The sequence below is a fragment of the Lissotriton vulgaris genome, chromosome 1_1, assembly GCF_964263255.1.
Source record: "Lissotriton vulgaris chromosome 1_1, aLisVul1.2, whole genome shotgun sequence".
NCBI classification, from domain to species: Eukaryota; Metazoa; Chordata; class Amphibia; order Caudata; family Salamandridae; genus Lissotriton; species Lissotriton vulgaris.
In genome coordinates, this window is record NC_141685.1 from 1,441,789,240 (window position 1) to 1,441,861,328 (window position 72,089).

Below are 72,089 nucleotides of genomic sequence, written 5' to 3' on the forward strand. Positions count from 1 at the left end.
CCCAGACAGGTCTTGCCTTGACACACTTGACTTCCCCAGTGTCGGTCCGCTTTACCTGGGCATTACTTTGTAGTGCCATGGTTTCATTTAGCTCCAGTAAAACAGCCAAATGTTTATGGATGTCAAAAGGTTTTTCATCGCCACTGTGCCTTCACAATCAAGATCAGGTACCCACATTCTCGTCCCAAATAGGACCTCATAAGGAGTAACACCCTCTAGAGAATTTCTTGGAATAACATTTAATGCTTGTTGAACTCCATACAAATGTTTTACTCACGATACAAATGCTGGGCATGCACAGAATGATAGCAAAGTAAGATTTACAAAACTTCTTTATTGTTCAATCGATATCAAAGCTTTAAATTTCAGCCAACACTTTTCGTTTTCTCTAGGAGAACTTCATCAGGGCTGAAAAAAGGTATAAATACAACATTCGGTATATGTACAATCAAATAATATAACAAGGGAAGAAAAAACAAAAAAGAGGAGAAAAACAGAACACCACACAAAGCTACTATCACATGAGGAGTTAATAAACAAGACATGACTAGATACAACAACACCACATTGATAATAACAATATAATAACAATATATTGATTCAAATCGGATAAACAAGAAAAGTAAATGGGAGGCGAGGATTTGGATGAGGTCATAGGACAGCTCCCACTTGAATGTGGAGAGCTTATCATTGATAGGTCATTTGTTGGATACACATCATAGCACAATGAAGCACATAAACAGTAACATACATAGAAAAACGAGACTGCCATTCCAAATATGACATAAAAATCATTTTCAAACAGACATATATTACAGGGTAAGAGGAGGCGAGGGAGAGATAGACGTGAAGGGACACATTTTCGACAAGAGATAAAAGACAGTTATCGTCAGAAAATAGTTACATACATTTGAGGTAGATCAAAACCACAGAAGTAACTATAAAATGATTTGTAAAACGTGAAAAGGAAAAGGAAAAGAAATAAGTAAAACCACCCAGTGATACCCTTCAACAAATCCCCATAGAATCAAGCTATAATTAAAAGCTGAGGCGATACTTGCTCTATATTATAAGTTAACTATGAGGAGGAATATATAACTTCACAGAATATTCATTAACTTTAATAATACGGGAAAAAGGAGAAAAATATATTTCACCTCCTAAGGGCATTCACCCTTATGAGGGGGAAACCAAGTTGAGTATGAAAAAATCCTTCTGTCTAAGATATGTACTGAGCCGTACCAGAATGTGGTCACGGCAAGGATGTCTGGATTGAGAAACATAGATGTCTTTAAGTGACAGATAATTGTACATCATCACAGACAACGTTAGGAATAAACAGAAGTGTGAAAGAAAAACTAAAAATTTGAAAATTAAGAAAAATAATAAGGGTTGGAAGTTTGAAAATAGAAAGAAATAAAACCAAGATAATAAAAGAAAAATCAATCAAACAAACCTAGATCAATCACGAGTTCACGCAAAGGATAAGTAAGAAATCTGTATGATGGCTCCCACTGGTTGATGTCAAGAGGCTGCCGTGTGCTCAGAGACAGAACCGTGTAGATCCTAAGTTCTACAATCAGAAATGTAATGAGAGAAAGAGAAAGTGTCAATTGATATGATACCTGGCCAATATCTACCCTGGATAGACGTTTAGTAATAAACTGTGAAGTAATGTCACAAACCTGGACCAAATGCATATCCATAGGTATTAAAGATTCAGGTTTGATATAGAAGCAATCTCAAGTCGGGATGTTGATGCGAGTCTTGTGATCCCACACTTGTCGGCGAAGGTCCTAAATTTTTAAAACCAGGATATGAAAAGACAAATTGGAAAGGGGTATTAATACACCATTGCTATTGTCCCTGGGTAAGCAGCCATTCCCAAACTATGTATACGTTCTTACCTGTCAGGTGTACGATAGAACATGAATGTAGTACAGTGTTCAGGCAATAACTCTGGAGTTTCTCTAGGGAAAGTTCCCACGGCCTTGTTGGGCCTGAATGAGAAGAAAGGAAAAAACATATCTGTAAACCTGGTTCTAATATGTCCAGCATGTGGTTGTTATACAGCAATCTTTTCGATAAAGCACATGTGTACTGACTCCACTACGGGATAGTTGGATAGTGTACGATAGTTTTAGTGAAATAATCATGTTGAGTAAGTATGGGCGAAATTTGCGAATTCGCGTTCCGCGAATTTGCGCGAAATTGAGGAATTTTTTTTGCGCGTTCGCAGGACTTTTTGCGTGTTCGCGGGCCGCTTACAGCGCATCGACCGTGAACGTACCCATGCGGACTTACATGGGCGTGGCCATCTTGTTATCGTTGCGTATTTCCGGTTCCGGGGGCTAGCTGCATGCTCGCGTTGTGCGCGTGGCGCGCTTATGGGTTCGCAGGCGTTTTTGGGTGCTCGCGGGGGGAATATTGCGCGAACTTACCCACGCGGTCCTCTATGGGTGCGGCCATCTTGTTTTTCATTCATTGCTACGGTTTTGGGCATGCTATCCTTTCAATCTATCTCTAATCTTTGCAATCCTTTGTTTTTCTGAACTTTTTTTGCTCTTTTTTGCTTATTATCTATCTCTCTATTTTCCTACTATATTTTGTGTTTTTTTCAACTTTTTGTTACTTTATTACCTACTTTATTTGTTTAGCTCTCTCTCTTATTTCATTTCATTTTCACACCTATTCTTTACATCTGTGCCCAGGACAATGGCAAAGGGAGCCGACAAGGACAAGGGGAAAGGGCCCAGCACCCTGTAGCCGGCTCCCTTGCGGGCATTTGAGGGGGGAGGAAGTCCAGGCCAGGGAGATCTTCTCTGCGGTGGAGGTGTCTGCCTTGATGTTTTATGTTCAGTGACACCTCCCTAAGACCGTGGCAGCAGGGGGGAGGATTGCTTCCGGTTATGGCCTCCGGGAGCATCGCCAGCTGTGGAAGAAGGAGTGCCGGGCCATGCATAGGGAGTCTGGGGTCCAGCGCACCTACCAGCAAGCGACACACCGGAGGTCGGACATCCTCGACCGGGAGCAGGACATGCTCCACCTGCTAGGATTGGAGATCCCTGGCCTTGGTGAGTAGCTATTTAATAACTACTTTGTTTACTTCTGCTCTGTGTTATATTGCTAATCTATTTTTTTCCTGAAGAGTACGAATGCTGCTGATTCGATTACATTGCAGGTAAATTAATGTTTAAATAGCTTCTGTCATTGCAGGTGCTCATGTGGTTATAGGCGTTGCTACCATGCTTACTTGTTTGCAACTTTTTGTTCATTTGAGAGCATAACTGTGTAATGCTAGAGACAGTAGACTCAAGTCTAGTCCTTCTTTGTACTCCTGCTGCTGCCACTTTGAAGAGATAGTGGTGGATTGATACGTTGAGTATATTATTTATTACTTGTTATAGGACATTTGTTAGTGGTCTGCAATCATGATGACGGACTGTGTCTGTCACGTGACGTCTCGTGCTGATGAGTGATGGCAGTCGTAGTAGAACCTTTTTGTTGTTGGTGTAGTTAGTGAGTTACATAACTTTCCTATTAGACGGTCTGCGAATCCTGCAATACTGTACTACTTTCCTCCTAATTGACCAGATCAGATAGGTCAATACATGTAGGGCAATTGTTGTTAATTTGTTTCCCCGAGATAATTTTAGATTGTGTTCAAAGAAATCAAATATTTCAAAAAAACAATCATCCATGTTGTGGTTCTTTATTTCATGATCATCAGCACCTCCCAGGGGCAAGGCGACTAGCACCATTGAGACTCCGGTGGAAGAAGGTGGACAATCACAGGATCGGTCCCTTGCACGCTCTTCTGCTGGCCCCAGTAAGTTGTTTTATTGTTAAATTAATACTTATACTTCCCTAACTTTTACTGCTCCTATTCATTAAAAACTGTTTCCTAATTCTATATTTTACAAAATAGTCTTTGATCTTCTTCTAATCTAGACTACTTTCTACATTCTTATCCTGCCTCTACCATCACTCTCTGTTCTACTACTATTTACGATTATGGGTCGGTCTGTGAGGTAGCTAAGCTTGCCCAGTCGGCAAATGGTGTTAAACAAAACTCTGATCCAGCGATAGCTCTAGGCACTGAGTGCAGTACTCTGGGTTGCCCTTGCTGTCTATTCCAGTCTTCTTAATGTAAGTGCTTTGACAATTCCCAACAACAAAATGCCATTGTTTACACCAAGTAAATGGTAGTAGTTGCCTTTTTGATTTGAGAGGAGCACATACCATACTGCTAGTGTTTCAGGGACTATTCTGCACATAAAGAAGTATGGACATGAGAAATAGGACATTGTTGATGATAGGTGCAGTTCGACTTTCGACATGCCTCAGTCCGAACAGAAGTTGAACGCCCAATCCCCTGATCGACTCTCTAGTGTGTCTCACCAATGATTTTACGACCCAGAAGAACAGAAGAAGACTACCGCTGAGTCCCAGCCTATCTGAGTCACTGAAACATGACTGCCAAGTGCAGTAGTTCAAACCCTTCCGCTCACTCACTCGTGAACAAAAACCACACAGTGTTTGTTAGTTTTAAAGTTTTATTTTCAATTAAGAAATGAAAACATAATTTCTTTATTTTTTATAGCGTAGTATTCGGATCGAGCACTGGTGATGGATGAAGATGACGTCAAAGTTTAAACAACATTCCCATGAATAAAATTAGTATTACTTAAACTTAATAATAGTTAACAGACACATGAAATTATTAGAATAACTGTACGGGAGCCCCATCTTCCTTAAAGTACTACTGGTGATGACTTACTGGTAGTTGGTGAATCCTCCTGTTGGCAGAAAGGCAATGGAATCTTCTTTCTGTAGTTAAAAAAATGGTGCACGTTAAGCAAGCATTCATCAGTTGTCCTAAGAAGTGTAGCATTTAATGGAATAAGCATATAAAAGGTGAACACCCTCCCCAAAACCATTTATTTTTTCAATCCCAGTACTAAAGAATTTGTTTCTTCTATTACGAGACGAAATAGGGGGCTGTTTATGGCATCTGAAAATATGAAATGTTTTTGCTAGACGTCAAAACATCTGGTGTGGCACAGATGACCACCAGTGCCGGGGCCAGCAGTGCGGAGGGGTCCACTCTAGGGCTGGATGCGGCGGCACCAACAGGAGGAGCTGGGGGGAAGACTCAGCAGCGGCAGCCGGGTGTAAGTTATTATACTCCTTACTTATTTAATTTTTTTTGAGTAGGCTCACAAAGGAGTTTATGATGTACTGTACAGCAGTACACAGTACATTAGTACAAGTACACTGTACTGTTAAGAACAGTTACTAATTTAGAACTACTTTTTGGGCTATCACGAAGAAGACAGTCAACCTTGACTTGTAATAGCATTAGCGGCGGTACTTCTCGGGAAAGCAATGGCCCCCTCTATTTCACTTCAACTCAGCTGGCAAATTTTTATTGTGCAGCCAAGTCATATCAGATGTAGTTTAGGGTTGTGAAGAACGAAAAGTGAAAGAAGGGTGAAACTAAGGACGAGCGAGTCTTAATATTATGACTGTAAAGAATGGTTATGTTGAATGCAATTTAAGATAAGAAGACGGCGGTTTCCAAAATATAATGAAAAGGGTGTTAGTTGGTTGTTGACAAAAATAAATTTTGTCCATTAGAGACATTAAGAAGAATTATAGACGTACTTTGGAAGCCTGGATTTTATCTTCTTTTTCCTCATCGATAGCAGAGGTGTATGATGTAGTAGAGCAGACGCTGAGTGGATGAAGTATGGCCAGTGGCAGTGCCACGCTTTTGGAAAAGTAAGACCTTCCTATTCCCACCTGCATGTACTGCTTAAAGTACTGTGAGTCTGCGTCATCATGGCTTGTGTCTGTTTTTCTTGGGTGCAAGCTGAGTGAGCTGCCATTATGCTGGCTACCACAAGTTCACGTACCAGTAATTTCTTTTGCAAAACAAGAGAAAAAACAAAGGACTTTTTTAGTACTCGATGACTATGTATGTAGTAGTGAGTCCACCCATAGTGCTACTAGTGGAATTCCTGAAACTCCCAGTAATGTCACAGGCTTACAAAGATGGCGGAAAGATACATGCCAAAATGTTATACTGTGTTTGCTACTTGCTGGCGTTACTGAGAGTCAACTTTCCGTTGAATTATTTTTACTTCATGTTAAAGACTATTGGCTACAGTATTTTTCTTTCTTTCTTCATTTAGATGCTACTCCGAAAAATCTCACCCGCAAGGAGATGGCTGTCCGAGCCAGGGCCCGTAAGCTGGAGGCTATTTGTGCCGAGTATCGGCGGCTGTGGGCTCGGGAATAGGAGGAGACAGCAACCACTGCATCCTCCTCCAGTGCCCCCGGGTCCACCAGCCAGAAGCCTCCAGCCAAACGGAGCCGTGGCCCAACAGCCTCCCACCGCCGCCGCACAGCAGCAACACAATCAGATGCCCCCCCACAGCCTGGATGGTACGTCAGCGCCGGCTCCGTTAAAGAGTGGACTACCTGGAGCGGTTGGTCGAAAAACATCAGTGCCAGCCCTGGGACCTTCGCAAAGAGCTGCGGGATGTGCAGCACCAGCTGTCCACACTACGCCAGAGGAAGTGACTGTCCCTTGCCCCTTTTTTAAAGACTGTTGGGGGGGTGGGAATTGGGTGTTTGGGAAAGGGGACTTTTGGACTTTTGGACATTGGTTTGGTTAGGGAGGGGGGTGAGTTGGGTTAATTTATTTTATTTTTTGACAACAACATCAATAATATATATTTCTTAATAATTACTTTTCATACCAAAACACAGTATACACGTTCATATTATTTTGTGTGGGGGTTGGCGGTGGTTACTGGACGTTTGGTTTCTTCCAACTTACTAAGCATGAATTAAACATCTAGTCCTGAAATTTACCAAAATGCAAGTAACCAACTTAGTGAAATCAGTAACCTTAGCCCTACTAGTAGCCCTACTTTCGGGGAGCATGCATGGCCTTAACTACATTATTGCCATTATGTGTGGAAACATAACCAATCATGCGCTTTCTTGGAGATAGCCATTGAAAGTCCTTTGTGTTAAACTCATCCAAAATGTTTAATACAGTATGAGATTTCTCCATGGCAAACATGGCTACTGTTGCATGTTTCCGAGTAGCTAGAAAAATTGTGTCCTGGTCAACACCTGCGTTTATCTTTGCTCTAACCCCTGAAAGAGGGTCCCCAGTGTGCAGTGATGCACATGTAAGCAAGGGCTTGGCAACTGGTCCACATGTCTGTTGTAAGGTGTAGTTGTCGTATTTTGACGATGGCTGGGTTAGCGCTTAGCTTTGCTACACGTTTCCCGCTTAAATTAGCTATACGTAGAAACGCCATTTTGTATGAAGTGGCGGCCATCTTAGACCATGAGCGGCCTCGTGGCCAGCGTGCCCTTTAGTCCTTTGTCCGTTCCACTGACCACTTGAGTCTGCCCAGCAACAGGCTATTTTTAGTATTGGTCAAACTCACACATGCGCAGTTCACACTGACCAGTCACTCCTTAGGAATGTGTCGCAAACTGACCAGTGGGTTTGAAACCCTCCAATGAGCTGGCAGTATTCCAAAACATGCCCTTATATGTACATAATGTTCTGTAACTTTGTGCCGCGTGTTCGTTTTATTACCTGTAGAATTGTATAAAAGAGGGGGTCACACCGATGTTCGGTGTGATACCTCTTGCATTACCGAAGGGTGCTGTATGAGTGTACCACCACCCCATGGGGTCTTAATAAACTTGTTCTTTGACTTTTACAGTTTCCGTGCCAACAGTTCTTCCAATGTATGTGGGTTATCTTCGGAACATGTAGGCCTTGGGAACCCGATACAACAAATTGGCGACCACGAAGGGACTCATCGGCGACTCGGATGCCCGAAGGAGAGGTCGTGACGAAGGTTTGGACACTCGCCATGGACGCGCGCTGCCACTAAGTGACCCGAGTCTTGGCTCCCACGGTGTTTTTTCCTTTCCTTCCGATCTGACCTTCCAGGTGGCGCCGGTCTCCGACTGAGTTTCGATCGTCTGTGTTGCTGGATAAAGTGCCGTTTGGCTGATTCGATTAAAAGACCTTGGCAGTTGGAATCTGGACCTTTGAGATTTTGGGTAAGATTTGTGATCGGTAAGGAGTCGGACGCTTGCCGAAATTTTGTGACCTATGACTTTGATTTGAGTTAGCTAACATTTGTGAACTTGTGAATTTGTGAATTTGTGAACTTTGAATCTATATGTGTAGTGCACTTCACATAGGCAGGCATGTAGAGATGTTTCTCTAACTTTGTTTTTTCCTCTGAGCGGCACATTTGTGTGAAGTACTGTAAGTGCCTTTTTATACGGTGTCACGCTTTCGTGATACTCTTTGAACATGCCTGTTTTTAGCACGCTTCGAGGGATGTGCTGTCTTGGAAATGGTACCACAATTAGGTTAGCGGAATCACAGCCGGCTCCCCCAGAGGGAACACCAAATCGCGAAATGTATATTAAACATGGCCTTCCCCCTATAATGTACAGTAAACTCTGGCACAAGTACACCAAGTCGGATCCTGAATTGCAATGGCCACTACATGGGTCGTTCGATTTGCAAAAAGTACAGTTTGTGGAGCAATGTCTGTTTCAACGCAGGTCTAGACAAAACATGTTTGATTGTGTGCGAATGTGGGAGAAAGCGGTGCGTGAGCGAATGAAACGTGAAGTTGCCTTGGCGGACAAAGAGCAGCGCAAGGCTGCTCGGGATAAGGCTTTACAGCTTGAGGAAAAAGAGGCTCAGGAGAAAAGAGAGAGGGAGGAACGGGAACGTAAATTGCAAACGACGGGTCAATTCCCTATTCGTCGACCGCTTTATCCTGTCCTTAATAATGAAATTGATGATTTTTCATTGCTAGATCGGTCACCGCCTCCGTATGTTTCGCCGACGGCTCCAGCTGAAGATTCGGGTGATGATGGGCAGGATAAGTCGGAAAAGAAGGGTATAACTGCTCTCAGGTTTACTGCGGAGAGGTCCGCGCAGTTACGTAGTTGGGCTCGTAAAGTGAATAAGAATTGTGTTTCTCAGGCTGAGGTGGTTGCGGAGAGGAGTAGGTGGACGGATCATGAATTACTGTATTTTCTGTCTAATTTGGCGGATGAAGTTGTTGCCGCGTATCGTCAACTTTCAGATATGTTTGAACCTAAAGCTGTGTCAGTATATCGTGAGAATTTGGATAAAGGTGTATTTGATCTTACAGATGTTGATGACCTTTTCAAGCAACTGCTCCAGCTGCGAGATGAAACAACCAGATTACGGGAAGAGCGGAAAAAGAAGCAAAAGGAGTCTGAGTCGGAGAATAGCGAGCAGATTAAGGAGTGTTCTCTCCGGGGTTCAGATAAGAATTCTGCAATGCATGTTATGCCTATGCATGAAGCTGCGCCTTTGTATGTTCCACCGAAAGGGGAAGGTACAGATGATGATAGAAGATCGAAAGATGCGAAGGGGTATTTTGTATATAATTGGGTGTATACGCCTTGGAATAGAGCGGATGTTATGGCACTGAAAAATTCTTTACCTGATCTTCGTAAGAATCCGGCAGCATTCTACGAGGGGGTGGAAGGGGCTATTTCATCTTGTGTGATGACTCTGGTTGATACAGATTTGTTCTTTGGGTTAATACTTCCGCCTGATATGTGGAGACAAATTTGTAAGAATAATGATGAAACAGTGCTAGGGGGTACATGGAAAGAGATTAATGAAGCTGATTTAGAAAGGAAACCAGCATGCAAACCTTGTCAGTTGATTTTAGACCTTCCAGCGGCTATTTTGACTAAATTAAAAACGCTCGTTCCTTCTAAAAAGATCGATTGGACTATGTTAGCCTCGTGCAAACAAAAGCCTGATGAAACGGTTTCAGATTTCTTTACACGCTTCGAGGAGGCATTCCATGATTATAGTGGTCAATCATTAACAGACGATACAGGTCGGCATTTGTTTGTAGATAAGTATGTGACTAATCTCCTACCGGAGATTGCAAAACGATTGAAAACGAGTGAAAGTTCCTGGGCCACGGCGACCCCTGCGTCTTTGTTAACGATGGCTCAGTATTATGAGCGGCAGGAGATAGAGGCTAAAGAAAGTGTTGATAAGAAAGCGAAAAAATTGAAGACGAAGGTGATGTTGGCACAGGTCCGTGGGACTCAGTATAGAGGGAGTGATAGAGGAAGACGAGGTGGAGGTACTACGTCGTATGGTCGTACGGATATAGCGGAGGATCAGTGTGCCTACTGTAAGGAGTTTGGGCATTGGGCTGATGATTGTCCGGTACTTCGTGAGCAGCGTAGTCAGCGTGGTCGAGGAGGTGGTAGGTCGAGAGGAGGTTATACGGGAGCAAGAGGTGGCAGAAGTGATCGTGGAAGGGTTGAGGGCAGGGGCCGTGGCCAGGATGAACGAAATACTTTCGATAGACGAAACCAATATCAGATATCGGAAAGTGAGAATGTGGAACACCAGGATTATGTACATGCATAGGACTGCGTAGGATGGGGTGCGGAACCAATTGAAGTGCCTGTAGATCAGGAGGGTCCATATGTAACAGCGGGTATTTTGGGTTCTACTGATCAATTCCTAGTTGACACCGGAGCTACCCGTAGCGCTTTGTCTAAAAGGTTGGTTCCGAGGGCTCCCCTGTCTGGCGAAATGATTACATGTGTAGGGTTTGATGGCACACCCTCCCCTAGCCCATTGTCAAAACCCCTAGCGCTTTGTCTCGACAAATTTTTTAGTTTTGGCCAATTTTTGTTATCGCCCTACACCCCAGATAATATCCTGGGCATTGATTTGCTTAAATATTTACGAGCAACGATACGGTGCGCTCCGGAGGGAGTGCATGTCATTCTCAATGACAACTATCCTGACCCAAATAGGTTCTATACTATACAAGATATTTCAGCTTTGGCCTCTCTCCCGCACACGTTATGGGCGACCTCAGACACGGATGTGGGAGAGATGCGCATTCCACCTATTCACATTACTGTTAAGGAAGGGGCTTCTCTGCCACGTGTGCCACAGTACAAGATTTCGAAGGAAGGAGAAATTGCCCTGACATACATTGTCCAAGATCTGATTGCGGCTGGGGTGGTAGAAGAGGTTTCTTATAATGTTTGTAATAGTCCTATTCTGCCGATTCTGAAGAGAGATACTGACGACAAAATTTATCGGTTTATTTTTGACTTGAGAGAGATCAACAAAATTGTCGTTCCCCAATACCCGGTGGTGTCTGATATTACAACATTGCTTACGATGGTACCACCAACGGCTATGACCTTTAGCGTAATTGATTTGAAGAATGCTTTCTTTTCTATTCCAGTCCATCCCGATAGTAGATACCTATTTGGCTTTACGTTAAATAATAAATCGTATAGATTTTGTCGTGTTCCTCAAGGGTACACTGAGAGCCCGAGTATCTACAGCCAGGCTTTGAAAAGACAGCTTGACTCTTTTGAGTTGCAGTCAGGGGTTGTCCTTATCCAATATGTGGATGACCTCCTGCTTGCCGCTGACTCTTATGCACAATGTGAAGAAAGTACGATTGCGCTGCTTTCTTTTCTGGCACAGAATAATCATAAAGTTTCCAAGAAAAAGCTTCAATATTGTAGACCCAAGGTGACCTCCTTAGACAAAAGATGACCGAGGTCGGTCATCTTTTGTCTAAGGAGGGGCGTGCATTGACATCAGATCGAATTCAAGCAATTTTAGACACACCAGTCCCCCGCACACAGAGAGATGTACGTGCCTTCATAGGGTTGACGTCCTTTTGTAGACAATGGATCATGGGGTTTTCACACATTATAAAGCCCTTGCTAGCGTTACTGTCCAAAGCCACACCAATGCCCCTTGAATGGACAGATGAATGTCAGAATGCTTTTGAACAGTTGAGACAGGCCCTTTGTTCTGCACCTGTGTTAGGCACACCAGACTACACGAAACTTTTTACATTGTACGTGCACGAGAATGATGGGTGCGCGTTGTCAGTGTTAGTGCAATTACACGGGGATAAGCAGAGACCATGTGCGTATTTCTCTGCCATTCTTGATCCTGTAGCACGAGGATTGCCTGGGTGTTTCCGAGCGGTAGCAGCTACAGCAGTAGCCATACGGCAGAGTGAGGGAATAGTGTTATCACATAAACTGTTGGTGTTAGTTCCTCATGCAGTAGATGCCCTGTTAAACCAAACGAAAACCCAATATCTCACGAGTGCACGGTTAACAGGATATGAGCTTACACTGTTGGCGCCACATATTACACTGAAAAGATGTGCTACTTTGAACCCTGCCACTTTATTGCCCTATCCGGTCGAGGAGGGTCAGGAAGAAAAACATCACGACTGTGTTTTCCTGACCGAGGAACAGACAAAGGGTCGTATCGACTTACAGGATATGCCACTTCCAGATGTGGATGGGGAACTGTGGGTCGATGGGTCGTGTCTAAGGCTGCCAGATGGCACGACTTCCGCAGCTTATGCGATCACGACACTTAAGACAGTGGTGGAAACAGCTAGAATACCACAGAAATCGGCTCAGGCAGCAGAGCTGATAGCCTTAACAAGAGCCTGCGAATTGAGCGCTGGTTTATGTGTGAACATATACACAGACAGCCGGTATGCCTTCGGAGTAGCGCATGACTTTGGGCTACTCTGGAGAGAACGTGGGTTTCTGACTTCTCATGGAGAACACATTATGCACGGAGAACTGGTGCGTGATCTCCTAAATGCGTTGCTTTGTCCGAAGAAGGTAGCGATCATAAAATGTAGTGCCCACAAGAAGATCACTGATAAAGTGGGTCAGGGAAATGCCTTTGCGGATAGTATAGCAAGACAAACGGCTATGTTTCGAACCGACTCCCCCATGTACGTGACAAAGTCTCAAGCTGAACGATGGAATGATGCTAGAGCTGAGATATTAGATATTCAAAAGTCAGCTACTGAAGCTGAACTTGCGGCATGGGCAGTAGATGGGGTGCTAGATGATGAAGGGTGTTGGAGAAATGGAAATTGCCTGCAGCTTACTTGCAGGTGATGGTCCAAATGGCACACGGGTTGGCACACGTGGGGGCTCTTGCAATCACTCGACTGTTGACACGAGTTTGGGAGCATCCCGAGATTGCCAATACTGCTAAGAGAGTAGTGCAGACCTGTCTGATATGCTTGCAGCACAACCCTGGAAAGGGGACCCATACTCCGAAAGGAGGGTTCGTTCCACCTTCTGCACCATTCGAGGTACTCCAAATGGATTATATCCAGCTTGAGCGTTGTAATAACCTGAAGTATGTTTTAGTGGTGGTATGTGCTTTTAGCAAATGGGTTGAGGCTTTCCCCACGAAAGACAATACTGCTTTGACAACAGCTAAGGTTTTGCTCAAGGAGTACTTCCCTCGATTTGGAATTTGCAAATATCTGTGGAGCGACAATGGGCCTCATTTTGTCGGGAAAATTGTGGAATATGTGTTGAAGGGGTTAGGGATTCAGCAGAAGTTCCATGCTGTGTTCCACCCTCAGTCGGCAGGTCTTGTTGAGCGGTACAATGCCACGTTGAAATTAAAACTGGCTAAGATCGTGGCGTCCACGTCATTAAAATGGCCGGATGCCTTACCGCTAGCATTACTCTCCCTCAGATCAATACCCCATTCTCGAACGGGCCTCACACCATATGAAGTGGTGTTCGGAAGGCCGATGAATATCTGGGGGTGCCTAAGCCGCGATTGATACATGATGTGCCTTGTGTAATGATGAACGACTATTTGGCACGATTAACAAATGATTTGCTTTCTATTCATCAACAGGTTCGAGAAGCGCTCCCTGACAACTCTACTGGGGAGGGCCATGATCTTCGTCCTGGGGATTTCGTGATAATTCGGTCGTTCGAGAGGACGGATAGCTTGGAACCGAGGTGGCGTGGCCCTGAGCAAGTCCTTCTCGCCACTCGGACAGCTGTACGAGTGACCAACAGGAAGCGGTGGATACATTCAACCCACTGCCGTTGTGTTTCTCCTGATCTGGCAAATCCTGTTGTGTTGACCGATTATAAAGAGATTTTGGAAAAAGAGAAGAGCCCAGCTGTGACGTCGGCCGAAGTTGAGGGAGCCTTCCCGGACCACACTGCTTCTGGACGAGAGCGTTATAATCTACGGCCACGATAAAGAAGAGTTTCTTTTTGTGTTTTTTTTTAATGACTGGTTGGTTACCGCTCCAGGTTTGTGAAACAGAAACCGGGAATTCCAAGGGGGGGGGGATCAGTTCTGCCAGTGTAGCGACACCCGTCTTGGCCCGGAGAAGAAAACAACGGCTACCTCGGAGTTCAGCACCAAATTTTTCTTTTTTTTAGGTATACACGCATGTGTATGTGAGACTTTGTGACCAATTCGAACTATTTGAGACTCGGCAACAAAAAAAAACTTTTCTGAACTATGGCATCATCAGCATCACGAGATAAGAGACTCTTGGGTGCCATTCTCTTTGTCTTGACTATTGTGGTGATTGCTGTAATAGCCTGGGTAGTTGAACTTGTGGTGCCTGCACGCGAACATTTGCTACCGACTACCCCGGCTCCATCTGAACATTTTCATTTCACCCTGCCTTATCACGAAGAACGGCACCGACAGACTTATCTGAACAATAGCTTTATTCAGATCTTACATCATACACACAATATGACAAATACCTCAAATTGCTGGGTGTGTGGGATGTTGCCTGGGCACCAGAAGAAAGGGGGTACTCCACTCATTCCTCTCCCGTTTTTCGCATAATGGATCCTGCAATGCATTTTACACTCTCCTCTTTACTTTGAGATGGCCCACAAAAGGGGGAGTGCTTTTCCGTTTGAATAAATTCTGTCATCATGACTGGGATGGGTATCCACAAGCTGAGGGTACTCGATTTGAATGGGAGGAATACCGCCCTGATAATGTGTCTGCTTCACGAATTTACAGCAACCAGCGAAATGTCAATGTATCGAATGCACATGTCATTAATGTTATTGCTACTAAAGCAGACCTATGTATACATAATAAAGGTGTAATTTCTGTTGGGAAAAGTGAATGCAACACCACACTCACGTTTGATAGTTCTACTGGCATATCGTTTGTGACATCCCGAAATACTTACTTCATCTGTGGAACGAAGGGTTATCACCAGCTTCCTTTGGGATGGTCAGGCACTTGCTACGTGTCTTTTGTATTACCGCCTGTATTCATTGCCCCACCAATGTATCACAATAACTACATTCTATATCATGACTTTGTTTTAAGCCGTGATAAACGCTCTGTTGTTTTGGATGATATAGATCAAACGGACACTACTTTGCAGCAGTATGTGGACTTTAATTTGGGTCTGTTCTCCTTCGTTGGGGCAGCTTTGAACAGTCGAAAGATCCGACGACTAACTCGTGTTGTTGAGGCTGTGGCTAATGATACTGCAATTGCACTTGGAAATATCACTGAAGAAGTACAGATTTCTAGAATTGTTGCGCTTCAGAACCGGATGGTTCTAGATGTAGTGTTAGCTGACCGTGGGGGGGCATGTAGAATCATCTGAAGTAGCTTTTGTGTCTATATACCTGACAATTCACCATCTGTATATGATGCTATCACTAAACTACATAAGATAGCCGCTGAAATACATCCGGATAATGGTACCTGGACTCTGTCAGGATGGTTCTGGTCAATACTCACCACCTGGGGATGGAAACTGTTAACGATTCTATGTATCATTGTGGGAATTCTGTTCTTCATTTGCTTATGTATCCAATGTGGCCCAGTTTTTTGTTCTATGTGCTTATCAGTTTGTGTACCATCGAGACGAGCTCTTGCTCATGACAAAATGATGCTTCATAAAGAAGTAACACAAATAATGCTAATTGATATAGAAGATGAACACCCCGATTATGTCCACTATGAGGTAGCTTCAGCTAAACGCTAAAAGGGTCGTCTGTCGTATTTTGACGATGGCTGGGTTAGCGCTTAGCTTTGCTACAAGTTTCCCGCTTACATTAGCTATACGTAGAAACGCCATTTTGTATGAAGTGGCGGCCATCTTAGACCATGAGCGGCCTCGTGGCCAGCGTGCCCTTTAGTCCTTTGTCCGTTCCACTGACCACTTGAGTCTGCCCAGCAACAGGCTATTTTTAGTATTGGTCAAACTCACACATGCGCAGTTCACACTGACCAGTCACTCCTTAGGAATGTGTCGCAAACTGACCAGTGGGTTTGAAACCCTCCAATGAGCTGGCAGTATTCCAAAACATGCCCTTACATGTACATAATGTTCTGTAACTTTGTGCCGCGTGTTCGTTTTATTACCTGTAGAATTGTATAAAAGAGGGGGTCACACCGATGTTCGGTGTGATACCTCTTGCATTACCGAAGGGTGCTGTATGAGTGTACCACCACCCCATGGGGTCTTAATAAACTTGTTCTTTGACTTTTACAGTTTCCGTGCCAACAGTTCTTCCAGTGTATGTGGGTTATCTTCGGAACATGTAGGCCTTGGGAACCCGATACAACAAAGTGTGAAAAGCACTCTTCTGCAAAGCTGCCCCAATCACCTCCAGCACATTTTCATGTAGTGCTGGAACCGCAACTCTGGCAAAATAGGACCGGCTAGGAACCTTCCATGTAGGGCAGACTGTTGCCACAAATTCTAGAAAACCCACCCCTTCCACGAAAGAAAAAGGAAGAAGGTCCAGTGCTAGCATTTTAGCCAGCTTTGCGTTATACAGACGCGCCATTGGGTGCTTGTGTTCAAATGGCGCTTCCGACCAAAGCATTGTCTAATGGTGGGCTGGTGCATTTTACGGGATGATGATGATGATGACTTCCACCCAGTTAGGCTCAATGGTTTACTTTTTCGCATTGGTGTCTCTCCCAGACTCTTAGTCTGCCTCACAAATGTTGCAGGGGTAGAGGGTGTGCCCTGCCAGGGGTACTGGGTGTACCTGAAAAAATGTCTGTCGCTTCTTCAGTCCCCCCTGCACGATAGGCCCCTCGGCATCATCATCAGATGCAATATCAACGGATACATTTGGATTTGTCGTACTTTTGTCTCCCTCGATCTTCATTAGGTGCGCATCCCAAATGAATGGGTGGTGTTTTTTTAGATGACCTCTCTGGCCTCCGGTGCCATAGGTGGTACCAAGCTTACCACGACTAACATACATATTACAAATGGAACAAATGACCATGTTTTCCTGCTTTTTGCTAACACTAAAGAAGTCCCAAACTGGGGACTGGAAATGTCTGCTGATGGTGGAGGTGCTACTTTCACTTTCAATGCCAGATGAAGTGGAGGATGGGCGTTGATGAAATTTACTGTGTTGTGCACTTATTACAGCACCGCTACTTGAGGTAATGGAGGTTGTGCTGGATGGAGGTCCCTGCCGGACCTTCTGACGAGAAAATATTGAAGCTGTAAGTGGTGTTGGTGTACTAGTTAACTGCGTTGGTGGTGGTCCCAGTTCCACGCCACCCACATCCCGTTCAGCAGCATTTCAGGATAGGATAAAAATGTCTGTTTGCTGCATGCCCGCTGGGGCTGGAGTCACGTCTGTGAAGACTGGGTCGTCGTCAGATCGTTCAGCAGAATACACCACTTTTTGTTCGTCGTCCTCACCCATAATTAAAAGCTTTGCGGGAATCTTCCTTTTAGACTTAGCTACCTTTGTAGGCTCATGGCATGCCTCACTCTCAGACTCAGAATGCATTGTTGTATATGTTGGTGGGTTCCAGTCGCCATCAAGGTCATCAGAAAGAAGGGGGCTTGAAGAAGAACTTGTAGTAGCTCTCCTTGATCTTTTTCTTGCTGGGGATCTGGAAGACAATGAATCATCAGGAGGAGTGGCTTCCTCAGATGATACCTTGGCTTGAATGTTGATTTCCTGATGTGCCCCTACTTCTGGAGGAACAAGCATTGTGGGAACTTGTGCCGCTCCATGCGCCTCTAGTTGCGCCTCTCCATGCACCTCTCCATGCGCCTCTCCTTGTGCCTCTCCTCGTGCATGTACTTGGGCTTCTACTTGCTGCACCTGTGGTTGTTGTTGCGGCTGTGGTTGTTGAACACTCGTCAGATGAGTTACAACTTGTGTTGTTGGATGCTACTTTCTTGCGATGAGCCAACATCACTGGTCGATGGTGATTGAACAAGTAAAGTGGCTGCCTTTGCAGCACTCATGGACTTGGACTTGGACCTAACTTGGTGTGGTGGTGGCACTGAGCCCAATGAAGCGGAGGTGCTGCTCCCAGCTTGGTCCCCAGCAGACCCTGCTGCTGCAGGCGTAGTTTTTTTTCCCCAAAAAATGTGCCGGTCGGCACACCAGTCTCCTTGGTAAGTGGCGCCACTTGCTTCTTCTGCTCCACCTTACTGGCAACTTTCTTGCTAGAGGAGCTATGGGCACCTTTTATTGGGGCCATCTTCTTCAGATGTCAGAACAGCAGGCAGCAGTTGTATGAGTTGCAGAGTTGTCTGTGGCCACTCGTGATGTTGTGCTGCAGGACTTCTTACTGGCACTGATGATGATGAACGATGAGGCTGATTCGTCTTTGTGCACCTAAAAGCAAACGAAGCCAGAGGAACATCAGTTAAATAATGTTGCATATGTCGTGCTTCAATTAATAGTTTGCAACTAGGCATTTATTATTACAACACACCCCAAAATGGAAAGACCAAAAATAAAAATTGCAAATTTATTTCTAATAAGAAAATTGGATGTTTACATTAATAGAAGAGAGACCACACAGAGAGGGTTGTTTCATGTACCACTGAGTACCCTTGGGCAAAATATATCAAAGCAAGGCATACTGGGTGCAGAACTATGGCACAAAGCACACTGCCTGGCTTCAAAATGGACCCTTGGCCCCCAGCAACATGGCCAGGCCCTGCCTGGACCAGGCCTCAAAATGGCCCCCACCCACATGGCCAGGCCCCAACACCACCCCAAAAAGTCGAAAAACACACAAAAATCACCACAATCCAATGACATCCATGCCCTCAATGATGTTTAAATTCAAGACACCCCACAGAAAGACTTGGTCCATGCACCACTCACTACCCCTGGGCCTACTGGCTAGTGAGGCTTTATAGGCAACCCCAAAATTAAAAAAAAACCACATATAACAGTGAGCTACAATTCCATAACATAAATGAGATGTAAGTTCAACAAAACTCACAGAAACAGTTGTATCATGCACCCATGACTAACCCTGGACCTACTGGATACTGTGGCTACCCAACAATTTATATTTTTTAAAGTTGGGAAAAAGTTTTAAAATTGTAGTTGCAGCAACTGCAATGCCCCAAACAAACAATACCAACTTACTTGTAAAATCTCAAATCCGAAAGTGATCCAAACTCCAAACTCCAAAAAGTCCTCAAATACAAATATCCAGCAGCAGCCACAAAAAGTAATCCTTCCAGCTCCAGATCCAAATTTAAAGTGACCAGGACATGGACAAAAACTGGGAGGAGCCTGCTGGACAGGAACAGGAAGTTGGAGACTCTGGGACACTCCCTTCCTCCCACCCACCTAAAAATGGACTCCTTGCACAAAAAAGTGCAGCCAAATGTCAATCTAAGGAGTTATTCTGATCAAAATCAACATTTTCTGAAGGTTTATGCTGCCTGCGGTGGATTTCTTGTGCAGAATTGCAATTTTTGCAAGTTCGGGAAAGCGAGCTGTTCAAATCTCCCGCCGGAAGTCAACTGCGCGCCGCAGCTACGTGTTCGCAATTGTTCACTCCCGCGATGCGTGATCGCGGGCCCTTATGACGTACTCGCGTAGTCAAACTCTCGCTGTGCAAGATGGCGGGCCGCAATGACATACTCGGGGTTGAAAAAATCTCGCGCAATCACGCAGCAAGATCCAAAATGGCGCACCACACACAAACAGGGAGGAAAACAACTCTTCGAAGGCAGAATCACGGTAAGTCAACGCCTCACGCGCAAGATTGTATTTTTCAAGCGCGAGCAAGGAAAAAATCTGTCAGCTTGCGAATTTTCGGATTTTTGGGCAAATTCGCGGGATTCGCGGATCGGGAAATTGCCAAAAATCCGCAAATTCCACGAACGAAAAGGATTTTACGCCCACGCTTAATGTTGAGTAACTAACATAATTATGTAATGTAATAGTCTTAGATCAAGCATGATCTAACATCAGGCAGTTCCAAGCCCGAAGACCTCTCGCAAGTAACACAAGGCCTGCTGCGCTGGGGAATGAGGTTGCACCTAGTGATTAGTCTAGGGATACTCTAAATGCAAGAAGACCAAGTACATAAGGTTGCAAAGAAATTAAAACAAAAACGTGTTCATAGTTGAGCGGGACATCCGGCACTAAAATTAAATGTAATGGCCTATGGATAAAATATCCTTGTCAAACATAGACTGTTGCTAAGGTAATTGACCCCCAAGAATTGAGAAGTTAAGGATGTGAGTAAACTGCCTCACCATCAGAGAAATAACCTATGTTAGACAGCAATCAACGTCACACACAGGTATATTCAAGAATATCAACCCGTAGCGTTTGAAAGGCCAATCGCAACATGCATATCAAAACTTACCTGTCCATGACCAATAAAACGCTCAGAGTGCCGAGAGAGAATCCTTCAAATAGCCCCCCATTTCCAGTATGGGCATGGCCAGTACGCTGTGCGTGGGTCCAGCCCAAAAAAGAACTAGATCACAACCTGGTGAGTCTCTATGTTTACTGATGCGGAAGTGAAACCGGCGAAAGAGTTGTCACATCTTGTAAAAGAATAAATGAACAAGACTGCGTCCTCCAGAGTAGATCTAATGTGATAGATACCATTGTATTTAAAGGAAACCCCGGATGTAGGTGGGGTCTGGAAAGTCTGAGTATGGCATTCAAAAAAAAAAATTGCCACATAAAAGATTTTTACATAAACAGGGGTAATCCTCCTCAAACATGGAGAATAATACCCAATGATATGCCCCAGGAAAGGTAATTGTCTCAGTATATATAATATGACAAAGACTCCAAAATAAATAATGTCCCAAGAGTAAAAACCCAGGGGTTAGAGGGACAAAGGAGTGTAAGAAGAAAATGAATTGAAAAGACTCAGATCGAGGGTAAATTAGTCCAGAGTCCATAGTGAGTAACCTCCCAAGAAAGAACTCCCAAGGGTTAGAGGGACAAAGGAATGTAAGCCAAAAAACATTTAAAAGACTCACATCAGGGAAAAGTTGATTAGAAACAGGCTACAAGTTGATCATTGAGATTTATCAAACTGAGTACTGGTGAGTAATAAGCAGAAACAAATGGTTTATTATTTCAGAAAAAAGTGCATTTCAGTATCAATAAGATGACCATGTGAAATTGTCCATAATATACAAATCCATTTTGCTTCATTTTGTCTTAGGCTGAGTTCCTTGTTCCCACCTCTGGTACATGCTTCAATGTGCTCAATGCCATAGAACCAAAATTGGCTATTCCCAGGATGGAATTCTGAAAAACTTTCATCCCAGGGGGTATTTAGTGTCACTTTTCTGTATAGCTCTTTAGTGTTCTTGGAATCTTAGTTTCAGGTTCCTTTTTGTACTTCCAACGTATATTAAATCACAGTGATGTAAATAACATACAGAGTGTTAAAGTTGATAAATTGCCTGACTGTATGTTGAATAGGTCCATTGTGGCTGAAGCTCTTGGTTTTGTTGATCCCAAATTTGAAAACATTGCATGAGCTGCAGATATTAAACTCCCTAGGTTTTTCCCGAAGCCATGTTTCAGTACTGTTGGTAGCCATGACATACTTAGGGCAAAGTTTATTCCTAAGGGTAGCGCCTCTCCTGTATGTAATCGAGGGATTATTACATATGGTACCCTTGAGGCTCGGTATTGCCTGTAACAGGTGTCAATTATGTTTGAACAGTTTCAACATGTCATTACTGTGGTTAGTATACTGGGTAATAAAACGTAACTTCCTATTCTGACCATTGTTATATTCTTTGGATTCTTTGTTGACAATGTGGTCTCTCGTTCAAGAGTGTGAACCCTTCCCTCTGCTTTATCAAGAACTTTGTTTGAGTAGCCTCTAGTGATGAATGAATCTCTTTTTAGCTTTTGTGATGTTTTTGGTGAAATTGTCATTCTCGCTACAGTTGCGCCTAATCCTTACCATCTTCCCAAATGGTATATTGTTAATGACTGAGCTGGTGTGTGCGCTACTGGCATGCAGTACACAGTTGTACGATGTGCTCTTACGGTGCAGAGTGCTTTGTATAGTACCTTCCTTTATATAGAAATGCAAGTCAAGAAAATTAATTGACTCATGACTGAAGTCCATGGTAAAACTCACATTGGACGGATTTGTATTAAGGAATCTGAAGTATTCTCTTAGAGTGTTTTCTGATCCTGACCATAGGCAAATGATGTTGCCAATGTACCTCCCCCAGAACAAGAAATGTTCGATTCCAGGGGGAGGCACCTCTACCCAAGGCATGCTCCCTCGCAAACCACCCCATGAAGAGGTAGATGTAAGAGGGAGCAAACTGTGAGCCCATGGCCGTGCCCTGTTTCTGATGGTACCAGGCACCGTCATGTAAAAAAAAAAAAGTTTTTAGTAGGAATCAGTTCAATCATTTCCATGATAATTTCATGATGTTCATAGAAATCAGTCCCACCCTTGTCAAACTGAAGGCCAAGATACCAAATCGATGTTCGAATCAAGTGTAAAGGCTGACAACATCTAGAGTGACAAAGAGTAAGTCATCAGACCGGCTGAAATTTTTGAGCTTGGTCAAAATATCCTTCCTATCACGGATATAAAAGGGTAGATTCCACACGAAGTTCTGTAATTTAAGATCAACATATTCTGATAGTCCCTCAGTAGGTGAACCCACACCAGATATGATAGATCTTCTTGGTGGAAAATTCCCTTCCTTATGTTTCTTGGGTAAGATGTAGCTACACGGATATTGTGAATTCTCTACTCTCAAATAGCGATATTCATTCCCAGATAGTAAACAAACCTCCTTCCATTCAGTGAGTTTCATATTGATGTTCCTTGTTAGTTCAACAATTGGGTTGGTCCTAACCCGTTCATAGCAATGGATGTCGCTAAGTTGTCGTGTAATTTCACCCATATAGTCCGGAGTATTCAGCACAACAACATTGCAACCTTCATCGGCTTCGCAAATGCCTGTACTATTGTCCTTCTGGCATCTATTTAGTGCCCTTCTTTCACCGGGAGAGAGATTCACGGGGGTTCTATTTCTGAACCTATTTGGTGTTTCCATTTTATGCAGTCCCTCAGTAATTCTTTAATGGAATAAGTCAATGGTTGGATGGTATGATGAGGAAGGAATAAAGTTAAATTTAGGCTTGGGGCCACTCTCCCCATTCAGATCTTCGGTGATATTTAGTTCATCTAGAATCGTTTGCAGTTCAACCGCCTCCCCCCTTTCCAAAGAAGTTAGAGATTGGATATTCTTAATCTCGACCGAATAGTGTGATGCAGGTATAGAAGTGTTTGTACATACAGATACACATTGTGATTTTTCATGAAAGAAATCTTTTAATTTTACAGTTCTCACAAATTTGAACAGGTCAATGTGAATGTCAAGAGAGCCCGTAATAACAACGCGAGGCCCTACTTGAAGACACAGAGAAAAAAGAATCGGACATGAGACCGATTTGTGTAACAACATATAACACTAACTCCCACCGCATTACCAAGATTGTAAACAAACATTGGAAAATTCTAAACTGTGGAGAACTTGATATCCCAAAACCAATGTTTTCGCACAAGAGAGGTAAAAACCTAAAAGACATGTTGGTCCACACTAGACCTCGAAGTGTTGGGCCAGCTGCACCCACCAGACTAACATCGGTTGGAGGCCACCATCCATGTGGCTCATGTATATCCTGCCAGTCCACGCAGAAAAGCCATGTCATTACATTCTCAAACCAAACCACATGGGAACAATGCCAGTTCACCAATTGTAACAGTCGCAACGTTGTGTATTTAATCACTTGCCCATGTGGGAAAGAGTACGTGGGCATGACCAGTAGACCAGTTAAAATTCGAATGGGGGAACACCGCAGCAACATACGCTGCAAGAAAACCACCACGAAAATGTCCACACACTATCTTAGCAAGGGGCACAGTGTCCAAGACCTGAAATGGACAATCATAGAGGCCTTCAACAATGATCAAAACCTCCTTGTAAAGGAACAACGCTGGGTGCACAGGCTGGGCACTCATCATTCAGGCCTGAATGACGACATACCCTGGTCGCAACTCAACTAGAAATTGAGTCTGTAGCCTTTTGACACCACACCTAGCTCCCCTTTAGAAATAACAACTTCAGAAATAATAACCCTGCACCTTAGTCTACAAGACCCCAGCTTTACCTTGTAAAAACCCCAAACCTTTATTTCTTTATTTCTTAATTTAGTGTGAGGACTATATTTATTCCTTTTCCCACTGAAAAATAAGGTCATTTACCGATTACCAATCTGACAATAGTGCCATCTGCGCATGCGCGGCCAGGACACTGCTCCTCCATGCATGCGAAAAACAACCCCCCCCGGTAGTTTGTCCTAAGCGCTCATCGTGCATGCGCGGGGATGGAACACTTCCTCCGCGCATGCGCGTTCATCGCTGGGCCCACCCCGGAAAGGAAAACGACTTCTACGGAGTCGCCGGTCCCCATTCCCCCACTGGTCCCATTATCTCGCAAAAGAAGGCTGAGCCAACGGCAATCATTTAAAATAATACATCCTACCTGGCCCTCGTGTTAATGTGCATACTAACCAATGGCCACCACGCTTACCTTCAGGGGCGGCCACTGTTTGCAAACACACGTGTCCCGACTTAATGGTCATTAACCAATTAAGCTTAGCAATTTACAATCGAAATCCGACTATATAAGCCTCCGCCCCAGCTCCTTTCCTCACAATCACGGAAGCCACGGACAGAGGAGGAAGCACCATGAGGCTGGAGGTTTAGTAAGTACGGCATAGCCGATCAAGGATAGGCACAAAAACTTTGCTGTCCATATCGTTTTTCCCTCATTACAGAACAGATATAGAAAACCAATAGACATTTTCTTCTCTCTTGTTTTTCTTCCCATTTTTCTCCCCAACTGCAGCTGGACCTCCAATTACCCGTCTGTTCAGTTTTGGCTCATGGGGCACTGTCCCCCCCCTGCCTAGTATGTATACACCGCTTTGCACAAACTTTCCCATAATGTACTGAAGTGTGTATTTGATTATGTGTTGTCCTTAGTTGAAACTACGTACCCAGCAATATTTGTCTACAGATTCGATGAAAAACTGTTTACCTCCCATAGGTCTTCCAGCAGCATCTGTATGTACTATGTATATTAGTCTTTCTTTCCACAAACTTTTTTTCACAGGTACCTTTAAGCGAAGCGCTTTGGGATCATCGCACTTTTAACACCTGGTTCTTGTTTTTCAGGCATACAACCAAGTATACCAGTACTAGCAAGGGCTGTGTATTTATATAACAAATAAAATAAAATACACATTGATAGGAGTAAGTACCTTACAGTTTAGGGTACATACACGCACTGTGGCACAACATTTAGTGAGTGACAGGGGGATCTGACCCCGGTCCTGACGAAGGGGCATGGAGCCCCGAAACATGTTGACCCGCACAGGAAAGTTAGCCCACTAACTAGCTTAACCTTTCCGACATCACCTATTTTAATAATACCAGCCAGTGCCTAATAAATAATTTTTTCTTTACACTAGGCCAGGTATTTTTTAACATCACTATATCACCCCTGACCCTACTGACACTCACTTCCACTCACTCACATAGCACCTTCACTTAAAAGGTGCTCCGGCGTAGTCGCTTGTTGCAGCACTGCCCCGTTCGGCAGCCGAGCGGGAAGACCCCGATGATGAAGCATGACACCAAGGGCCCTTTTGGTGTGTGAGGGGTATTTTAACACATCAAGTGTATTCCAACACCAACAGGATGCACAATAACCTTCTCGGAGGTGGACCTTTGTGATTACAAGTACCTTGACAAGAGGAGGACGTGCCCACCTCGGTGCCTACCAGCACCACCTCTTCCATCCCCTTTTTTTGATTTCCTCACAATGTGAATGTCAGTCATATTGCCATCCTGGGTTGGACAAAAGTTCAAACCCTTACATAATAGTTTTTTCTCATCAGTATCTGAAGGTCTGCTTGAGAGGTTCACTATCTTTGGGTCATCAAAAGGCAAAGCATTTAGAGAGTCTGAATTGTTAGTTACTACCTCTGACCCTTTTTTGGAACGAGTAGACATTCCGAGATCTTCTTTGGTTGGAACCCCCAAGCCTCCCTTTTTGGCTAAGCATCCCTTTCCTTATTTTTTTGAGTCTTTTTTCTTTTGCCTCCCACAGATTCTCAATTTTGCCAGCTCTCTCACAAATGAGGTTCCTTCCTAAAGGGTGGTCATTTGTAATGTTACTGGATGCTGCACTACTGGTTGAGGAGATAGATATACTACTAGCTGCCCTGGCTTCTTCACTCTCCTCCCTCATTCTTTTTCTGTCATCTTGTACTGTAACCTAGTCAAATTTTTTTGCAAAGGTATATATTCGACCGTCTCTATAATCTCGGTCGTCACGCATTATTTTTCTCTTTGAGCTTTCCACATTCAAGTGAGAGCTGTCCTATGACCTAATCCAAATGCTCTCCTTCTATGTGTGGTAATTAGTCACTGATTTTTTTAATATTTTCTAACAAGTTTGAGATGAGGTCCCCTTTCGGTTATACATTTTTAATTTGTGGTTTATATGTCTAAATTTCATGTATGGCCACTTACTTTTCTTGTTTATCCAATCGGAATTAATATATTGTTATTATATTGCTATTATTAATGTGGTGTTGTCATATGTAGTCATGTCTTGTTTATTAACTCTCCATGTGATAGTGGCTTTGTTTGTCTTTCTGTTTTTCTCCTCTTTTTAGTTGTTTCTTCCCTTGTTATATTATTTGATTGTATATATACTGAATGTTGTTTCTATACCTTTTTTCAGCCCTGATGAAGTTCTCCTAGGGAGAACGAAACAAGTTCTCTGGAATCTAAAGCTTTGATATCGATTGAACAATAAAGAAATTTTGTAAATCTTCCTTTGCTATCAAGACTTTAACATTCTGCGCATGCCCATCATTCGTATCTCAAGGATCTGGAGCACAGAGGCATCATTAGACGGTTGATGCCAGAGCTTGCATGGGACCTGTATATATGTCAAAAATGGTGTGAGGTGCAGAAATCTTAGTCAACCGTCTATTCACGTGTTTACGCTTTTCAAATCTTTTACCCAACTTTCACCCGAGCCTAACACTCTAGCTGACAAAGACTACTTTAAGTCCTGCTTTCTCCTTTCCTTTACCAAATTTCCCTTGGGATGGTATGGAAGGAGTAATGCAATGCTACACCCAACCATCCCATGGCTTCCTTGTAAGCCAGAGAGCTAAACGTGGGGCCGTCATAATAATGTGATGTGCCAATTGTGTATGTCCCTATAAAGACATGCAAATCTTTTATAACAGTTTGAGCATCAGCCAGATGCTGGGACCACAACTAATAGGAATCAAGAGCAGGACTCAACTGCAACCATGATATACCTGTAAGCCCCATCTGTTTGTAAGGTGCCGCAGTGGTCCAAATAAACACACAAGAGTGTGTGTCTGATATTAATAATGCTGTCTGCGCTGGATGTGTTATGGTGGAGCCTTTCATCTGCTGACTGATGTCGCATTTCAAGACATAGTCCTTAGTCTGTTTTGTTAATCCTGGCCATCAGTAGTATTGTATCAGTAAGGAAACAGTCACCTTAACTCCTGTGTGTGCAGAACCTATACCCTCTTGTGCTGCCTAATTAAACCTAACCTGCAACCCATAGTTGGTATTACTCTATCTCACACTCGAGGAATCTGAGCAAATGGAACATTATTAGCATCTAACTTGTAGGAGTACCTGAGTTGAAATCTTATTGGTAGTGCCGATTTAATGAATTTAGCAATAATTGCAACCAGAATCTTACTGTCTAGTCTTGTTTTTGCAACTACGAAAGCCATGCGTATAGCCCCCTTTGTGGCCTCATCAGCCAATGAATTCCCTTCAACGTGAATGCCATCACGTTGATGACTCAGTGTGTGTATCACATGAGACCTTGGTAGTTTGCTTTTCAACTCCACTACCTGTTCCCATAGCAATTTGTGCTTAATTGTATCTCCTTTTGCATCTTTGAACCCGTTTTGTCCCCAGTAGTGTAAGTATTCATTGTATGACTGTACACAGTAAAAGGAATCACACACAATTAATGTGGGCAATTCTCGATCCGTATTTACCAGTGCCAGTAACAGGGCTTTTAATTCTGACAGCTGTGCTGTGCAGTCTCCAAGAAACTGTGTTTTTTGTACAACTCAGATGAAACTTTCCATCCTTCATGCGTCCTTTAATGATTGTGCATGCAGCGCTGTATTGCTGTTTACTCCCAACGGCCAGCTGAGCAGATCCGTCAGTGTAAATTATATATTCATACTGATCTAGAGGCAATATTTCATTAGGGATGCAGGAATGCTTGTGTTTTTAGACTTGGGTCGTACCTGTATTCTACATCTGTTGCAGTAAGAGAATTAGCCCATTGTAGCCATCTCAGATGTATGGCTTTAGCGTTAGGAACACAAGCCTTTGTAGCAGCCTCTAAGGCTTGTACCGGGGTTATGATAATTATTTGCTTCCCCTGAGCCAGCACTCTTTCTTTCACTACAGCGATCTGTACTGCTGTGAGAATCTTTTCTGTTGATGCAAAGCGCATCTTTGCACTTTTGTACAAATTGGATTTGTTTGCGATTGACACTGTTTCACCTTCATTATATGTTAGGTAGATGGATCCTGATTGACTTGCAACCATACAGATCACTAAGTTGCATACATTTACGAGTGTCTGTAAGTGTTTTGAAGCTATCATATCAGTGTGTAGGGAACAAAAAATATCTGTGTGTTTCTGTGTCCATTGTCTAACTAAAAAGTCAGGTCAAATCATAGAAACGTTTAACTCTTTCTGCGTAATCCAAAATGTATGTTCAGCCCAAGTTCAGGAATCCCTGTATTGATTGTAAGTTCTTTAATGATTTTGGAGGTTGGAGCAGCTCAGCCTAAATCCATTGTTGTTTTGCTCACCACACTACCCCATTTTAGACATAGCCATATGCAAATCAGCCTTGACCATGTGCCTCATGCGAACAGTCCAGCCTGAACTGCCAAGCCATGTCTTCCCTTGTTGTATATCAACGGCGATTGGGTTAAGCATTAGCAGAAGACATGCTGTATCTGATCATTATCGTAGCAAATGAACCGACTCCATTTTGTATTCGTAGCGGCCATTTGGTATGCCATACATCGCCATGTGCTGATCAAGTGCTTTGTCCTACCCCCTTTTTATCTGCTCGTGAAGTCCACCCGGCAACGGGCTATATTTAGCATCCCCCACTTCCAGCATGCCCAGACATGCCCAGTAGGGTCTGCGACTGTTACTAATTAGTTCCAGATAGGAACGTGTTTCCTGGTTTCCAAAGACTGTTAACTCCGCCCACTTATCGATTGTGCTTTCCAAAATGTCCTTGTATGGTCATGAAACTGCTCTTCTATTCTGTACCGCCTTCTTTTGAGCCCCCTCATTGTGTATATAAGGGGCCATGTGCTTTAGTTCGGTGTGCTACTCTATACAATTCTGAAGGGTGTTGTGTGGACTGTAGTACCACCTTTAAAGGTTTAATAAACTTTGCTTTTGTATTTTCCAGTTTCATTGCCAACTTCTTCCTATGGTCTGAGAACTCAGTGCAGAGAAGGGCGAACCCCTTGCAATAAGTAGGCCTAGCTGAGGCTTGCTTACAACACCCTGGACCGGAATCTAGCATCCTAGGACTGGTTTCAGGCTATCAGCCGTCTTCAGCCAGGAACGCTTGACTCCAGTGGCGTGGAGAGCACAGGACTCACGTCTGAGCATACCCGCCCCACTCGGGGTGACAAAAATGCAAAAACAACAGTTGGTGAACAGAATGCAGAACAATGTCACACATTCACCCCAGTACAGAGATCTGGGCCTAAATCTATCATTTTTTTGCTCACCACACTACCCCAGTGTAGACATGGCCATATGCAAATCAGCCTTGACCCTGTGCCTCATGGGAACAGTCCAGCCCGAACTGCCAAGCCATGTCTTCCCTCGACCGGAATCAAGCATCCTAGGACCAGTTTCTGGTTATTAGCCGTCTTAAGCCAGGATAGCTTGACTCCAGTGGCGTGGAGAGCACAGGACTCATGTCTGAGCATACCCGTCCCACTCGGGGTGACAAATGCAAAAACTGAACTGGGGTGGTGGATTGAGATAAAAAATGATGATGGATTAAACCCAGATCAGTTGACTGGGGGTGAGTATTTGATTTGCTTAAGCACTCCGTCCATCATCCCATTTGGTATCACTTTAGACAATATGAGTTGTCAGGTTTCATTATGGGAAACAAAGGAATATTCATTTGAGAGGTGCAAGTTTCAATCAAACCTTGGAATTCAAGTCGATCTATGATCTCCCTGACCTGTTTTTTAGATTCTTGCTTTATTACACACTGCCTCTGTGGAGTCGAAGTATTTTTTTATGCAATTATGTAGTGGGTTGAATCCTCATCTCATCCAACATGCTTTATATACAATGCTGGGGCTAGGGCTACCGCCCACTCCTGTGCATATGTGTATTTTTAGATATTTGGGAACAGGGTTATAAAATGCTGTTAAGATTACTGTTTCTCCCCTAGGGCAGTCCATGACAAATGCTGGTGGCCAATCTGGTTCAGCTAATAGAATGTCATAACTAAACGTCACGTTCTCCCAAAAGAGACCTCTAACATTCCTGGGCTTGTCCCCTTCCACTTGGAGTGCTATTGCATTAAATTTAAGTGGGACACTTACCCTAGTATCGGTTGTTTCCACCGTGATATAATCATTCAAGTCCGCTGTCATGGGAAATTTCATCAGGTTCTGCTGAGCTTTTGTTACTTCGCCTCACTCTCTAGCATCGTCATAGCCCATTCCCCGTTCATTAGTTAAGTCCTCAGAATTCTGGGCATGTCTGATCTTTAGACCTGCAAACTTCTTCTTTATGAACTGTGGTTTTGGTTTGGTTTTATCTTCTTTTTTGGAGGTAAGGTCTTGAGCGTGCTGCTTGTCTCTGGACTTTGTACACTCTTCTTGTCTGTCTGACTGTCCTTCTCTCTCTGAGTTTTTCGTTGAACTCTGAAAGGAACGAGAGAAACTTGTATCAGTATCCTGATACCGGTCAGGTTTCCGAATATTGTCCCTACTCCTAAGGTTGTAACTCCTTTCGGAGCGCTCCTGTGGAGGAGATCTAAGTCTGGATTGTGATCTCTTGTGTTTATTTTTCTTTTTTTTTTAATGTACCACTTCTTCTTTGAAGAAGCAGGTGCCTGCGTAACCCCTTCGCTGCGGCCGCGATTTTACCGCTGTGCTGTAAACAAAAGAACAGGGCGGGGCCGTGACGAATCCCAGCCGTCATCAGCACACGCCCACCGCGGGGCGTGACGGCTGGGGTTTGTCACCAGCATGGGTGAGGTTAAAGGTGTCCTTCTCTGGAATACTCATCAGTTGTGGTTTTAATGCTTTCCCAACTGTCTCTGCCTAACTCTGCATAAGCAGTCTCAATTATTTTAGGAAATTCATGCTCCTGTTGTCAAGAACTGAACTCCCTTAGGCTTTGACAGATTGCCACTGTCGCTGCTTCCCCCTTAATATTTGCTAATATTATAGCTGATGCCTGGGCATAATTACCTAGTAATTTCATCCCTAAGCTCAGAGCAGGTTCTGCTCAGTACGCATTTTGTATTTGTCTCAATACATCTGGTATTACTGCTAATGACGGGATTCCATATGTTCTGGTATAAATATGGCTGCAAAAACTGTACTCCAAGAGGTACAATCCTCTAACTGTGGTGTTATCCCCATGGGCGAGCAGATTGTCAGAATTCTATGTTTTTCATTAGGGCTAGTATTCGGGAATACTGCTTGCAGCTGTGTTATTTTTTAGTTACCCAGGATGGCATTTGTTCAAGTTTTCCAGTCATTTTACCCATTACTGACTGTAAAGTTTGTGGTGCGATTTTAGTTGCTGTATTTTGAACAGTATTTGTTTGTTGTAGCCATTGCTGGCTGGACCATAAGTGTCCTCATGATGAACTGTGTCATGTTTCTGTAAAGTTTTATCAATTCTTTGTGAAGGGTATGTAAGTCCCCTCCTGGCATTGTTTCAATGTCAGGATGAGGTGTGTAGGCCACTAATACCGGCCACATCGCTCCTTCTCTTCCAAGCAGACCGAGAATTACTTTATTTCTTGTATGGTGGAGGGCACCTTTTAACCAGTATAAATGTTCCTGGTATGTTAGTGAAACTTCAATGTCCTTATAGGGACAATATTCGTCTGGTATTCCACTTTTTGTGTAGAAATTAAATGTTTTTGTCCTTGCATTTGCAACTGGGAATGTACCCCATGAATAGAATACCTCTGTTCAATATGAATTTTGTGCCTCAATCATAAAAGCTACTGGTCCACCCTTGGATGTTAGACCAGTGCACCTATTTTTATTGTAGCAGCATTACTAACATTTTCTGCAACGTGAATTGCATCTGCGTCTTTTTGGTATGCTGAGAGATGCAGTTCTCTGTTTTAGAGAAGAACGTTTCAAGTGAACTGAGATAAGGTGTTTTGCACAGATTAGGAACAAAGTGTCCTTCAAGCTTGATTAACCAACAGCCAGTACATTGGATTTTTGCCTACTCAGCTGTGGCAGAGTTTGTGCCCATCCACTCCAGAAGTCTCTGGAGAATTGTGATTCGGGGTTTCTGAGACTAGCACGACTTAACTACTCAGCTTCTACTGTTAAATAGGTTCCACACCAACCTTGGGCACGCCATGTCGTGTAGTTCCTGTAAAACCTATACAGGATCTGTGTGTTCGGAAAAGCATACACTGTAGGATTGGTGTCAGACTGATTCAGAACCCCCACAGGGTATGGTGGCCTTTTGTACCAGCTAGCTCACAGTACCACTAGAATCTCCTCTAACCAAGGAGAAAATAGTTATTGGCAACAATCGAACACAACAACCCAGATCTCTCAGGACCGTGGAAACAATATACCACTTTTCGCTAAGTCACTCGTGCTGACTTAGTCTGTCTTAGGTGATACACAGATAAACAGGCTGGGCATTTTCAATAAGTATTTATTGAACAGTTGTTATTCTGGTGTAAAATAGATGAGCTGCAACAACAGTTAGACAGTAGCAGAGATATAGGATTAGAAGCACTATGAAAGTAAACGGATGGTAAAGCTATACCAACTTGCAGTAATTCTGAATACATAAAAGTATAAAATACATGATAATAAAAAGATGCTTACTCCCAAGATGCCTCCCTAACTAGATGCACCTAAGTGTACCTAGCTGTTAAGCCAAGAATCCCTCTAGGATAAAATCAACCCCATTACCTGAAGTGAGAGACTGTCGGACCCTGTCCTGTTCTCGGGTTGGACACCCCACAAGGGATGTTAGACCACTGCGAGCTGGAGTATCTGCATGCAGGAACCTCAGTTTTTCTGTTCAGTGTGTCGGCCGGGAAGACCTGGTTTCCTTTGTCTATCTTAGCAAGATGTGATATATATCCATAGGTCTCCCCAGAATCCTACCTCTCTGTATCACTGTGTCGGATTTAGGATGACATTGGGAATGAATTTTATACATAGATATTATACAGGAGATGCTGGTCCTGCTGAGCTCCCAAAAATTCTCATGCAATAATATATGAGATTTCAAACTAGGGAAAACCTGCGTTCTGAATGCAGTGTTGTATCGAGGTGAAAGGTCAGTCCCTGTAAACCGTTATAAGTGTAATTTAGGGAAGAATATAGGTGAAGGGTTACGAAGTTACATGGGCCTATATCATCGATGTGGAATATAACAGGTCATCGTCTTGTACAAGCTCAAACAGCAAAAAAGTTGAGGCTTGAAGAAAGTACTCTAAGGGATATTACCCTGGGAAACATGTTAACTCAAGTACTAAAAATAAATTATTGAATGCCTGTTAACTTTTTTGAGAATCTTCTCAGAACTTCTCGGGAAAGACACACCTTATAAACCATTCTAGTCATACTGAGACAGGGAAAGTGGTAAAACAGCAACACTATTGTATACTGGAAGCTAGGCGGAGGGCTATCCAAAGAGAAGTAGAACAAATGTTAGAATTTGGGGTGATTGAGCCCTCGTCTACTGAATTGAGCTCCCTCAGTGTCCTTGTAAAAAAATGAATGGTAGTGTCAGGCTTTGTATCTATTACTGTGCTGTCCATGAGCTATCCAAATTCAATAATTATCCAATGCTGAGAATAGATGAGTTGATAGATCAGCTTGGAGAGCCCTGTTAAACAGAAATTAAGGGTACTGGCAAATTACCCTATGCCCAGATGACAATGAAAAAACTGCCTTTAAATCACAATATCAGCTTTATCAATTTACCATTCTCCTATTCAGGTTGCATAGGTCTCCAGGCACACATGTATGCACTACAAGCTAGATGCACACAATAGCTGCTGATCTCCATATTTAGACGATATTGTTGTTTTGAGCAAAATCTGGGAAGACGTCCCTGCACATTATTACATGCAGTTCTGTCAGACCTACATTTCGCTAGTCTTCAGATTAATGCAACAAAATCAAAGCTATGCAAAATAAGGTTAAGTATTGTGCATACTTACTTGCCAAGGTCCTGATTGAGCCACAGAGGGATAAGGTAATGGCCATCATGAGCATTTCTTTCCCAAGAACCTAAAGAGAAGTGCAGCTAGTTTTAGGCCGTCTAGGATACAACAAGTGGTTTAGTTTCCAGTATTCTTAAGATTTCTGCCCCACTGACAGATCTCCTGAAAATGACAGCTAATAATAGATCTTTTGTATACTCCTCTATGAGTGCTCCTGAACCATTCAACTACCTAAATGGATTAATCCATTTTGCATATATGGATATTAGTAAGCATTTGCCTCTGATGTTGGCATGAGAGCTATCCTTTCTCAAATTAATGATGCAGGAGAAAAGAATCCCATTATCTTTGTTAGTTGTAAAGTACTCCCTAGAGAGAGTCTCTATCCTATTATTGAAAAGGAGTGCTTAGCAATTAAATGGGCTTTAGAGAAGTTGTGATATTAGTTACATAGCCGCCCTTTCCTCTTTCACACTGGCCATGCCTCTTTAACTTGGTTAAGTAGGAATAAAGGGTCAAACGCCAGAGTTCACCATTGGTTCCTCTCCCTACAGCATTTTCAATTTGAGGTTTGGCATTGACATGGGAGGGATCAGGGTAATGTTGACTTATTATATAGGTATCTTATTGTTCCTGATTGGAAAATGTGGTGGGAGGGAATGTGTAACAAGTGGACTGAGTAGGCAGGGAGCAATGTAGACTTACCTGTGTTTCCTCACTGAAACACTGCTCCACAGATGCCTGAAAGAGAAAACAACATGATTGGACAAAAAGAGGAAGGGCAACAACAAGGGACACTAAAAAACTGAAATAGAGGAAGTACTTTTATCTCCCCAACAGGAGAAACAGAGAAAAGGTGAAAGAGAAAGGCGCTAGGGGGAAGAACATGGGGCATGGAAAAGCAGGGAAAGGTACACACATAGAGAGGCAAAGTGGGAAGGCAGGACAAAAGAGGAACACAGCGTCTAGACCCCCATTGCAGGAACTAAGGGGCAAATTACCAAGCAATAGCGATAATTATCGCTATTGCATGGTTAGCGGGAAAAATTTACCGCTGAGCTGCGGCGATTTTTACCGCAAATAAACCTTGGTATTACCAAGGTTTATCGCAAATGCGATAAAAATCGCCGCAATGCATGAATATCGCTGAAAAGTCAGCGATAGTCATGCATTACCGAGCTAATGCTCTTAGCCATGTTATCCACCTCCCATTGGATAACATGGCTAAGAACTGTTGAATGAATGAAAAGGCATTTGTAACGCGCAACTATGCCCAATGGGCGTCAAGGCGCCTAACTCAAATAACTAGCTGTCAGCAATCAGAATCAGAGCTTACTAGTATGCTTTAATGAAAAACCAAGTTTTCAACGCTTTCCTAAAGAGGTCAAGTGAAGGCAATGATTTAATCTCAAGGGGAAGAGTGTTCCATATCTGGGGTGCCAGAATGGAAAAGGCCTTGCTCCCCCAGCTAGCCTTCTTAGCACGGGGGATTACAAGTTGGTTGAGCTCGCCCGAGCGTAAGCATCTGTTCGGGACATACCTAGTAAGTAAGGATCCAAGGGCATCTGCCGGACCTGCCATCAGGGCACTGTAGGTGAGGCAAAGAAGTTTGAACATAATCCTTGAGGGAATAGGGAGCCAATGGAGATTCTTCTTCGCCAAGGTCATAGAGGACAGCCAAGGCAGCACAAGAGCAAAACGGGCCGCCGCATTCTGTACAGCTTGCAGGCGCTGCAGAAGGCCCTTGTTGGCCCCGGCATAGAGTGAATTACAATAGTCAAGCCTTGAGCCAACACCAAGGTTCCTGGCAGATTGTGTAGGAGTGGGGCAGATGCCTAAAGATGGAGGCCACCACTCACCTTACCACATGCCCTGGTCTTTGCCAAAGACCAGGACCTCTGTCTTGTCCCCGTTCAACTTTAGGGAGTTGGAAATCATCCACTCTGCAACAAGTTGCATGCAGGACCTAAAGTTTGATGCGGCGACATTCACAGAGTGGGTCAGGGACACCATAATCTGCATGTCGTCGGCATACGACACTACCTCCATCCCCTGGGATCTTACTAGTCTTGCAAGGGGGGCAACATAGATGTTGAACAGGGTCGGACTCAATGCCGACCCCTGTGGCACCCCACATTGCAGAGACTTGGCTGGGGAGAGGTATTCTCCTAGCATAACACGCTGCTCTCGTTGATGTAAGAAGGAGCTCAGGAGACTGAGGGCCGGTCCTGCTACCCCTGCCTCCCTTAACCTAGATGTTAAAGTGGAGGGAGACAGGGTATCGAATACTGCTGTAAGGTCCAGCAGTACCAGCACGGTAGTTTGACCCAGATCAACTTTCCTGCGGATGTTATCCATGACTTTGGTCAAAGCAGACTCCGTGCTATGCAGCTTTCTAAAGCCATGTTGGGACCCATCCAAAAAGCCTGAAGCATCAAGGAAGTTGGAAAGATGAGAGTTCAAATGGGCCTCCAGCATCTTAGCAGGGGCAGGCAGTAGGGATATGGGTCTGAAGTTCTTCAATATGCCGGGATCCAGGGTAGACTTTTTCAGAAGAGGCTTTACAATAGCTCTCTTCCATGCTAATGGAAAAATACCTTGTTCCATGGCTCCATTCATTACTTCCAACATCGGAGGAAGAATGGTATCCCTACAATCCTTTAGTATTTTTAAAGGAACCGGGTCCAGAGGAGAAGATGATTTTGTTTTATCTAGAAGGAGATTGAGTCCCTCCAAGGAGAGCGCAGGGAAATGGTTAAGGGTCTGTTCAGGGCAGGTGTTAGCTTTTGGAGATATTCGCGCTTAGTGCGAATATCTCCAAAAGTTGTTAATAGGAGATAGCGATGTTAGCGACTGTTTTCAGTCGCTAACATCTTGGCACGCCCGCTTTGCATGTCATTAGTGATAAGTATCACTGACATGCAAAGTGGGGCCCAAGATGGTCGCTATCTCCTACTAGCTGTCGCTAACTGGTGTTAGCGACAGCTAGGTAATAGGGAGATAATGTTATCTCCGCTTTCTTGGCTTTTAAAGCCAAAAAAGCGGAGATAAACCCCCTTGATAATATGCCCCTAAGTCTCCCTGACGAGATAGGAGGCTGCCACAACACACTGAAGCACCTCCTGCAAAAGAAGTCCTCCAGAGAGTCCGTTGACCCTGCCACAGACCTGTAGAAGCATGACTTACACAGATTAGGTCTTAGGTATGAAGGTGGTGGGAGTAGGATGGAGAAAAGGGAGCTGGTGAGCCTCCCAAACAGTAAAGTGTTATTGCTAGCCAGGAAATAGAGAACACAAAACTTGACATTTCTTTTTTTCTATATTTTTCTGAAACTTGAGTAACAGCTTGGGAATATGGGTTATCAAAATGAATACCACATATTACGTTTTCTTTTAAACAGTTTGAAAGGGGTATTCTTCCTAGGGGAGTTTTTGCTTTTGCTGAAAGAAAAAGAGAGAGGGAATATCATTACAGGCCACTCAACGTTAGATTAAAGGGGACAGATAGAGAATACCCAAAAGGGATTGAAAGAATAGAATACCTCACCCTAGAAACCAAGAAAGAGAAGAGAAGTAATAGAAGCAAGAGAAGATGACCCCTAGACAATGTTCATGGCAACTTAAAGGAAAATAGAAAAAATAGAGAATTAGTGTACAATTGCAGTGGCTGAGTCTACGTACCTGTGTGCATTTTTTACAGACAGAGACCACACCTAGAAGAGAAAAAGAAAGTAAGAATTGGGAAGGAAGTCATACAAGATAATTCAGCCTGGATTACATTCTATGACTACGAACTCCTGGAACCTCTGCAGACTTCTGCTTCCTTTTTTAAATTACCTAAGTTAATAAAGACTGAAGTGAGAAACAATCATATAAAAGAGTGAACACACTTGTGGATCTGAGATTTTATTTATTAAAATGCAACCACTGGCTCATAGTCTATTTTCGTTGGAGAGTGCTTTCGCTATCATTTCATCCATTTTGAGTGCATGTACCAGGGCAAAAGGTAGTCCACATTTTAGTAGTATCACTACAAGACAAATAAGGAAAATCTCAGGCAAGAGAAAATATGGATTTTTTCACATTCCTCAGGAAAAAAATATAATAATAAAGTTCCACAATGTTTGAATATTATCACTTTCCAATCTTTAAATTAAAATGTTTTTACTTTAAAAAAAAATGGCCATTGTAGAAAACCTATATTTAATTTTAAGACAATATGTCAACTTTTTAAAACAAAGAATTATTGCATATGATTGCATATTTAAAAACAAACTGCTTCTTTCAAATAAGGGTTTAGACAAACACTGTCAGCTAAACTACTGTTGAATATCTTGCATGTATTTGACCATCTTGTATATTATGTTGTTGGTCATCAATTTTAGCAAACAAGCTTCTTTAAAGTTGTTTAAATATTTATGGATTTTAATTCATCATATGGACCTTTTGAAAATAAAAGAGCCTTTTTGGAAATTGTTAGCTCTTAAACCTATCTTTTTTTTTTAAAACAAAAAGACTGCACTTTTTGTCACTCTAAAAGAAAAACAAATAAAGTCCAAGGTTGCACTTTGTGAATACAATTATAAAGGTAGCTTGTTGTTTTTATTTATTTAGAATTGTTGGTGAAATGTTTCGGAATATATTTTAAAAATTCATCAATTTAAATGAAATATCTAAACTACTTATTGTCCAGTTCTTGGCTTAGTTCCGAGTAGACAAATAGCAACTCTTTTCAAAGGAAGAAAATCCAATCAGCAGGCAGTAATCTTCCTGAGGCTAACTAAATACACCTTTAGTTACTTCTTTTTCATGAGTAGGTCTGATCTGAAGAGGACAATACTTGAAGGATTCATTTAATTTTTTTTCATTTAAAATCTTTATTCGATCTATTTATAAATAAATCATAAAAGCACAGATTCATCATGCCAAACCATTACAATTATAAAAGACAGTTTACAATCATGTTTATCTAAAAGAAAGGGGAAAAAAGAAAAAGCCTTTACAGTATTTCAGGTCAACATGGCCATCCGCTTTCTTTTTCTCGTGCAAGCCCACTAAAAAGATGCTACCGAGAAGCAAACGTACGGATTGGGTAAAGGCTTTAAAAAGTACAATGCCACACTACATTGTTTGAAGTTTTGGCGTCTTAAAATGTGCAAAATAAAGTCACCTCTTTCGCTGTGATAAAATATACAAAACGATACCAAATGCAGGTCCGTTTGAGGGGAGGCATTGTCACGTGGACACAAAGCAAGGTCAGCATGATTAAACACCTTCTCCGGGAACCCCAGCATCAATGGAACACAGTCAAGCTGGAAACACACCAAAATAAATCTATGTTGGGCCATAGTGATGAGTGAAAGATAGAAATAATGGTCTCCCTCAGTTCTAGGCGGGACAAGGGCATTAGCGATAAACGCTTTTTGGGAGCAGTTCTTTCCCCTGTGAATGAAACCAACCCTCGTCATGAATAGATCAGTCAGTTTCCGTTTGGAATCATTACTGAAGGAAGGTGGGTCCCTAAACAAATCCTCCTGCATGATGGCACTCAGCTCCACTTCCACGTAGCTGAGCCAGCCGATCCTGTTGCAACCCTCCAACCTAAGGCAGTCCCTAATTATACATTGGGTTAAATTAACTGTCCTGCTTCGCCATATGGAGAGCCACAACAGAATCGATGCCAGTCTAACACAGTCAGACAGGCAGGGGAGCCCTGATCTGAGATGTAAGATGTAATTAGATGCAGTGGGTGGTAGTGAGACACTGGACTTGAAGAAGATATCTTCCATTCTCTGCAATTGCTCGATATGAGGCATCCCCCAGACTCCAGCCGCATAAGTTGCCTCCGCCTTTGTTTTGGCTAAATAAATGTTTTTAACTGTATCCACTGGACTGGCCCCCAGCTTCTTAGAGAAGCCCTTTATTGCTAGGAGGCTTCTTCCATGGCCAGGGCCCTAGCTGCCACCAATTTCGACCAGGTTTGTTTACTAATAAACAGGAAGCCCATGTATGCAAAGGAGTCAAATACTTCAAATTTCTTGAAGGCCAGATGGAAATGGCGCACTTTTGCGCCTCTGGCGGTGCCAGCTATAATAATAAAGGATTTGGCTTCATTGACACCGAGGTCTAGGGAGGCCATAGATGAGGCATAAGCAGTTAAATGGCTCTGGAGTGCAATCCCTGTCCTTGCTAATAACACTGCATCATCAGTGTAAGCCAGTAATGGTACAGGGGAGACATCAAATCTGAGCACAGCGAGAGTTGAGCCAGACAGGGCCACCTCCACCCCGTTAGTATAGATGGAGAAAAGGAACGGAACGAGGACACAGCCCTGCCTGACCTCTTCTGGATTTTAAACACAAGTGTACATTCTCCGTTTCAGCCGTACCTCACACAGGCCGTAGCGTTGGCATATAGCTGATAAATGAAATGGATAATTGGTGGATCAATCCCCATCTCCGTCATCATAGGCCACAACTGCTGGTGGGACACACAGTCAAACGTGGCTGACAAGTCCATGAAGGCCATATATAGCTTACCGCCCTTGGCTTTCATGTACTTGTCTATGCACAGCTAGAGATTGAGACATTGTTCTACTGTCCCCTTCCCCCTCTGGAAGCCATATTGCGCCTGCATTAAAATGTTTCGTTCCTGGGCCCATTTCTCCAGCCTAGCTAGTAATAGTCGTCCCTTTACCTTTGCTGTTGTATCTAGAAGGTAGATGGGTCCGTAGTTCTTCGGACAGGCCCTATCTTGAAAATGGGCACTAGGATACTATGGGGTCCATTATGATATCGGGCGGATTGCCTCCGCCCGATATCATAATGTTTGAAAATTATAACTATTGGCATTACTTTCAGGAGAACTGAAGTTATATCGAAAGGATAATGATGCTGGCCTTGACAGCTAGATGTAAAGAGAAAGACATTTTTAAAAAATGGGTTGCCACCACCAATTACATATATTGAAATTCTGTATAGGTGAATGATCAGGTCAGCAAAAGGATGTCCATGGCTAGCTTGCTGTTAATATTGTAATTGCATATCACTGCACAAAAGTACCATATTTTCCAGGCAAACAATAGTTTCTTAGAAATCACGAATATTGATTCATTCAAAATGAAAGTATGATTATGTTGTAATAGTTACAATAATTGTGAAGGTTATGTTATGTTATGTTATGTTATGTTATGTTATGTTATGTTATTCGCACTTATACCGCGCTCAGCTGCCCCAGCAAAGGGGCGTCCCGGCGCTTTGCAAGGTACACAAAACACAACTCAGTTAAAAGGCCAGAGAGAGGGAACAACAGAGATACAATTTAATAAAAGCTAAACAAATCAAATAGTCTTGATGGCTTGAAGGTGGAAGGTTAGTTAATAAAATTAATTGACTGAAATTTCAACAACATAAATAGGCATACTGGATCGCAGTGAATACATTGTTTATAAGAAAGTTTGAATTCACATTCCTACTTCTGTAACACATTTGTTTGTCAAATTTCGTAAATTTATTTGGTGAAAGAAACAATGACAATCGAAAACTGTTAACATTTTATTGCAAAATGTAAATAAAAATGTACAATTGAGGCAAATTCACATACTTTTAAAAATCTGGTAGCAATTCACCAGCAAGACCATTGGATGCAAGAGTTTTGTAATTTGACAAGACTGGACATATAAAGCTAAATATGCTGTTATCTTGAATCACTTTGAAGACTTATGTAAATGTTTTTGTACTTGTATAGCGCACAGCTACCCGCTGTGGGTTTCCCGGCGCTTGTACGAATACCGCAAGGGAACCCTTCCTGGCTTTCCCTGTGAAGTGTCCACTCCTTGGCACCCCCATGGTGCAGACCAGGCATCCCTCGAGTTGTGGGGGCCGTTGTGGAGACTAAGCAAGCTATTGCCCAGAGTTGCCGCGTGGGACCCATGTTCAGAATAGGCACTGAGGCGAGAATATCTGGTCAGGGGAATTAATGAGCCCGAGACCCGCCGAGGCGGGAATCGAACCCTTGTCCCTGGCCAGAGCTCTGCATCGAGGTCTGCCTGCTCTAACCATTGAGCCACACTTCCCCGCTTATGTGTTATGCCTTCGCCTTTATCATGTTTTTGCAAGATGATTTGTACTGTTTAGGTCTCGCTTATGTTTGTTATGCTATGTTAAATTTATTTCAATAGCGCACGACTTACCAGGAGGCATCTCGGCGCTTGCCTCGAAATTTTACCTGAGAGCTGAAATAGGAACGAAGTTAGAACAGGAATGCTTTTAGTTGTTTCCTAAAGGTGCTGTATCTCGAGATTTTGCGTAGGGGCAACAGTAGTTTATTCGAGTATCTTGGGGCCAGATACAAAAATGGTTTCACCCAAGTGCGACTCAAACGTATCCAATGCACCTGTAGGCCTAGAGAACTGGATCTAAGATTTCTGTTCGGTGTATGTTTTATGAGTTTCTTTTGTAGATAGTAAGGGCCTCTGCTATTCAGCGCATTGTAAGTGAGACAACAGATTTTAAAAAATGATCTCTTTCTTACTGGTAACCAATGCAGCTCTCTAAGCAAGGGAGCCGAGGGAGAGCATGTTGGGCGGTTCAGTATCATTTTGGCTGCCGTGTTCTGAATCACTTGTAATTTCTTAAGAAGGGTCTCTCCCACTTCCTCCATCAGAGCATTACTATAGTCTAATTGGCTAATGACCATGGCTTGAACTAAGGTTTTGCGGTGATTAGTAGGCATGTAGGGAAGAATTTTGCGAAGTAGACGCAAACTATAATAGCAGGAGCTAGTGGTGGCAACAATTTGGTCTTTCATAGTTAATGACTGATCAAATTTTAGGCCTAGATTTTTAACACATTGTTTGGGAACAGTAGCTGCTCCCAATTGTGAGGGCCACCATTCATCAGACCAGCTAGCTGAGGCTTTCTCCTTTAGCATGACCTCGGTTTTTCCAGGATTCAACTGGAGGCTGTTTTGCGTCATCCAGCTAGAGATTACAAGCATTCCACTGGAGAACTGCAATTTCGCTGCTTCTATATTAGGGCCAATAGTAAACGTAAGCTGAATATCATCAGCGTATGAAATTATCTAAAAACCTAGCTGTGCTACGATTTTTGCCAACGGTGCCATATATATGTGATATTGTCGGGCTTAGGCAGGAGCCATGGGGTACACCCCTATCTAGGCACATTTTTTCTGACAAATATGGCCCTAGCATGATAGTTTTCGTTCTGTCTGACATAAAGTTCTGCAACCACTTCAAGGCTGTCCCCTGAATACCACAGGAAGCTAGTCTCTCCGCAAACACAGAATGTGAGATGGTATTGAACGCTGCAGAGAGATCTAGAAGGATCAGTACTACCGATCCTCCTATGTCTATTTCTGTCTGAGCGAGTCAGTTACAGCTAGAATGGCGGTCTCGGTACTGAAGCCCAGACAAAAAGCGGATTGTGATGGATGCAGAATTTTGTTGGACTCCTGGTATTCCAGCAGCTTGCCCAATAAGGGTAGTAAAGAAATAGTAGTTGCTGGGTTCTCAGGGGATCCGCCGCCAATTTCTTCAATATTTTGCGTACAAACGCTTCCTTCCATGTTATTGGAATGTCACCTGATTGTATTGAATGATTATAAATATTTACAATTACTGGCGCGCAACTAGTTGCTAAAAGGGCCATTGTTTGGGGGGGCAAAGATCCGGAGGTGAGCTGGATTTTGCAGAGGAGAGTGCATTGGAAACATCCTCAAGCGTGGTTAATTCGAAACAATCTAAGGCACTACCTGACATTTTTTCTAAGCCCTATGGTCTAGAAGAGGTTTCATGGTCTTGAAACGCTATCAATGAAAAGTTAGCATAAATATTAATTATCTTTTCTTGAAAATAGATTGCTAACGAATTGCAAAGATCTTGGGTTTCCATAGGTGATTGTCTAGAAACTTGAGGAGATACAAAGTTTATTACTATATTAAAAAGAACCTTTGGGGCATTGCTGGCAAGTTCAATTTGGTTAATAATAAATAGACGTTTTGCTGATTTTAAGTTCAGATGATAACTAGACAGGGATTGTTTATACCGTAGTCTGTTTTGCAGGTCTTTCTAACTCGCCAAAGTCTCTCCAATCTCTTGCATTTAGATTTTTCAATCTTTAGCTCCGAAGTGTACCAGGGGGCTGAATGCCGGCATTGGGGAGAGCCATATTTTTTGGGGGGAATCACGGAATCCAAAGCTGTCACAAAGGCGGTGTTAAATTCTTCCAGCATCATGGGAGCTTCCGTATCCTTCTGTGGGCATTCCAGGTGAAAAGCCTCGTTAAAGGCTTCAACAGAAAGATTTCACCAAGGTCTGTGCCCCACTTGTTGTTTTCCTGCACTTATGTCTAAGCTCTTAGGGCACGGCTGTTGGATAGAGAACCTAATCATTGAATGATCAGTCCAAGTGAGAGGGTCTGGGATGTTAGAAGTTAGAGGATCAGTATTAGAAAAGATTAGGTCTAGCGAGTGGCCAGCTAGATGACTTGGGCCTGTAACTCTTTGGGCGAGTCCAATCATGTCAAGAGTGGAGAGGAGTTCATTGACCTCAGGGTTTGTGTGATTTTCACCATGAAAATTGAAGTCCCCAACAAAAGAAATGTATTTGAGGATAGCAAGTAGATCTATCAGTTGGTCCATGAAAGTGGTCTTAGTTCCTGGGGGACGGTATATTAATGCTCCGTTCCAACTATCTGTGGGTGATGTAATAATCTGGAAAATTCCCAGTTCTATGCTTTCATTACTTAAAGTTGTTTCATATTCACCGAGAGATGATTTTTGAAAACTATGGCTATCCCGCCTCCTGTTTTTCCCTCCCTATCCGGATGTAAAAATGTATAGTTCTCTGGAATGGCCAGCTTTATAAGTGGATAGGTGCTTGAGTTTAGCCAAGTTTCTAAGAGAAAACATATGTTCCGGGATTGGGCTGTCATCATATCCCAGATTTCAAAAGGGTGTTTTGCTAATGATCTTACATTACATAGTAAGCTGTTTAGCCCGCTAGCATCTTGATCCCTATTCTTCTTTAAGTATTCAGGGCAGAGTACCGTCTGATCACTTTCAAATAGACAGTGTCTACAAGCTACTGGACCTCCAGCATACTTGGAAACTTCCAAGGACAATATGGACAATCTCGATGATTGTCTTGTTCGCGAGTTCTAATCATCCGCAAGGAGTTAGCCGAATATGATATGCGGGTCAAGTAAGAGGCATTTACCTCAATTCGGGCAGAGTCTATGGCCTCTGGGACGGGTTGTGCGTGGACGGGCACAGACAGCTTTAGCAATATGTTTGCCACACCTTTTGTTTCTAGCACACATACAGACAGCACCTTTGTTGGTAGATAAATGACCTTGTTGTCCATCTTAGCATCCTCCTCTTGATTTAATGGCTTTCTTCCTTATCCTTCTGCTTGTCCAATCTAAAAAGTTTAGGTTTTAAGTTGTCTAATTGGTTGACTTGTACCCGTCTGTCTTGGTCTCAGCCACTGCACGACCCTCTTTACCCCTAAGATTTAGATAAACATTTCCCCTTTTTCCTTGTTCCCTCCTCCTTCCCCAAATTGCATGTTCGCTCTGTGGTGTGGGTTGCTGTGTGTTCCTTCCCTGGTGGCATGGTGGGGACTATGGTCCTTAACATACAGCGGACTGAATTTAAAAGTCTGCTCATTAAATATCCATAAGAACACTCCAGAATCATAGGTACTGTGACAGGTGCAGCTATTAACCAAATTCATGAGGATACACTGTCAAGACAAAACGCTCTGACCAATCTGAATGTTACAGGGCCCTGGGGGCAGGTGCACTCCAAGACTGATTACTTTGCTCAAGTTGATCTTTCCATGGCCCTGGAGGTAGCAGCAGGTGCACTTGCTAATAAAACTCATATGGAGTAATTGCCAAAAATAAACAGATATTGTTTTCTAGAAACACACGGCCGACTACTATTTAAAGGCTGCTCCCACCCCAGTTTCCTGCGTGGTCTCTTTGTCCCAAACTTACTTGCTTCTCTTCCCGTGCCTTCTCTCGCCATTCCAGTCATCTTCTGTTCTGTGCTTCAGGCTTCAGCAGCTCTTCAGCTTTGTCCTGACCCGGAGACAGCTCCAGCATCAGATTACTAGAGAAATAAAAAGGCAACAAAGAAACAAGCTGATGTCATATAATTTGCTAAAAACTGTTATCGTTGTTTTTGCTCTGAGCTCAATAGCGGTTGATTCTAAGAAATGAAATAATCCTTTGATTTTTTGAAGCACACAATAGACTCTCACAGTTGGCAGGGCTCTGCCAAGAATACACTCTTCTAGCCCTAAAACCTTCTGTGCAACTTAGGAATACAAGTTGGGTAGATGTTGGCTTGACACACATAATACAATTGGGACACTTGGGCGCAGCCAAGGGATTCCTGGATTTGCATTTGGGCCACTACAGGATAATTGTGATGGCATACATTGAGTGATTCATTGAGACTCCATACTCCAAATACAAGGTAACACAGGCCTTCTGAAATGAAATACAGAGACTAAATGTCTGTTTTGGAGTATGAACTAATGGCATACAAATAAGTTACGATTATTTTGTTGAACAACTACATTGTGAGTCAAATCACTTTTCAAGTAATTCGTAGATGCTCCTCTGACCAGCCATTCATACAAGATGGGTGACAGACCTTTTATGACCCCACTGTAGCTGGCACAGAGGAGTACCACTGCATCTTTTTTGTCTTTCTCAGTCCCAGCCCCCTTTACCCTTGGGGACTGCCATCTGTAAAGTGTCATTTTCTTTCACTAGGGGTAGACTCTAGGAGGAACTCAGAGATCTAGAGTCACCCTTTCGGAACCGCCTGAGATTCAGTTGAGTGGCCTCACAACACCTTCCTCTGCCAATATTTCTTGGATAAAGGGAACACATTTTTATTTTCAATAAGCATTCCAGGTATTCAGGTAGCATTCCAGGCAAATCAGTAAGCTCCTCGCTTACTTAGTTGCTTTCCTGTGCTTCTCCTAGTACTTTCTCGTTCTCCATATAGCTTTTCCTGCCACACCCCCAGCTCCTTCATTGCTTACCTGCCAATTTCGACTTATTATGTTTAAATATAGGGGGGCATATTACCAACTATTAGCGATATTTATCGCTAACTAGGCTTAGCAACGAATTTTTTATCGCTAAGCATCGCCGGAAATTATCGCTGAGATAACGTGCTATTAGCAACGTTTATCTCCAAAGCGATACATTTTCCGGCGATAGCGTGAATATCGCTGAGAATACAGCGATATTCACGCATTAGCGACACAATGCTCTTAGCCATGTTATCCACCTCCCATTGGATAACTTGGCTAAGAACTGGTCAGAGCAGGCGTTAGTTTTGGGCGATAGCTGGAATATTTCCATCGCTACGCCTGCCTTGCTAATAGGCGATAGCGATGTTAGCGACTGCTTTTAGTCGCTAACAGGTTGGGTACTCCCACTTTGCATGTCATTAGCAATAAATATCGCTGACATTCAAAGCGGGACCCAAACCGCTCACTATCGCCTAAAGCTGTCGCTAACAGCTGTTAGCGACAGCTTTGCTAATAGAACGATAGAATTATCGCCACTTAGCGGCCAAAAACTGCCGCTATAGCGGCAATAATTGTCTACCGCCCTGCTTGGTAATATGCCCCAGTATTTCCAGCCTCCACCCTTGCTCTTCGTCACTTTCCTTCTTCCTGCTTGTCTGTCCCTTTACCCCACCATTTACAACAACATTTCATTTTGTTTTTTTGTTTGCCATGGTGCTGGAACGATTTCTAATATTCAAACAAACCCAATTAAATATCACACATGTATCCACAAAGACTATTTAAAAATTGCATGGCAACGCCAAACACATTGTGTTTGCCAGTGCTTTTTTGAGATACCTTTGAATATTTCAATTGGTTAGAGCATTGCAACTTATTATTTTCATTTAATCTCTCCTCCACCTCTACCTCCTCTTTCCTTTTGCCCATTGCAATTTGTTTCTACTTGATAAAAATGAACGTTTTAATTATATATGTAGAGCTAAATGGGCGTTAAAAGGTAATGTATTTATGGAAAGCCCAGATATCTCTTTGCAAGGATCACAGCATTAACAATCTCACCCATATAGTGAACTTTTCATATTTTATAAAAAATCTATTGATACTATGTGAGCTACTTCCATGTATGCTTCCATTTCTCTTCTATGTAATTTACAATTGTGCAAACAAACTTACACACTCATGATTGAGAAAAAGTGTTTTAAATGTCCTATTTATATATTCGTTAACACGGCAGATATCCTAAAACTAAAACAAACAGTGGGAGATTTCTAAAACAGGGCGATGGTCGTCGAATCCATTTTACAACTGCAGAGCATTTTTCTACTTTGAAAATTGTTCGCTCCACAACATTTTATTTGTCACCCAATCTGTCTCTGGAGATAAGGTTGCCTTGGCTGTCATACTCTCCCTTTTCTTCTGACAAGTTTGACATCTATTTATTTCGTCCGTGTTTTGTGAAAATCACACTGATGCGAGATGTTGTTACAGTAGGTGTTTGCGGCATGGCATGGTGCTGTTGACATAAAATCAGAAGGGCGAGATGAAACTGTAGACACTTCCAGTAAATAACACCAAAATGGACCATCTGTATTTTCTACTAAAGAACAATATTATTTTAAGAAAAAAACGATACCTAGCACTATATTTTCGTCATTAATTCACAGCTAAAGTTTTCCCTGCTTTATTATTAAACCATTACAGTACATCAGAGCAATATTATTGTCAATTGAAGACCCTAGAAATACCCCACTCCTCTCGAGTCACAAGGCTTGAAGTAAAAGCAAGCGCACATTTCAAAGTGGCAAGCTATTATATTCTAACATAGGCCTTTGCAGAGGTTTACAAAGCAAGAGAGCATATACTATTGAACTGCTGATACAATGCCCCCATCCTAGTGGGGTCCGGTTTGAACAATGCACATTGTGGACCGTAAATCAAGTTCAAATTCCAAGCTATTCTTAAATCATGGTTCATTCGGTTATTTAAAAAAATGTTGAGGACTTTCCCCAATAAGTAAAGTAAAATAGTCCAATAGTGGTTGTGGAATGAGAAAACCCTCATTGCAGCCACGTTGTATTCCCCTTCCCCGCTAGCACATAGCATTTCTTTCTATGCAGCTGAGTTTGTGCTTTACATATCCAACCCACATGCATGAATACACATGTAGGTGGAGAGATGCCTGACCACAGCTCCATATCTTCCACTGCATATAGAGAAATTAAACTATCACAACCAAAAGTAATTTTTTTGCACGTTATTGTCTTTCTTCTGTTGAGAGCCTGGAAACAGGTCTAAGTGTTCCTCAAATGGCAAGGAGATTTTTTTTAAAGAAAAGCTGATGGATGCATGTGATAATTTACAGATGAGATATGTTGAGGTTCCGGTGCTGGCAAGACAACAAGGAAAGAACAGAGAACCACCAGAGAGCTTCCAAGTGTCCTAAATCCATGTGTGTGTAGAGCAACCAGACCAGGGATTTGTCTTTGCCTTCTGGTACTTTTTGTTTTTATTCCCTTATAGAAGCAGGGCTACAAGTCCAAGAATGCATAGAATAGTCTTAGCATGGCCATGCTACTTCATATGCATAGTCAGGACCAGACCCAAAGAAGCCCTGGCAGATTTTATCAAGCCAGCCCATATACGGTGCATAGCGAGCGAGCGCAGAGAGCAAGCCTGACCACTACAAGCTGGGTTTGGGGGGTCCCCCCCAAGAAAATTTGAGAAATAATGAAAAAATTGTGCTTTCTACAACATATTTTTCATTATATATTACATTGTGTTTGTTTTTGAAGCATAGTAAATGATGACCTTACAGTGCACTAGGATACATCTATCTTTTTTTGGGACTCTCCAATGATTACCTCATTATTACCCTCCAACTGTGTCTCTCATCTCTCCATAGTCCCTCTCTCACATGTATATCATTTGTTTTATAGCACCTCTCATACCAGTGTCAGGTGTTGGAGCATTTTACATCACACAGATATACAACGACAATGAATCATACATGTATAAATCAGTGTTTAGAAAATGTGGCATAAGACAAATGGGATTGCAAGGTGTAGGATTCAAATGTCATCTATACTGGTAAGTATTTTTTAAGAGTGCTTGGTCTGGGGAAGCACAAACTCAGGATTCAGAATGTAACACAGTGGTTAGGGTTGACTTTAGTAACAAGAATTTATTTCTACCCAAAGAAACGATTTTTAGCAAATTTAGGATAATAAAAGCCTGGGACAAAAAAGCATACATTTCTAACCTAGATGATGATTGTAACTTATGAACTGCACAGTAACAAAATGATCTCTGTGACAAAAGCAGTAACCCACTGAGCTATGCACATTAAATAATGTTCAGTGATCTCCATAGTACACATTCTTTGTTGCAGGCATATTAACCCTCTGCGCTAAATTAGATGAGTCAAAATTGGCACTAGACAAAACTCTGATCTCGCTCCAGCAAGTGCATTAATCAGCACAGTTATCTTGGCACTTTTATTGTAAACTGAACACTGTTGGATATTCAAAGAACACTTTATACTGCATTTGAAACTGCTGCACTGTGTAGTAAAGGAAGATGCACAGTCCAACTGTGTAAGTAGGTAAATTCTTTATTGTAGATTCCTTCTAGGATAGATGAGTAGGAGAAGATAAGAAATATAGATAAAACCCCACCAGGAGCAAGCTCCAAGCATCTCAGCCTGAGTTGACCAACTGACACTGTGAGCCCGAGAGTCACCCAGGTATTTTATGATGTCATGGACATTCTAAACAGTGGAGAACAGTAGAGTAGTAATTTACTACACACTGCTACAAAACCGTCCCACAGTAACAAAAGTGCCCCCCTACCCTTCCAGCCTTGGGGAAATGCCTGATGCCAGGTACGGCCAGTCAGGCCTTGCACATAGTTGAATAACCTGAGAGCTCTACCATTGAAACAAATGGCCGGCCCCCAAAGTAGGTAAGTGAAATAGTAGATAAAAGCAAACACAATGCAGAAGCTTTGTGACAGAGAAAACATTGAGAGGCTAAGGGATGTGAGTATATGACTAGCCAGCAGGCAAGTGAGCAAGCAGAATTGTTGGGACGTTTGTTGTATCTTACCACAGGTAACCCCATTGCCTTTTAAGTATTTCTTTATTAGTCTTGTAGTTGCAGGATATTAATTAAGTACAAATGTCAATTAGCATGGTGTTCCTTATTCTCCAGCCCACCAGTTGCATCCTGCCTGCTGCTCAGCTCATCTTCCAACTTTCACCATTCATCCACACAGGCACCCAAACATTCCAAGCAGCACAATCACACAAACATTCCACTGCCAACACTCACACTGGCTGAGCAGCAAGGGGATAGCTAAGCTGGGATACATATACACAGATATGCAGGATATAACAAAGTCAGCATAGAACCTGTATAGAGGGATGGAAAACAGAATTGGTTTGGGGTTGTAACAGGACCTGAATAAGTGAACCATAATAACAACCATCATTTGAACCCTCGTTATAAAACCTGAATGCTGAAGTCCGTCTTGAAGGCAAGAAAAATGTTTTTGAAAGTAAAAAGCTCAATTGATTTGAAGCAAAGAATCAGTATCAGAAAACATAGTAGAGCAATATTTGATTGATTTGTTAGGACACTGCTAGTGGATGGTGTCCAATTTAGATGCACTTTGATTTGCTGCTTTATTTTAGCATTCAGATCATGACTTGCAGATTATGTTTTATGCGAAAAGTGGCTTGCTTGTGTGATGTGTCTTGTTTGGGCAGAACACTGCAGGCAATGCGTGACACATGTAGAATAGAGCTTATTTATAAGCTGTGTTGAAAGTCATCACTTAAAGCCAGGCATTAACCCCTTCGATGCTGATGACGGAGCGGTTACGTCATCAGCATTGGTTGGGCTGTGCTGATGATGGAACCGCTCCGTCATCAGCACAACCCCTGGGGGGAGTGCTGGCGCTCCCCCCCTGGGGCATCGATCTTGCCCCCACACCACCCCTCACCACCCCTTGTTGTAAATATTTTTGTCCACCCTAAGCGTGGAAGGGTATACTCAGATGTGAGTCCCTTGCTCATTGCACCATCAGGATTCAAGCAAACCGGGCCGAAGACGGCTGTAATGCCAGAAACCGGTCCCCGGGAGCTTGTTTCCTTCCCAGTGTAAGAATTGGCTTTTGTAGTTTGGTTTGCCCTGTTCCCATCATGCACTGGGACAGGAACAGACTAATTTGCATACAGCCAGGTTCTGAAACTGGGATGGTGCAGTGAGCTAGAAATTGGTGTTGGATCTAGCCCTGATCTCTTGACTGGGTGAGAGTTTTCTGCTTAATTCAGAGACTCTGTCCCTCACCACCCCTTGTTGTAAATATTTTTGTCCACCCTAAGCGTGGAAGGGTATACTCAGATGTGAGTCCCTTGCTCATTGCACCATCAGGATTCAAGCAAACCGGGCCGAAGACGGCTGTAATGCCAGAAACCGGTCCCCGGGAGCTTGTTTCCTTCCCAGTGTAAGAATTGGCTTTTGTAGTTTGGTTTGCCCTGTTCCCATCATGCACTGGGACAGGAACAGACTAATTTGCATACAGCCAGGTTCTGAAACTGGGATGGTGCAGTGAGCTAGAAAACGGTGTTGGATCTAGCCCTGATCTCTTGACTGGGTGAGAGTTTTCTGCTTAATTCAGAGACTCTGTCCCTCACCACCCCTTGTTGTAAATACCCACAAACAAGGATGGCAGGGGAAGAGTTTTCACTGCCACCAGAGCCACCCCACACTTCCCCATGACGTCAGCGCGCACAACGCTCGCCGATGTCATCAGGAAGCGATGGATGCGCTGGAACCCATTTGTTTCCAGTACGTCCAGGAAGAGGAGGTAGATTTGGGCCTCCGTTGAGACGGGGTGGCATTTCTTTGTGCCTTGAGGCATCAGGGGGAGGAAACAGTGTTTCCTCTCCCCTGATGTCCCAATGCAGGGCATTCATAGTGCGCGATTGCGCACTGTGTCGCGATCATGCGCCAGGAAGGCCCCCACTAGACACCAGGGATGTTTTTTTTAGTGAAAAGGAAGTGAACCCTTGAGCAAGGGTCGCTTCCTGGGGGGCATATATTAATTCAGACTTTTCTGTCCCCCCTTATTTTGGCCAATTCTGGACCCAGGGGGGGCAGAAAAGCCCACTGGAGCCAGGCATTATATTTTTATCAAAATCGGAAGCGACCCCTTGGGCAAGGGTTGCTTCCTTGGGCCCTAAATTATAAATAAGTAGATTCTACCCCTCTGGGGGCAGATTGGTTTATATGTTTGGCCTTTCTGCCCCCATGGGGGCAGAAAACCCCACTAGACACCAGGGATTTTTTTTTCCAATGGTAGCGACCCCTTGGGCAAGGGTCACTTCCAGGGGGCCCAATTTATTTTAGAATTATATTCTGCCCCCCCCGCCCTGGGGACAGACAGCCTGATTTTTTGGCGTTTCTAGCCCCAGGGGGGGGCAGAAAACCCCACTAGGCACCAGGGAATATATATATATATATATTTTAATTGAAGCCATCCCTTGGGCAAGGGTCACTTCCAGGGGGCCCAATTTATTTTAAAATTATATTCTGCCCCCCCCCCCCGGGGACAGATAGCCTGATTTTTTGGAGTGTCTGGCCCCAGGGGGGCGGGGGGGGGGGGGCAGAAAAGCGAAGTAGAGAAAGGGAATTGGGGCAGATTGGTTTGTTAATTTGGCCTTTCTGCTTCCAGGGGAGAGCAGCAAACCCCACTAGACACCAGGGAGTGTTTTAAATTTGAAATGGAAGCGACCTCTTGGGCAAGGGTCGCTTCCTTATGGGCCTAAATAATTTGTAAGACTTTTCTGCCCCCCCCCCCCCCCTTGGGGACACAGACCTATATTTTTGGCATTTCTGGCCCCGGGGGGGGGTAGAAAAGCCACTAGTACCAGGGATTTAAAAATAAATAAATTGGTTGCTTCCAGGGTACATATATTTTGTTTATGTGTATTCAGCCCGTTTATTTGACCTTTTTGCCCCCATTTGAGTAGTGACATAGCCTGTTATAATGTGTATTGTTTTTATTTCTTGTGAATTGTAATGTTTTATTTCCCCCTTTTTTGTTCTAGTTCAAGGCTTTTGCTCTTTAGACTGTAACAGGTTGCGGTTTCGTTACTGGTGGTTCTGCTGTTTGTGTAGTTGCAAGTGTTTGGCAAGTGACATATTTTGTACAATTACAATGTAAATGTGTTTTTTGCAAAGCGTGTAATAATACCAGTATGTTTGGTTTCTGATTTTTGAGTGTCTAAAAAATGTTTTGCATTTGTGCTTGATGTCTATTTTGTTTTCTGTAGATTATTTTTTTTTCTTCTTTCTAGTGGGATATCATTGACTATTTGCTGTGTCTTTGCAGAGCAGGTGCTGGTAAGTGTAGCTGTCCCTTGTAAGTGAATTGTATAGTTTTGGAGTATATAGATCTTTGTGATTAAGGCACACATTTTTTTACTTACTTTGCACAGTGTTGGTTGTTGACTTGTTTGTGCAGTCTCCTTTCTTAGTAAGGATAATGGCTAGCCGCCGGATTACAGCTCAGCAGGTTGTTGGAATGCTTTTTGATTCTTCCTCTGACCATGGTCCAGTGACAGACTCTGATTCTGAGGCAGAGGTGGGAGGGGAAGATTCAGGCAGTGAATTTTCTCTCCACATGGCATCATCCTATGATGAAGATACTCTCAGTGCAGATGAAGCTACTCTTGGTGCAGATGAAGTGCCTGTGTTGTGTTAGAGGAGGACATTGATGTGCCAATAGTGCGGCAAGAGGCATCAGGGCTGCAGGACTTCCTGTTGGTATAGTGAGACAAGAGGCATCTGGGCTGCAGCCTAGGGCTACAAGATGTCCCGTTGCTATAGTGAGACAAGAGGCATCTGGATTGCAGCCTGGGGCTGCAAGACTTCCCATTGGTATAGTGAGTCAAGAGGCATTTGGGCGGTAGCCTGGGGCTGCAAGGCTTCCCGTTGAAAGTGCTGACCTCTGGGTTGCCCCAGGCATGGTGCAGCCGGCATTGCCAGACTTTACTAGTGTTCCAGGGTGTAGGGTGAACACTGAAAACTTTTTGCAAATAGATATTTTTCAGTTGTTTAAGGATGATGTGTTTTTGGCAGAGATTGTTGAGTAGACTAATTTGTATGCCGAACAGTTTTTGAGGGAAAACAGTGCCTTAAACCCCACTCTAGAGCTACCCGGTGGACTCCCACAAATCTAGAAGAGATGAAGAAGTTCTTGGGTTTAGCTTTTTTGATGGGCTTGCGAAGGAAACCATCAATGGCTTTATATTGGTCTACTAGTCCCTTGATGGCAACTGCTATATTTCCAGCAGTCATGAGTCGTGATAGGTATTTGCTTCTGCTTCGGATGATGCATTTTTTCAATAATGGTTTAGCTTTGCCACAAGATCACCCTGATTGTGACCATCTTTTCAAGATTTGGCCTGTCATTGATCACTTTGTTGATCAATTTTTTTAGATCTATGCTCCAGGGAAAGAAATTGAAGTGGATGAGTCTTTGGTGTTGTTCAGGGGCCGCTTGGATTTTAGGCAATATATTCCTAGTAAGAGGGAACGCTATGGAATTAAGCTGTATATGCTGTGTGACAGTCAGACTGGATATGTCTCTAATTTCAGGGTGTACACCGGTAAGGAATCCAGGATTAACCCCTGGTTGTCCGTCCACTTTTGGAGTGACTGAGAAAATTGTGTGGGAACTTGATAGAGGATTATTTAACTAAGGCCATCATTTATATGTAGATAGCTTCTACACTGGTGTACGGTTGTTCAGGGAATTGGCCAACGTGGACACTGTTGCTTGTGGCACAATGCGCTGTAACCGTAAAGGTTTCCTAAAAGAACTTGTTTGTCAAAAGCTTGTCCGGGGACAGTGCAGTGCATTGCGTTGCGAGGAGCTTCTAGCTGTGAAGTTTTCCAACAGGAGAGATGTCTACTTGTTGACTTCCATCCATGATGAAAGCACTGAACCGATGACTGTTTGGGGTGAGGTTGCTGAAGCGCACAAACCTGTGAGCATTTTAGACTATAATAGGCACATGGGTGGTGTTGACAGAGTAGATCAGAGGTTGGAACCGTATGCTGCTCTTCGTAAGGCTTACATTTGGTACAAGAAGTTGGCTATCCATCTTTTCCACTTGGCAACCTTCAATGCTTTTGTTGTGTTCCAGGAATCTTGTCCTGAGTCAAAGATGACTTTTGTAAAGTTTTAGGAGTCTGTAATAGGCAGCCTTGTTTTAGCAGAACAGGCAAGTGTTCCTAGAGTTGGAGTGGTGGAGGATGTTGCTAGATTGAAGGAACGCCCCTTTCCTGATTACATTCCTCTTACATCCTCAAAAGACTTTCCCAGTATGAGATGTAGAGTCTGTTGGCGAAGAGGTATGCGGAAGGAGGTTCGTATGTACTGCCCCGAGTGCCCTTCAATTCCAGGGCTGTGCGTGCCTGCTTGTTTTAGAATGTACCACACGCAAAAGAATTTATGGGAGCATCCATGAGTGGTAAAGTGAACTGCTTGGCCTCTATTGTTTAATAATTTTTGTTCAGTTTCAAGGTTGGCATTTATGTAGTGTATTTAGTTTTAGTTGTTGTGTTAGTAGATTTGTATCAATTTGTAATTTGTTTTTGTTTTTTTATTTATATTAAATAAAATCCTAAATGTGATGTTGGTTTGCGTGGAGTGGCGATTGTCTGGCGTTGTGTTTGTATTGGTGCTTGATTGGCGGTGTGCCTTGACTGGTGCTTGGCTGGTGGTGTGCGTGGACTGGCGCTTGGCTGGTGGTGTGTTTGTACTGGCGCTTGGCTGGCAGTCTGTTTGTACTGGCGCTTGGCCAGCAGTGTGGGTGGATTGGCGCTTGGCTGGCAGTGTGTGTGGATTGGCTCTTGGCTGACAGTGTGCGTGGATTGGCGCTTGGCTGGCGGTGTGCCTGGACTGGGGTTTGGATGGCGGTGTGTGTGGACTGGTGCTTGGCTGGGGGTGTGCGTGGACTGGCGCGGCTGCCGGTGTGTGAGTAGTAACTTGATGCTGGTCACTACACACACTGCTAGCTGAGTGCCACTCCATGCAATCCATCAGTTTGTGTAGTTGCTGTGTCAGGAATGTGGGTGTGTGAAAGTGATGGGCCCTTGAATAGCGCTGTCTGCTGTTGGAAGTGTTGTAATGTGCTGGCGATGTGAATGTTTTGTATGTGTCACACGTATGAAAGGTGTCTGAATGGCCTGTAAAGAGGTTGGTGCCTTGTTGTAGCTTTCCACCTCACAAGCTGTGAGTCAATGGTTAATTTTTTTGTCCTTTCAAATATTAACAGTGCATTTCATTTTTGTGAAATCACTTGCTAATACAATTGTATATACTGAACCATCACTCACCCTTGTGCCAAATCCAACCAGTATGTGTGTGTGTTTGAGGAATAGATGGCTGTGCAGGAATATTTGTCTTTTTAGTCTCTCTGCCAAGGTGTACATTCCACCTAAGAATAACCTACCAACTGTAGATATTGTTGAAAATCCATTGGAGTACATGGTGATGTCTCTCTGGTGAATTCTAACAAGTTTATTTATCTACAACGTCCTGCAAACCTCACAATGTCTTTCACATTTTCCTTACAATATTGTGCCTAAATTGTCACGCTGCACGCTAAACAACTAATTTTGTCAAAACAATCTGGTTTTACTAGGGGGGTCACCTGGGTTTTTGACCCCGTGCTTGCCGGTAGTCTAGGGAAACCTACCAAGCCCACACATTTCTGAAAAGTAGACACCCGGGGCTTCCAAGGAGGTATGCCTTGCATGGATCCCCCAAAGTCCCCTTACCCAGAATCCCTTGCAAACCTCAATTTTAGCTGAAATAAATCTGTCAAACATTTTTGTGTGGGAAAGTGTGGTATCACTAGGCTCACACAAATTTCCTATCACCCAGTGTTTCCCCAGGTCACCCGATGAAAATGGTGCCTCACTTGTGTGGGAGGCCCAAGTAACCGCGACAGGCAAGGGCCCAAAACATTTTGAGGCAATATCGACATTGCCTATCAAAAAATGACAATTTTTAAGGTTTGCAAGGGTTTCTGGGTAACAGAACCTGGTGGGAGGCAGTCAAGTCACAGCATCCTGGATTTCCCTGGCTGTCTAGTTTTCAAAAAAAGTATAGGTTTGCTTGGTTTCCCTAGGTACCGGCAGAGAGTTCAAAAACTACAGCTAGGCACTTTGCCAAAAAAGGGTCATTTTTCACTGCGAAATTGAGGTGTGACCATGTCGCGTTTTGCTCCGTTTCCTGTCGCAGGCACTAGGCCGACCCACATAAGTGGGGTACCATTTTTCTCAGAAGACTTTGGGGATCGTGGTGTGGAAGGAAATTTGTGGATACACGCAGATTCCAGAACTTTCCACCACAGAAATGTCTAGAAAATTAGTTTTTTTGACAATTTTTTAGGTTTGCAAGGGTTTCTGGGTAACAGAACCTGGTGGGAGGCAGTCAAGTCACCCCATCCTGCATTCCCTGGGTGTCTATTTTTTGAAAATATATAGGTTTGCTAGTTTTCCAGAGGTGCTGGCAGAGCGAGGGTTCAAAAACTACATCTAGGCACTTTGCCAAAAAAGGGTCATTTTTCACTGCGAAATTGAGGTGTAACCACGTTGCGTTTTGTGCTGTTTCCTGTCGCTGGCACTAGGCTGACCCACACAAGTGGGGTACCATTTTTCTCTGAAGACTTTGGGGAACGCGGGGTGGGTGGAAATTTGTGGATCTAGTTTAAAAAAATGTATAGGTTTGCTAGGTTTCCCTAGGTGCCGGAAGAGCTAGGATACAAGAACGACAGCTACACACTTTGCAAAAAAAGGGTAAATTTTCATTGTGAAAATGTGGTGTGTTCACGTTGGGTTTTGAGCCCTTTCTGGTCGTGGGCACTATGCCTACCCACACAAGTGAGGTACCATTTTTATTGGGAGACTTAGGGTGTGAAGCAACTGTTATTACCTGTTAATTTTTGATGCATTTCTGCTCTCCAAATGAAAGACGTTGTGTAAATAAGAAGTCATTTTGAAAAATGACCAATGATTCTCATGCTTGTATGAAAATTCCCAATTTTGAAAATGTGCAAATATGTACTGTTTCTTAACTTTAGAATTTGTACCCATTTCAGAAATACATAGGTGTGTTTCATACAGATTTTTCCATGTATACATTTTTGCACAATAATTGCTATATACCCGGTACATATTAAAAAGCCATTGCAAATTGCTACTCAGTTTTTGACTCTGGGTTTGTCTGCTTCTTGGTGAACCTACAAGTCCTATATATCCCCACAACTAGTAAGGTCCAGTCAATCAATCAATAAAGACATTTATAGAGCGCACTACTTACCCGGAGGGTCTCAAGGCGCTGAGGGGAGGGGGGGGGGGTGCTGCTACTGCTCGAACAGCCAGGTCTTGAGCTTCTTCCTGAAGGAGAGGTGGTCTTGGGTCAGGCGCAGGTCGGTCGGGAGGGAGTTCCAGGTCTTGGCGGCCAGGTAGGAGAAGGACCTTCCTCCTGTAGTCGTTCTTCGGATGCGGGGGACGGCGGCGAGGGCGTGGCTGGCTGATCGGAGGTGGCGTTTGGGAGCGTAGAAGTTGATGCGGTTGTTGAGGTAGCTCGGGCCTTGATCGTGTAGGGCTTTGTGTGCGTGGGTGAGGAGACGGAAGGTGATTCTTTTGTTGACGGGGAGCCAATGCAGGTCTCTCAGATGTCCGGAGATGTGGCTGTGTCATGGGATGTCAAGGATGAGTCTGGCTGAGGTGTTCTGGATCCGCTGGAGTCTCTTCTGGAGCTTGGCGGTGGTTCCGGTGTAGAGGGCGTTGCCGTAGTCCAGTCGGCTGGTGACGAGGGCCTGGGTGACCGTCTTCCTGGTCTTGGTGGGGATCCACCGTAGCATGCGCAGGATGTTGAAGCACGACGAGGAGACGGCGTTGACTTGTCTGGTCATGGAGAGGGAGGAGTCCAGGATGAAGCCCAGGTTGTGTGCGTGGTCCGTCAGTTTGGGTGCGGTGCCCAGGGTGGGGGCCCACCAGGAGTCGTCCCAGGCGGAGGGCGAAGAACCCAGGATGAGGACTTCCGTCTTGTCTGAGTTCAGTTTCAGGCGGCTGGTCGTCATCCATTCGGCTACGTCTTTCATCCCTTCGTGAAGGTTGGCTCTGGCGGCGGCGGGGTCGTTGGTCAGGGAGAGGATCAGCTGGGTGTCGTCTGCGTAGGAGATGATGTTGAGGTTGTGTTGGCGTGCGATGGCCGCGAGGGGGCTCATGTAGACGTTGAAGAGGGTGGGGCTCAGCGAGGATCCTTGAGGGACGCCGCAGATGACTTTGGTGGCCTCTGACTTGTACGGTGGTAGACAGACTCTCTGTGTTCTTCCGTCGAGGAAGGAGATGATCCATTCCAGTGCCCTCTCCTGGATTCCGACGTTGCTGAGGCGCTGCACTAGGGTGCGGTGGCAGACAGTGTCGAATGCCGCAGAGAGGTCCAGGAGGATGAGGGCCGCTGTTTCTCCGTTGTCCATCAGGGCTCGGATGTCATCGGTGGTGGCGATGAGGGCGGTCTGGGTGCTGTGGTTGGCTTGGAAGCCAGACTGTGAGGGGTCGAGGGATCCATTTGTCTCGAGGAAGGCGGCCAGCTGCTTGTTGACGGTCTTCTCGATGACTTTGGCTGGAAACGGGAGGAGCGAGATGGGGCGGTAATTCTTGAGTTCGGTGGGGTCCGCAGTTGGATTCTTTAGTAGAGCGCTGAGTTCGGCGTGCTTCCAGCTCTCCGGGAAGGTGGCGGTGTCGAAGGAGGTGTTGATGATGTCCCGCAGGTGGGGTGCGATGACAGCGTCGGCCTTGTTGAAGACGTGGTGAGGGCAGGGGACGGTCGGAGATCCGGAGTGGATGGAGTTCATCATGCGGACGTGTCTTCGGTGCTGATCGGAGTCCAGGCGCGGAGATGGTGGTGGGGGGCGTTGGTGCGGTCGTGGCGTGCGTCGGTTGCGTGCTGAAGCTGTTGTGTATGTCCGCGATCTTGTTGTGGAAGTAGGAGGCGAGAGAATTGCAGAGGTCTTGCGATGGGGTGATGTCGTTGTTTCCGGCGTTGGGGTTGGAGAGCTCTTTCACGATGTTGAAGAGTTCCTTGCAGTTGTGTGCGTTGTTGTCCAGCCGGTCCTTGAATGCAGTTTTCTTGGTGGCGTGGATCAGTTGGTGGTGCTTCCGGGTGGCAAGCTTGAAGGTGGTCATGTTGTCCGGTGTTGGTTCCCTTCTCCAGACTTTCTCGAGGGCTCTGCAGTTCTTCTTGGAGCTCTTGAGTTCGTCGGTGAACCATGGTGCTTTCTTACTGCCGGGTCTGCTGGGCGGGGTCCTCAGTGGGGAGAGTTTGTCCGCGCAGTTGCTGATCCTCTTCGTGAGGTTGCCGGCGGCCTGGCTGGGGTTCGCTGAGCTGGGGGGAGGGTGCTGGCTCAGGGAAGCGGCAAGCTGGTCGGCTGTGATCTTGTTCCAGCTTCTTCGAGCAACCTGTTGCTGGTGGTGGTGGATCGTCGTTCTTCTGAAGGTGAAGTGGACGCAGCTGTGGTCCGTCCAGTGGAGTCCTGTGGCATGGCTGAAGGCGATGTCTTTGCTGGATGAGAAGACGGCGTCGAGTGTGTGTCCGGCGAGGTGGGTGGGGGTGGACACCAGCTGCTTGAGTCCGAGGTTGTCGAGGTTGTCGAGCAGGGTGATGGTGTTGCGGTCGTTGTTGTTCTCCAGGAGGAAGTTGATGTCCCCCAGGAGGATGTAGTCAGTGGAGGGGAGGGCATGCGGGCTGACGAAGTCGGCGATGTCCTCGCTGAATTGTGTGCATGGTCCCGGGGGTCGGTAGATCAGGGTGCCTCTGAGGGTGGTCTTCGGGTCGGTGTGGATCTGGAAGTGTAGGTGTTCGGCGGTGGTCAGGGTGTCGTCGGTGTTGGTCGTGATGTGGATGGTGTCCCTGTGGATGATGGCGATGCCTCCTCCCATCTGGTTGGCGGTGCGGTCCCTCCGGGTGATCTTGTAGCCCTCTGGGATGGCGATGGCGATGTCGGGCGCTGAGGAGTCGTTCATCCAGGTTTCCGTGAGGAAGGCAACGTCAGGTGCTGTGGTGTCGAGGAGGTTCCAGAGTTCGATGGCGTGTCTGTGGACGGAGCGGGCGTTGAGCAGGATGCACTTGAGGTGGTTGCTGCTGGTGTTCGGCTTGGCGGGTGCTGGTGCGAGGCAGGTCCGGATGCAGGTGAACTTGCAGGCGTGGCAGCTGAAGGGTCCGTGGGTGCGTCTCGGGGTGGCTCGGTAGCATCCAGTGGTTCGGCCGGTGTTGAGTGTGTTGAGGGTGGCGGCGTCGTACGTCCGGCGGGTGGGCAGGGGTCTGCGAGGGCCAGGGGTCCTGGCGCTGGGCGCGGTCCAGGCGCGGACGGGCGCAGACGGGCTTACCTTTGGCGCACCTTCGGCGCTCAGTCGGTGCTCCCGCTGCGCGCGTCCGCTGCGCGGTCGCTCTGGGGGCGTCATAAGAGGGGAGCCGGGAGGGAGGGTCTGCGGGGAGGCAGGGAGCGCGGCAACCAAACGGCGGGCTGGGGGGCGGGGATGTAACAGTATATTGCTTTCAAAGAGCTGTCATATTTACAAAAAATTACAGGTGAAAACGTTGACACAAAAGGCTGTTTTTTCAACTAATTTTCAATTTTTCCAATATTTAATGTTAGTTTATATAAAGAAAGCGTTATGTATCTACACAAATGACTCCTTTCTGAATTCTGAATTTTGTCTACTTTTCAAAAATGTATAGCTTTCCAAGATCCATTATTGCTTTTATACTAATTTTTGCCATTAACTGGAAGGAGGTTGAAAGCACTAAAAATAGCAAAAATAGGCTATGTCCCAGAAAAATGCCACAACTGTGTAAAAAATGTTGGTTCTCTGACAAAAGACTGTCATTTCCTAAAAGCTGGGAAAATGGTGATTTCAGCCCCACAAACCCTTTTTTGATAACATTTGCAGGGAAAAACCCAGAGGCTTTCATTTGTAGCCCATTTTTCCAATTTTTCTGAAAAAAACTAAAGCTTTACTGTATTTTGGCTAATTTCTGAGACACAACCAAGGGAATCCACAATCCCTGGGTAACTTTGGAATCCCCATAATGTTGGAAGAAAAGGACGCAAAATTGGCGTGGATACCTTATGTGGTCAAAGAATTACAGGGGCCTAAGCGCACACTACCCCAATTAGCCAAAAAAAGGCTTAGCACAGGAGGGGAAAAGGCCTAGCAGCGAAGGGGTTAAAACATGCATTTCTTAGAGTGTGCTTATATGAGAAGCAATTCAGTTTTTATTATTATGTGCTGCTGTGAAATGTCTAACTTTCTGACTATCTGTGCAAGGCAGGCATGTGTAGAAGGCAGCAGGGCTATTTCTCTAAGAGTGCATGTTGAGGACTGTAAAGGAACCAACCATTCCTTTTGACCTTCACACTGACTAAAAGCCCATGCTGGTAAACTCTGCTCCGCTGGCGAATTTTGTTCTGCCAAACTCCGCACTCCAAGCAGAGCATGGAGGGACACAACTCTGTGAACTCCGCCAACGGAGGTCATCGTCCACTCTTAGTAGCAGCGGTGGAAGCAGCCGCGGGCCGTGGAGGGAGTTACGGTGGGGCAGGGAGGCGGGGAGGGGGAGGGGTGGGGTGGAGAGGACTAAAAACCGGCATATGGATAATTACAGGTAAGTAAACAATTTAAATAATAAAACGAATTTCGTAGCGAGCCCTGCACTGCATTTTGCGATGCAGTGTGCGCTACGAAATTCGTTTTATTATTTAAATTGTTTACTTACCTGTAATTATCCATATGCCGGTTTTTAGTCCTCTCCACCCCACCCCTCCCCCTCCTCGCCTCCCTGCCCCACCGTAACTCCCTCCACGGCCCGCGGCTGGGTGGAAGTGCCAAACAGCCTATAGATTCTCACTACAGTGAGGCCTACTCTTTCCATAGGTTAACATTGGTATTTCCCTCATATGTGTTTAAGTGGTAATTTCTCATCTGAAAGGGGTAGCATTGCCATGTATGGTATGTTTATAGGGGTAATGTTAAATCCTACTTAGTGGTGTTTGTGGACTTTGCATTATTATTATAGAAATAACACTTTTAGAAAGTGGGCATTTCTCTGTTTTTATGATTCTCTGGGGTATATTCACAAGAACGTGTGAGAACTACTGCAAGAGTAGCGTAACAAAACTTAAAACATCGCAGCCTATCACAGGAAAATAACCCTGTGTCAACGTGGAATTTACAACGCAGCGGTAGCATGAGATAGACACCAGATAACGCGTCAATTGTCCACCTGAAAATCAATGCCACACCGCAAAAATTTGATACGTGAATGCTAAAAAACATGCGATGAGGTCAATTGTGGTACAAAAAGTAACGAAAACCACCCACAGGCCTGCAAATCCCATGCGTCTGGGGGGGACAATGCACCATAAAAACCACAGAAACACTGCACCAGACATAAGCCAAAGCACATAGCAACAAGGATGCACCCTGACCCTGCGCAGAGGCCAACTCGAACCCCACAGACTACCAGCAAGGAACAATGGGGTAAGGGAAGGCCAAGGAGAAGAGGTAGAGAAAGACGGGGTGCAGACCGCCGGAAAACAAGACCAGTGTCACAGAGGTGACAGAACACTGCCAGCAATTGACCCACAAGCAGACCATCTGGAATGCAGTCAGAGTGCTGAGGAGGCCAATCGAGGAGGCCAATAGGTGCCGGCATGACGTGAAACCGAAACCAAGCACACACCCGCTGCCAACAGGAAGGCAGCAATGGTGACTGGAGGTGGCAGCCGAGTGCCACAGAAGGAGCTGGAGGAAACCATGACAACAGTCATCAGTATGGAGACGGTACAAGGAGTAGGGAGTACAGACACATCTCGAGAGGACCTGACACAACATCAACAGGGAGTGTAATGAACAGGGACGGGGGGACGGGGGAGATGGACACAATGGCACACATACACAATGAGGTGTAGCACAATGCACACTCACAATTGCCCAGGATCATGTCACAGATCCCCTTGGACCACTGTAGAACACACACATAGCAAGAACAGCACACCAACATTGACGGCAACGTGGTACAATGCGCATAGCCGACATTGAAGTACAGAGGACACAACTGGCTCCGCACATTGTGGTAGCAGGCCTCAGCCAGACCCGCTAGTGCAAGGGGTTCGCCCTTCTCTGCACAAAGTCCTCAGACCAATAGGAAGAAGTTGGCACGGAAACTGTAATAGAAAAAGTAACATTTATTACACCTCATGAGGTGGTGCTACGGTTCAAACAGTACCCTTCGGCATTGCAAGAAGTAGCACAACAAGCAAAGAAAGCATGGTTTATTTATACCCGCACAGGGGCTCACAAGAAGGCGGTACAAACACAAGAGCACAGTTTATGGACATATAAGGCAATATCGAGAGGCATAATCGATCAGTGGGAGGAGCTAACAGTTTTGGGGGTCGACAAGCACATTCCTATCTGGAACTAATCACTAACAGATGTGGACCCTACTTGACATGCGCGAAAGTGAGGGATGTTAATATCCATCTCACTTTCCTGCCATTCAGTGCAGCGCCCACAAAAGAGAACAGGCCCAAACTCAATGCTAACGAAACTGAGTTCCTTCTAATCTCCCCGCCCAAGAGCAACTCTGAGATACAGACTTTGATCAAAGCTATCACAGCCCTAAACTGTTCCCCTACCATAGTGGACTCTGCCAAATCACTGGGAATCACCTTGGATTACAACCTAAACATGCTAAACCACATCAACTCAGTGGCCAAATCTGCCAGATTCCACCTGAGTTACCTATGGAAACTGAAACCATTTCTAGCTGCTCCCGACCTAAAACTAGCAGTCCAATCCTTAGTCATCTCCACCCTCTGTGGTTTACCCAAGATCACTCTGGCACCCTTAAAAGCCTGCCTCAATGCAGCCGCCAAACTACTTACGGGCTCTAGAAAATTTGATCACATCACCCCTCACCTGAAAGCGTTGAACTGGCTCCCTCTCGAGGCTAGGATTCACCTCAAGTTGGCATGCATCACGCACAAGGCCCTACACACCAACTCCCCTGTGTATCTTGCACAGAAGCTCGCGATATCCGGAGGAAGCAGAACTTCTCGATCGGCAAATACCTTCCTACTCCGGCCTGCATGTTTTAGGAAAAAATAAACTACAATCGCTCTTTCACCGGGTCTGCTCCAAGAGTATGGAACGCCTTCCCGCCTGACATTAGAAGTATCCACTCCCTGGCATGCTTTAAAAAAGAGGCTAAATACTTCCTCATGGCTAAATTCCTTGGCTAACTCGCTCCACAAGCATCGAGAGACTTATTACCTTTGTGATACCCTGTTCTATTGTATGATCCTTGACTCTGTAAAGATCACTGTGTTATAGTTCTTTTTTTTTCAGCCTCGTAATGTAAAGCAGCCCTGCACTTTCCTCCCTAATGTATGACCATATATTCAGTCAAATGTTCCTATGTACCTTTTCATCCCCTCCCTCCTTGCACATACCCCTTTGACTCCCTACCTACCATATGACCCTTGTTTCTGTATATCCTCCCGATTTATTGCTATCATTTGTCAACCAATCTTTCTGTATTACTCTTTGAACCTGTAAAGCGCTCTGATACCCTCAAGGGTCAAGTTCGCACTCTATAAAACTTTAAAATAAATAAATAAATAATAACTTGTTGCCGGGCAGATTTCAGGCGCCATGGACAGGGAGATAGGACAAAGCGCATGGTCGGCACGAGGCAGCATGCGGCAGACAAGATGGCTGCCGTAAATACAAAATGGAGTCGGCTAAATGTCAAGATAACGGCTAGAACTAGGATGTCTTCTGCTAATGCTTAATCTAATCGTTGTCAAATTACTACAGACGACCCTTTCAACATTAGCTGAAGACATTCGCTTTTCTAGGATAATCTAAATATTCATCCTGTATATTTATTTGCATCATATCAGCTACTTCCTTATTTAACATGTGTTGTGCTTTTGTTTTCACAATATTCTTCCTGGTTAGCATACAAGCACTAATGCACATAGAACATAGCATCGGGCCACAATGGATACACATACAACAGAGGAACATCACTGCAATAACGATACATAGAACAGTCAGTAGTTTCCAACCCCAAGCAGAGACTAGAGCCCAAAACCATCCAGTAAAAGACCAAGTGCCATTCTTTGTATGAATATCTGTAGCTATCTTATGCAGTTTAAAAATTGCATCATACACTGAGGACAAATTATCAGGGATGTAAACACAACAACTACTACCAATAATTTTACATGCTCCTCCTCGATCTGCTAGCATCACATCTAGAACCATTTGGTTCTGGAGCGCTACAATTCTAGTAACTTGCAGTTCTTCTGTGATATTTCCCAGTGCTATTGCAGTCTGATTGGTGACAGCTTCTACAACTCTAGTTACCCATCTCTCTTTCCTGCCATTCAGTGCAGCGCCCACAAAAGAGAACAGACCCAAATTAAAATCAACATATTGCTGTAGACTAGTATCTGTCTGATCTACTTCATCAGTGCTTATGGTCCTCTTGCTAATATTCAATAAAACATTTTAGTACAGTTTAAAATCTCGATGATATGATGCAGGTGTCAAGAAAACAGGAGGTAACAAGAAAGATACATAACATACACCTGACCACCCAACTGGTAGCCGATAGTATCCATTATTGCCACATACTAGATATGTGTTATGCGAAGCTAAAAAAGAACTATCATTTGCTCCATCTATACCTAATACAGTAATACAATCACTGACTCCTACTGGGATATTTCCAATGCTTTGTACACAAAAGTCTGCTTTAGTCTTTGTAACAGTAATCACAAATTGTTCACTTTTGGCAAAGTCTCTTGTGTGGGTGAAGACATATGGCGTATAGAAATTATCTGGTCGATATTCCTCCCATTCCCATATAGTTCCATTGGCTTAGGGATACCCATCTTTGTCCTGATAACACTCTTTATTCAAACGGAAAAGAAGACCACCTACTGCAGGTTTCCTAGTTGCGAACAAAAGAGTGTATCAGGCTCGACAAGAGCCAATATGCAAGAAAGGAAGTGGAATAAAAGACGTTCCTCCTTTCTTTTGATGCGCTGGAATCATTCCACATGCCCAACAGTTAGTGATGTTCGTAGCGTTATGGGTGTGGTGAAGCATCTGAACAAAAGTGTTATTGAAATACGATTGACAGTGTTTCTGCTCATGATATGGAAGAGTGAAATGCTGGTGCTCCTCTGGGACTGGAGTATAAACAACAAACAACTCACGAGCAGGAATCATCACTTCAACAGACCAAGTAATCACTGCTATAATTGTCAATGCAGCAAAAACTCCTATAACACCTAATATTTTCCTTTGTTTATTAATTTTAGCAACAAAATCAACTCTCTCTAAAAAAAATTTACAACAAATATTCGTAGGAGCTCTTCTCCCGTGGGTAGATGTTGGTTTCTTCACCGAAGATCAAGACAGGTGTCACTACACTACGCAGGGCTGATCCCCCCACTTGTCATATCGGCATTCCCTTTCCACTACCCAGGGCGGTTGCTCAACCTGTCTCTTTCAAAACTGTAGATTCTTTTCTCGGTCTCAAGTTATATCGCGATGCTCCAGGGATCGTCTGGTCCGGGATGAACTCTGTAGATTTGTCAGGTGATACAGCGTGGCCTCTCTCGGTAGTCAAGATCTCTCGATGATCGGTCAGCACAGCAGGTTCCACCAAGGTCGACAACACCTTGTGACAGTGGGTACTATGCACCCAATTTTCTTATTTGTGACTCAAACCGATGTTCTCGTGGCAAGGAGCACCTGTTCTGGTCCACGCCACCTTGGCTTCAAGCTGCTTGACCTCTCAAATACCTTGATCATAACCTGATCACTAGGTCAGAGTGCATGGCCTTCACCTGCAGAGCTGTTGGGAAGTGCTTCTCGGACCTGTTGATAATTAGAAACCAAGCTGTCAGTTAACTGTTCCAAATAGTCATTCATCAAGACACAAGGTGCATCATACACAGAGCTCGGTTTCGGAACTCCCCAAATATTCAAGGGCCTCCCAAATACCACCTCAAAGGGAGTGAGGCCTGTTTGAGAATGCGGTACTGATCTAATAGACAACAATGCCATAGGCAATGCATCCGGCCAAGTCAAAGATGTGGAAGCCTGAATTTTCGCTATTTTCAACTTCAGAGTAGCATTATACCTTTCCACCAATCCTGCTGATTGTGGATGGAGCACTGCATGGAACTTCTGTTTAATTCCTAATCCTTTCAGGACATGTTTGATAACTTCCCCACCAAAATGAGGTCCGTTATCATTCCATAAGAATTTACAAACACCAAATCTCGGAAAGAATTCCTTCAACAACACCTTTGCAGTAGTAATAGCAGTATTGTCCTTCGTGGGGTATGCCTCAATCCATTTACTGAAGGCACAGACCACCACTAAGACATACTTCAAATTATTACAATGCTCAAGTTGGATATAATCCATTTGTAAGACTTCAAAAGGTGCAGTTGGTGTAGCAAATCCTCAAGCTGGAGTTTGCGTCCCTTTTCCAGGATTATATTGTAAACAGATCAAACAGGACTTTAGTACTCTCTTAGCTGTGCTAGCAATTTCTGGATGCTCCCAAACTTGTGCTAGCCCATGTGCCATTTGAACCATAGGTTGTACAAAGGCTATAGGCAGCTTCCATCTATCCATCTACTTATTTCGCCAACAACCTTCATCATCCAACTCTCCTTCTTCAGACCATTGTTCACGTTCCTTTACAGAAGCAGATTTCTGTATCTCTCGTACTTCTTGCCTATTATCATGCCAACACTCAGCTTGTGACTTCACTACATACATAGAAGTAGTGATTCTTTGCATTGCAGTCTCACGTGCAACATGATCTGCAAAGGCATTACTTTGTCCAATCTTATCTGTCACTTTCTTATGCGCACTACACTTCACAATAGCTATTTTCTTCGGGTATGTCAAAGCAGTCAAAAGATTATGTACTAAATCTCTGTGCATTATCTGCATTCCGTGAGATGTAAGAAAGCCTCTTTCCTTCCAGAGTAGGCCAAAATCATGCGCCACTCCAAAAGCATAGCGGCTATCTGTATTAATATTCACACATAGATCAGTACTAAGCCCTCATGCTCATGTCAAGGCTATCAATTCAGCTGCTTGAGCCGATTTCTGTGGTATGCAAGCTGTCTCCACTATTGTCTCAAGCGTGGTGATTGCATATGCAGCTGAGGTCGTGCCATCTGGCAATTTCAAACAAGACCCATCAACCCACAATTCACCATCCACATCTGGAAGGGGCATAACTTGTAAATCAATACAACCCTTTGTCTGTTACTCAGTCAGGAATATACAATCATGTGTTTCTTGTGACTGAGGCTGAGTCGTCAGATATGGCAACAAAGTAGCTGGATTTAAAGTTGCACTTCTCTTCAATGTAATGTGAGGAGCTAGCAATGTCAGTCCATATCCTGTCAGACGAGCACTAGTTAAGTGCTGCGTCTTTGTCTGATTTAAGAGAGCATCAACAGCATGGGGTACCAACACTAACAGCTTATGTGACAAAACTATTCCTTCACTCTGTCGTATTGACACAGCTGTTGCTGCAACTAAGCGAAAACACCCAGGCAACGCTCGGGCAACAGGATCAAGGACTGCTGAAAAATAAGCCCAGAGACGTTGCTTATCACCATGTAACTGAACTAAAACTGACAACGCGCATCCATCTTTCTCATGCACGTAAAGTGTGAAAGGCTTCGTGTAATCTGGTGTACCTAACACTGGTGCTGAAAAGGGCTTGTCGTAACTGCCGAAAAGCAGGTTCACATTCATCTGTCCATGGAACGGGTAATGGAGTATCTTTTGTCAACAGTGCTAGCAAAGGTTTAACAATGTAGGAAAACCCCAAAATTCATTGTCTACTAAAAGAAGTAAGACCAAGAAATGCACGCACTTTTTTCTGTGTCGAAGGTACTGGTGTGTCTAAAATTGCTTGTATGTGATCTGATGTCAATGCACGTCCCTCCTTAGACAAAAGGTGACCTAAATAGGTTACCTTTGGTCTACAATATT